Consider the following 71,805-nt stretch of genomic DNA (forward strand, 5'->3'; position numbering starts at 1 on the left):
TTCATTTTAGTTTGCTCTTTTATTTATTTGTTTTTTATTTTAAATTTGTTATTGATTTATTAAGGGTTGACCTTTTTTTAAATTTAGCCCAAAGTTGTTCAGCTTATTGGTCAAAATCGAAGGGGGAAAATGCCCTTTTTTTGTTTGCCATACATCCAGATTATCCAGGACATTTTCCTGATTTCCACCCGGACACTGCTGCCAACTGTGGTATTCCGTATATGTCCGCAAAAATTCGGATGTATGCCAACCCTGATTTGGTAACAAAAAAATGTGCAAACATAATAAAAAGAAAGAAAACAAAGAAACAAAAATCTAGTGAGATCTTGTTGGAAGCTGCTGCCACTTCTTACTCTCCGGCTGCATTGGCAGGGGTTGCCTACCAAATGCCCATGAAAATCCTAAATTTGGCACCTGAGCACAACAGTGCTCCCCCTCTTTAAAAAGATAACAATCTTTTCACGTCACCCTTGAGAACACTGAGCACAATCCCGCCAAAATTAAGTATTTTTAAATCTTAGCTGAATATGTGCTTAATTGCTTTCATGCACACTGCTAAGATATGACTGTGATTAAGCTGTATGCAAATTGTTAACTAAAATGTGAAAAATTCGACTGTAGACTTGCTCAGTTCTGGCTGATGCCTCGGGATGTTGCTTTGTTTTAAGAAATCTAGGAAGACAGATTCGAAAGGCACAAGATTTAATCACCGTAATCTTGGCAAGGCGGTGCAATTATTTAGCTCCCCAAGGGGCGCAGCATTTCGGGTCACCACAGAAAAGGCTCGTCTCCTTCCCACCGATCGGACTTCCTTAAATGAACCTCCATTGAGTGCCCCCTTTAACTCCTCAAAGCGACACTTTCTCGGGCCCTGAAACTCTCAAGAAGCTAGATTTCAAAGGTCTGCGCAACGTTAACTCTGAATTTGGTTAAATTGACCGGTTCAACGACAGCTGGTCTCCAGCAAAGCGTCAGGCACAGGCGAGCCTTAGGTGGCCCGTACCGTCTGCGATCACGTGCGATGTTCATCTGGGGTACTTTTTTTTTATAGCAGTAGCTGCGTTGGTGGGTGACTAAAACCTGGTGACTAACACCACTGCAGAGACGAAAACCAACAACCGGGCAGCTTCAGAGAAAATCCCGAGTCCACTCCCGCCTCCAGGGACAAAGACAGCCGGAGCCCGAGGCTTCCTGGCGCTTCTCCCCAGCCTCCCCACCCGTTAAGCTCCAAACGCCCCCTCGGGCTCGCCGGCGAGGGACCTCCTTCAAATGTTTCCCCCGAGCTTCAAAGGCTCGCTCGTGACGTAGCAGCAGGACGCCCTCCTCCTCGCGCGCCGATTGGCTGAAGCGCGCGGAGGCGGTTGCGGAACGTCGCTGTTTGTGTTTGAACGTTCCAGCGGGAGGGTGGGGCGAGGAGGGCTCCGTCGGGCAGGCGGCCGATTCGCTGCTTGAGCAGGGCGACCCTCCGCCCCCCCCCGGCTGGACGGCGCGGCGCGATGGTGCCGTCTCGGTGCGTGAAGAGCGAGTACATGAAGCGCTTCAAGGAGCCCAAGTGGGAGGCGTGCGGCCCCTGCTACCAGGAGCTGCTGCGCTACCGCCTGAGCCGGCGCCTTTTGGAGCAGGCGCACCGGCCCTGGTTTTGGGACGGCTGGGAGCAGGACAGCAGCCAGAGCGGCGGTGGTAGTGGCGGCTCCCCGTCGCCCCCGGGCACGACTAGCCCGCCGGGTGGCCAGCAAGGAGAAGAAGGAGCGGCGCCTGGCGAATCTGGCCTGGGCAGGGCGGAGGCAGCAGCGGGGGACGCCGACAGATCCTGCCCCGAGGAGCCCTTGCGCGGGTCGGGTATGTTCCTCCGCCGCCGAGGAGAGAGGAAGAAGACGGCCTGCCGGAATGACCTTGAGCCATTCTCTCGGTGTCTCCGGGAAGGCGAGCGGAGGGGGGCGCTGGGAGCCGCGGCTGCAGAGATGAGTCGCTGGGGAAGGAGGGAGGGAGCTGCAGTGGCCGGATGTCCCTGCTCTGCAATGGAGCTGCCGCTGGATGTAAATTCGGGGCGGGGGCGCGCGGAGGAGAAAGCGGCTTTCCTGGGTTTTAAATAAATCTTAATAGCTGGGGCTCCGCGTCCGGCTTGGCTCTTGAAGCCGCCCTCCCCTCCGCACGCATCGGGAAATGGAGGGTGCCAGGACCGTGCAGGCGCTTCGGCCTCTCGCCGCCGAGTGGCTTCGCGGCTCCTCCTTACGCGTCTGTTGGGGAACGAGCGGAGGCGGCGCTGCCTTGCCGCCATCGAGTGGTTGCTGCCAATACTCGGCCCCTCCGGCGCCAACCCAGGTCCTTCCGGAGGCGAGAGATCTCCGGCTGGATCGTCCCTGCCGAGAAGCGCTTTCGCCCTCGGGCGGCACTTTCCTCGCTTGCGAACGAATAGATTGTTACCGGGGCCTCCGCTGACGTAACAGCGGCATTTTGGAAACCCATCTTTGACCAAATGGAAAGGGACGATTATTTCTCTCCAGCTTTGCTGGCAGGAAAATAGGCCATGCCCACTTGCATTATGGCTTTCTTTTGAAATGTATTCGTGTAGGGCCTGGGGCTTTTTGGCCAATGGAGGACCAGAGCGAACAGGGATGATGTGAGTTGTAGGAGAGCGGCATCAGGATGGGGCCCACAGGTTCCCCATCTCGGACTTACTAAGGATGATTCGACTTCTGCTTTGTGACTTAATCCTTATGATAAATAATATCTATCTAGAGAGCAGATGGATGCCAACAGCAACAGTATCTAGAGAGCAGTGCAGAGCAGAAATTATGCTGCCCATAAGGCAGGTTGGGGGAACCTTTGGCCCTCCAGGTGTTCCTGAACTACAGCTCCTTCATCCCCTGGCATTGACTATGCTTGCATGGGTTGGTGGGAGTTGTAGTTCAGCAACACCTGGAGGTTCTCCACACTTGCCATAAGGATGATGTCATTCTTCCAGCCACTCTTTGGTGGTAATAGCATGATGCCCTGTTCTGCACAGAATTAGGATTGCTTTAAGACCATGGAAATCTTAGGTGAGCAGATAAAAATGAGCCTGTTTCCTCTGTGTTTACTTACAGACTCTAGAATCTGTTTTCCGAAAAAGTGAGACAAAACTTAATGATCTTATTACGAGTGAAGGGTTAGATTTGCATACCTGACAACACTTCTTGAGTGCTGCTGTTGGCATCAGTGGAGCCAGCTTTGGTGAATGCAGCTTTGATTTCACCCCCAAAGTGTCTTGATCTCTTATAAGCTTTTTGGAATGACCTCACCAAGAGCATTTCAAAGGCCCAAACTGAAATACCAGCACAGTACTGAAAACAGACCCAACTCAGTAGTATTCTGAATAGAATAACCCTAAAAAATACTCTGAAATTCCTTTGTTTTTTTCTGATTTAACAGAAAGTAAAAGTAGCTTCTTTATTTAGTTACAGTATTTATAGCCTACTCATCACTGAACCTTTTCAATCCCAGAATAAGGATCAAAGTAATAAAACCATTACAAACTAATATAAACAGGTCCAACAAACAACAAATTAACAATTCTTTCATAAGGGAAGCAACAACGCTATAATGACAAACATTAAACTTTCCAGTTTAACCAAATGCCTAGGTAAAAAAAAAAGAAGACATTCAAACAGATTAAACAACCAACAATTCCCACCCCATTTTTCATTTCTGGTGGAGATGCTGAGGTAATCCACTTGCTTCCCACTCTCTCATACAAAGAAGGCTCCACTCTGGGCCAACAGACTTTGTAGATTTTGAACAGCTTCCATCTCATCCAGGCTCTTGCCCTGAGCATGGGTGTAGCCAGGGGGGCAGCTGCCCCCCCCAATAAAGTAAATCAGTAAGAATAGTTAACTAATTGAGGTTCTGCCCCCGCCCAGCATAAATCCTGGCTACACCCATGGGCCTGAGTGGTATGAATTGTTGCCCACAAGGATCTACAGCAAGAAACTCCTCCTACTTGACCATGGAAGCAACAGTGGTTGAAAAAAAAGCACAAAAAGAGGGTGGCAATAAGGCCCTGCTAGTGTTTCTCTCCCAGTCCTGACAAAACTCCTGGGCCTCCAAGCTGGTAAGGCTACTAGGGAGGAATATGCAGGTGAATTTGCTGGCCTCTCCCAACTCTGTCCTCCTTACCAGCTGCCACAAACCGCATTCAGGGTCCTCCAGGGAAATTAATGTGCTTCTCTATATAGATTGTGCCCTAGTTCTCAGAATACACTTAATTAGGAGATGTTTTACACAGTACACAGCAGCAAACTCAGATTGGCCATTAAGTGCGTTCACAACAGGGGAGCAGCAACTCATACAGTCTGCTTGATGGTACCTGCACAATTTATGTATACACAAACAGAAGTTTGGTATGTCACACATAGTCTTTTCCCCCTTTCCAGTGAACCTTTGAAAACAAATTTGTGAAGTGTCCTATGACATTGGTTGAGTCTAGGAATGTTACCTTGCTGACAGCTGGGATCAAATTTTTAAAATGGATTTTCAAATGCTCAGGATATCAAATGTGGGCAGATACCACCTGTAAATTGAAACAAACGTGCATGACATATATGGAATATACTATCGGCAGATACAGCGATGGTTGGCAGGATAACTCCATGCAAGTACCCCTATACAAATTTGCAATACCACTTTAGGTTTGCTAAGATAATCAAACCTTAATCCGAATGACAGCATGGAGATTTCTCTGTGCTGTGCTTCATGGACAGTATTTATTTGGAACTTAAAAGCATTGTCACAAATGTGACACTAGCGTAGATAACCTAGTCTTCTGATGACGCACTGGTACCTTGGGGGCAAAGACATTTCCTCTATAGAAGGTTGGTTTTTATTTTTGACACTGATCTCTTTTCCTCCGTTACTTCCCATTGTATGACGAAAATCGGTATGCCTTGACAAGCAAGAGTAATGATGAGCAAGAACACTGTGTGCGTATGCACGCACGGTGTGTTCGGCATTTGCAGAGAGTTCTTTAGTTGTCAGTGATTCTCACATGGATTCATAGCTGCTTATGTAAGTTGTTGCCATGGCATCTTGCATCTTTAAAATTGCATAAGCTTTCGTTCTCCAGCCAAAAATAAGGCACTACCAAGAGCAGGGACTATTACATGCTAGGTGCAAGAACTGTAATGTAGCCACAAACGGCATCACTGTGCCAGCCAAGCTGGTGCGTGATGGGAGTTGTGCCTTTTAACAACACAGGCTCCATAGCCGCCTTTGATCTGGCCTCTTATATAGGAGAAGGCATTGCACCTTTCGGTAATACTATGCAGCTCTGATCACTGACACCTGTCCACTGCTGCTGTATCTACTGTCTGATTGGAAACCTTAGTAATGGAGGGCTCTTTTTCCTACTTTACATTGCTGACTCTTGTGTGCACCCAGCATTAGTTGATTTTTAAAATTTTTATTTATTTTTTAATTGAATTTATATACCACCCTATACCTGGGGGTCTCATAGCGGTTCACAGAATAAAATCAAGATATAAAACCACAAAATACATAATAAAAATAAAAACAACCCCATAGCCCCTCCGCAAAAGAACACATTTTAAAAGGGCATAGAATGTAAATCAGATCAACCAAAGGCCTGGTTAAAAAGGAATGTTTTTGCCTGGCGCCTAAAGGTGTATAATGAAGGTGCCAGGCGAACTTCCTTGTAGGGAAGTTTTACCTACAGCGTGGACAAATCAAAGGAGTTATGGTACACTACCAGTCTGCATTGGTTTGCATAAGATGAGCCCTGCTAGATTAGGCCAGTGGCTCATCTAGTCCAGCATCTTCCTCTCTCAGTGTCCAATCAGTGCAACAATGGTCTCCCAGCTTGTATTCCCCAGCAACTAGCATGCATAGGCGTTCCGCCTCCCAACAGTGGAGGGAGAACTTAGCTGTCATGACTGGTAGACACGGAGAGCCTTTGCCTCCATTAATTTGTGTTGTCCAGTGGCAGTGGGTTGGGCGCTCATGGCAGCTGCTTTAGCATGCCTCTCGGGTGGGCCGGCCCTGGGAGGTGGGCAGGCTAAACTTAACCCTCCTTCTTTTCTCCCAGAGGATGAAGACCAAGAGAAAGCCGAGGAGAAAACTGAAGTTGAGAGTGGAGGCAAAAAGTCTGCCCCCAAAGGAGCTGGCGGGTCAGCAAGTTGTGCCCAAGGGCAGCCTTCGAGTCGTGGTGCTTTGGGCAGCCGGGGTGACAGAAGACGGGTGAAGAGTCCTCAAAGGATACATGCGGCAAAGGGGTTGAAACACCCCTTTGCCTTGTATGGCTGGGGAGAAAAACAGACTGATACCGGGAGCCAGAAAACACACAATGTCTGTGCATCCGCTTCTGTGAATGAAGTAAGGCAACTTGAAATATATACTTATGGGTTGCTTGTCTAAGTCCTTGCCCTCCTGCCTGACTCCTTCGCACTTGTAAGGTCAGCCCAGGTTTGTGTGGTGCCCACAGTGAACTGGGATGTTGCTGTTTCCTCATTCTTTGTCATCCTATGCTGGGCAAAATAACTACCGACATTTAATATGCTATACATATGCTAGTTTAAATAGTTTAAGCACACTACAAGCAAGAGTATAGGGTGGGTCCTTCTATATATCAGGCATCAAAAGCCAGGATGAAGAGATGTGTCTTCAGCATATGACAAAAATTACACAATGAAGGTGTCAGGCACACCTCTGTGGGGAGGGAATTCCACAGCTTAGGGGCTGTCCCAGAGGAGGTACTCTCCTAGGCTACCACCACCTTAAACGTCCAGCGTGGTGATCCCCAGAGAGCCCCCTCTGCTGATCCTAACACCTGAGGGGGTCTGCAGTGAAGGAGGCAGTCTTTCAAAAATAGTCACCAAGGCTACCTGAGCCTCCAGTGACAATGTTGGGTCCAGGAGCATCCCTAAGCTATGGACCTACTCCTTTCAGGGGAGTGCAGCCCTGTCCAGAAGAAACCATCTCCCCAGACTCAAGAACTGAAAACAACCTATGTGTTTTCATGGCTTCAGCTTCAATTTACTAGTGTGGGTGTGTAAAATGGAAGGGAAAGGGGTAGTATCTGATGTCAACATGTTCAAAGCTTGGGATAAATGAGTGAAGGAAGAGCCTGTAGGAATCCATTTGCCACATACAGGCACCTTCATATTCCCCCATAGTAAATTGCCCTATTGTACTGAGACACCTACTGGACCTTGTGAATGGGATGTCGGCCATTGATCTTCTGCAGTTATATTCCTTGGTTGATGGTAATGGGCTTCGACATTGTCACTGACATCCTATGCTTCTTCCACCTTGTTTACAGATTATATTGGAACATTATTTGCTAACTTTAATTAATGCAAAGCTTTTGTTTGTTTGTTTCTGGCTGCCGTTTCAGTGCTGCTGTGGAGGGAATTCCCGATGCTAGAACGGTTGCCTACCCCCTGTCAGGATATGAGAGAGAATAATCTTTGTAAAACAGCAGGCAGTTAGCATCAAGTGTCCCAAGGCAGAGTGAGCTCAAGTTTAGGTATGGCATAAAAGGTTGAAAGTACTGACAGTAGGCTCCTGGTACTTGAATGACATTGGGAAGCTGTAAGTTCTTGCAAAAGTGCTGCTGATCTGTGAAATGTTAGATTCAGCATAAAGGATATTAATGTACTTCTGACAGCAGTATGGAAGAAATACAACAAACGGGGCTATCGCGCGTGTGTGTGTGTAAAATAATACAGCACATACTGGTTAAATCTGCATATCTTGATTTAGTCTCGCTTAGTCCATTGAAATCAATAAATCTAAGCTTGTTTTAAATGGACATTTGTCATTAAGAGTGAATTACTGAAGTCCCAACAGATACTGGCATTTGCTACTGAATAGGAAAAAATGGCGTTTATAGTAGAGCTGGCACATATTTATGATTGGATGGCTAACATATCTGTACACAGCCTAACATGCCTTTGAACAACCTCTGCAGGTTAGTGGATGGCTAAATCCTTCAGCCTCTCAGGTTAGCAGCTGAGCTTATTGCATTTGTGCTTCATACCCTAACCCAATGCCATGCATATTCACTCACCTTTGAAAAGTTGGTGATTCAATATTGGATGTGCACAGCTAATTAGCATGTTTTTTTATTTTACTTAGCGTGCACCTGACTTTTCAGTTTGATGAACTTTTCCCAAGTGGCTTACAAATGAAAGCAAGAATAGATACTATCCAATAGTTTAAAAATGGAAATGGTAAATAGCATACGGAAAGCCACAATAAACCTTAAAAGCAGCAGTAAATATCAGTCTCTGTTTAGTTAAAAGAGGCAAAATTTAAATGGTTTTTGCCTGGTGCCAAAACCTGACCGTGCCTTGGTTTTCAAACCGTTTTGGGAGTCAAACGGACTCCCATAACGGATTAAATCCGAGAACCAAGGTATGACTGTAGCAAGATTATAACTGGCATATCAAATACAAAGTTTTTGGGATTCTGGATGCTGGTTGCTTGAAACTACAGGAGGGGAGACTGCTCCTGAGCTTAAATCCTGCTTGCAAGTTTCTCCCAGGCATCTAGATGGCCACCAAGAATCATCTAACACTTAAATATCTCTTGTTAGATCCACGAGTCTGCACTGAGAGCAAAGAACAGAAGGCAAGTGGAAAAAAGGAAGCTGTCTCAGAGGCGGATTCAATCAGCGGAAGTAGAACAAGCCTGGAGAGCAAAATCTGCTGCACCAGACAACCCCTGGATGACGGAATACATGAGGTGTTACTCAGCACGAGCACGGTGATTCCACATTTGCCTGGACCTGTCTTTTTTAAAATTCAGAAATAGTGTACGAAAGCAACGGGTGAAGAATTCCAAACTACTTATGCAAGATTTTTAACAAAAGGATTTTTCCAGCAGTTTGATAAACTTGTTTATATTTTGGCTACTTATCCCTGCAGGAGAGGGAATAATTGATTCCATACTGGTGGGAACTATGCTTAGCAGTATAGCTTCTTTACAGATTTTTTTAAAAAAGAAGAATATTAAGAGATATTTCTGTTGACCTTGAGCAGAAAAGCTATGGAATGTTGTAGAATGAACTTTTTAAAATGAAAGACCTCAGAAGGGTTATTTTGACAAATATTAGTCCCTCCTTAATCATTAAAACATATGGACCGTAATCCATGGGAAATTTCTTGCCCTGATGTTGCATAGAACTCAAAACCTTTCCCTATAGGGGAGCCATAAGGCTTTACAAATCAGGTCTGTAAAAATTATTTGTAGGTGCCATTGTATTTTCATGTGATTCTAGTTAAGTTGCTATGATTTTCCTCAGACCTGTACAACTTGAGACCTAGCGAGCCAAATGCAGACTTTCTGCCCTCTGTGGATTCAATCCAGTGACTACAAAAACAGGGGACTGTTATCCATCTATCTTGCTGTGCAGGCCAGATGTGCAAGCTCTTGCAGCCAGATGTGTAGAAGATCGTATAATTGGAAATGCTCCATTTTTAGAATTCTGAAAGCTCTCCCCAACTTTTGGTAAATATATAGTGACTTGTTCAGGTTTACATTCCAGTTTTAGGTTTTGTGACCATCTGGAACTGGAGATTTTGGTGCAATAGATTAGTAATGTGATGTGTTTACGTTTTTAGCTTTTTAAATTTGCTATCATGAGCCTGTGGTACCAAATGGCAGGTGTAGACAATCATTAACTATTAGTTATCAGTACTTTGCAGTAAGTAACATGGACTTGGTGACAGTGAACTGGGATGTAGATTTTTTTAAATGCTTTATTTGGGTGGATTAAATATGCTTTGTAAAGAGTTTTGTTAGGTGAGCTTCTGCATAAGTGAAATGTTACGACTATTTCAACTCTTGAATAGAACCTACCAGACCAAGTTAGTGTACATTCCAGAGGCATGTTCAGGACTCAGGCAAATTTTGCTATACTTCTCAAGTGTATGACATGCCCCTTATCCCCCCCCCCCCGACCACCAAAAAAAGTTGATTTGTGTAATTCAGAGGATGAAGCCATTGGAAATTATGAGAATGTAACAAATCTGTTACAGTTTAAAGTTTGTATCGCATATTGTGAGACTACCTGCCATTTTTGTGTGTGTATCAAACACCGAACTGGTGGCTAATAAGCTGCTTAAAATAGTCTCCTTATAAAGTCAAACCTTGGTTCTCAAATGGCCATGTTTTTTAACGTTTTGGCTCCCAAACGCCGAAAACCTGGAAGTAAATGCTCCAGTTTTCGAATGTTTTTCAGAAGCCAAATGTCTGACGTGGCTTGCGCTTGAGTGCAAGTGTGGAAGTGAAATGGGCTTCCGGAATGGATTACATTTGACAACCGAGGTTTGATTGTATTTCAGATTATCTTGGCTCCATTCATGTAGGGGTGGTTTTATGCAGCTGGCATTAGTCTCAATCATTAAGACTTAAATAACTCAAATTTTGGGAAACAGTTATTGGTAGCCTTTCATTCCAATGGCTACATCAGGTACTCTCCCCAGAAACTCTGTGGTTACTAAGTGTTTGAGTTTTCTCTTCCATGGTTGCTGCAGGTGGCTTTTGGCTCCTTTGACTTCTGCTTTCTTTCCATCTGTAGGCCTGTGGTTGGAACTATGTTTCCTTCAGTCTTTTTTTAATTTAATCCCTTATCTTCACTTTACAAAATTAAAGGACTTCAATTGTACATGGCTTTAACATAATAATACATTTCTCTATCTTTGTTATACAATATTGACTCCCGTCCTGCTTCCAAGGAATACATGAAGGACTTTTTTTCTTGTGTCCTAAAGACCACTTTTCTTAAACAACTGGCAGCTTTTTGAAAATATTTTGGATTCTCTTTTCAAAGGGCTGTTCATGTTGCCATCTTTTAACTTCACAGAATGTGTTCAGCTAAACTTCTTGTAAGCTAACTGACACATGGATGGATGTTGAAAATTTTGAAGACACTGTTGAAACAAGGATACTAAAAGTCTGGGTTTTCAGTCTTCCACAAGGATGTGTTGGGTGGCTTAAGTCACTTATAATTCTGGTAATTTGCAAAGGGTGTGTGTGCATATCACTGTTGCACTTGGAGCATCTGCCTGCTTCTCTGTGTAGAGTGGTTTTTATCTTAACTTTAAGCGATCCCCTCCTCCCCTTCAACTGGGCATTAATGTGGTGTTAGACATGGAGTCTCATGGATTGCAATCCTAAACATGTCTACTCAGAAGTCTCATAGAGTTCAGTGACACTTCCAGGCAAATGAGCAAAGGATTGCAGGTGCATTTCCTGACAAAAGCCCTGTTCAGCTGTGATAAAAATCCATAAATATAGCATGTGAGTACCACCCTGTCTCTGTCTCCCTCTGTAAATTGAAGGGCAGGTGTGCAAAGCGAGGAGCCTGCTTCTACGGGTGAATATTTCCTGTGCATTTTAGAATCCAGGTTTAACAAGATTCTGCATCACTCAAGGAGCCTCCATGCAGGTCCCCCCCCCATTTCTTGCATTATATTTTCAGATAGTCCCACCTGAAGAGGGCTAAAGTTGGCAGGAAATGGCAAAACTACCATCCTCACTAGGAAATAAAGAAGCTTATTTACAGATGTGTTTACTAAAGCTGGAATTGTGGTGGTGGGATGACAAATTCTGAGCTGCTCCAGTCTTCTGGGTATAAATAATGCTTTTGCTTTTAATTTTAAAATAGGGACCTTGACATTAGAAACACCCTTCTTTCCTTGTTTGAACTTGAGAAAAGTCCTATTTATGGTCCATCTGTCTTCACAAAACTGGCTTAGTATCACTACCAAATGCATGAAACTGAAATGCACAAATGACACTCATTGTTCCAGCACAGTAAAAAAAATAAGTATCTACTGTTCCAATTAGACATTTACTTTTGTGAAACATGTTTATGGTGTGACATTGTGCAAAAAAAGTATGCTTTTGTGTATATTTGTACCACCACGTTTCTTGCATCACTATCCAGTAACTTCAACAAGCTATTGTTAGCAACTTCTCTATTTTTAAATATCATGGTTATGCTTTTTCTTTTCTTTTTTACTGTTTACCCTCAGGCATCTTGCTTGTACTGAGCCCTCCTTCACTATTACTGGCAGCTATGTATTCTGTAAGCATGGAGCAGAATGCTTATTCAGCCCTGGGATTAGACTTCTCCTAGAATTGACCAAATTTGGTGAGGGTCCCACACCCTCCCTGCCTTTTGAAGCTTCTGGGGTTGGCACAGTGGTAGCTGTAGTGCTAGACCTGTTGCTTGATGGGAAAATGGCTCTGGCTCAACTTCCCTCAGGGTCTTCTCCCACCTTTGAAATGTGTCTCCCCTGCTTGAGCTGCCAGGGCAGACGGGAATATAAGCAATTGAGAACACTTGCATTTTAGCCTACTGAAAACTGCCTAAACCAGATTGGCATTAAATATGGCTTCTAGATGAGAACGTTACCTTCTTGATGGGAGAGGCAGCATCACCTGAAGCATAAACTATCTACTAGTTTATGTTTGCATACTCCTGCCTCTTTGAAATATGTTGGTTTGTGACAGGCTAGGAGTACCAAAACGCTGGTGTAATACAAAGAGCAACATATAGCCTAAAGCCATAAAGTGCGAGTAACCAGACCAAGCATGGCAGTCTTTTGAGCACGACTGTTTAAGGCCCAGATACTTGAACAGGTGGGGGCTATAAACTCTTGACTCTGTTCCTGTATGTAGTTCCTATAATGTAAAGTTAAAGGTACAGGGAAGCTGCCACACTTAGCTTTTGTGAGCACTGAAATCACTTTAGATAAAAGCTTGGGGGAAAATAAGCTTGAAGCAATATGTGACTTAGAATGTGTTTTTAAATAGTGTGTGTTTTTTTCTAATGTTCTTGTGTTATTTATATTTAATTGTACTTGCCATGACTTTGTACATGTGAATAAAATCAATTTGGGGGGAAAAACATTTTGAAAAAGCAGTTGTTGTGCTTTCTAGATAATGGTGAAATAAGTCTTATGACTCTTATGTAAGTTTTAGGGGCCTTGTGCCTCTGAGTCCTCTCAGTGGGTTGCAACCTTAAGGCTAGAAACTGCAAAAGACCATAGCAGGAATAGGGAACCTCTGACCTAGAGCCCAAATACAGCCCCCAAGGACACTATTTGGCCTCTGACCAGACCTGCTTGCACCTTCCTTGTTTTTGGATGGTTGTAATGTGTCCTTCCACTTTGACATCCCTCTCAGTTGCCTGGAAGATAGAGAGGGATGCATAAGAATGTGTAGAAATTAACCGTCTCCCAATCTTTTTTCTCTGCACCATGCATAATTTTATTCGTCATGTCTCTTCTTTCCCTTTTCTCAAGCTAAAAACTCCCAATTGGCTTTTTGGAACACAAAAACGTTTCTTCATAGGGGAATTGCTGCACCCTTCCTTGATCATTTTGGTTGCCCTTTCCTGAACCTTTCACCATAGGTTTAGAAAACTATGGTATTTATTCCTACAAAATGCACCACCTTGGATGGCTTTAAAGGATTAGTCAAATTTGTGGTGAATAAGCCTGTTTTACCTCAGGCCTGTGGGTTGAATGTGGCCCTCCAGGCCTCTCTCTGGCATTCAGAATTCTTCTCAGGCCAGACCCCTCACTGGAACCACAAGTCATTTTGTGTGGCTGAAATGTGTTCTTAAATTCCACTAATTTCTCTTGTTTTGTCTGGATGGATGATACGGGTTTTGTGTGTGTTGAAACTAGCCTGCTGTACAAAGGCAAAGGTTACAATGACTCTGGCCACTTTTGCCTCTGGCTCCATCTGCCACTGCAGCATGGGCCCTAAAGGTTGTGCAAACTGGAATGTGGCCATTGGGTTGAAAAATATTCCCCACTGTGGACACTAATTTTAAGCTGCTTTCAGACACAACTGAGCGACATGAGAAATCTAGACACCTCCCTCATACACTTCATCTTTAGTGGTAGGCCCCTTTCCAGTCAGCAAAACAGTAAAAGATTGGATGGGCTAAGAAACTCCAAACATACTGGGCAATGCTTAAATTATTACTACATGTAAATAAGAGATTTTTAGCGTGTCTATGGGTTTTGAAAATCTTAGGGATAAATTGGACGAAGGGGAATGATCCAAGTACTGCTTCAAACAAGTGATCAAGTTAGTAGACTCTTACTTTCTATTTTGGCATAGAATACCAGCTGTCTGAATAAACATGCCCAATAGGGGCTGTTAAGCCCCCCCCACCTTGTGGTTGCCAAGGCTTTGTCCCCTAAGTGAGCAGAGAACTGTAGCCTTGATGTAACACTGTGGAGATCTGACCATATATTAATCACCAAGTCTAGAATCCTAACTTACTACTAAGTTGATACAATAGCTTTGAACACCATTTACACTAAGGGCTTATTCACCCTTCTGTTTGGTCCGTGACTTCTAGGCATTGGTCCGAGAGATTTTTCTTTTCTCCCACTGCTTTCCCAGGCAAAACCTGATGTTTACTGTTGAATCAGAACAAACGTCATTTGGATTTTCTGCAGCTTGGCGTTTGTTCCAATTGAGAAGTAAACAGCAGGTTTTTCCTGGGAAAGTGGCAGGACAAAAGGAAAACCTCTCTGATCCATGCCTGGATGTCATGGGCTAAACAGAAGAAATCACATGTCAAAGGGAAGTGTGTGGCTGAGTCCTAAACTTGAGATGGTATGGATTTTTGGTCTGCACTTTATGAGGGAGGCAACAGTTCTTTGAAAAAATAAAAAGACCTGGGTTACAGTACATAATTGTTACAATTTCCTCCCCACCTTAACTACTCATGTTTCCTAAAAAATAGATAAATATTTTATTTTTAAAGTTACTTCTCTCCCCAAGATGATAAACAGGTGTCTCATAATGTATTCATTACCTAAAAGCAGGGTAAGAGCACATTAAAATTTGGGAAACTGGTGATATTTTTTCAGTTCTCCATAGAATATAGTTGGTTCAGCTTTGTAATATTAACAGGAAACATGCACTGGACAGTTGGTTGTTGGATTATTCAGTAAGAAACATAGAAAATCCAATTATTACTGTCCAGAAATAACCTAAGTAAGACCAAAGCTTAAAATCAGGCATTGCACATGAAACCATTTAAAATCACATAAGCTACATAGCATACATCTATCCATCCATTAAAAATTGTGTGCTTGTTTCCATGGCAATCATGCCACTTTGTTTTAGCAAGTCATGATTAAGATTCTGAGCATTTAATGTATGGGGGTGTCAAATGCATATAGATAAATAAGATTATTGATATTGTTAAAATTCTGAACATCTCCCTTGGCAGGGTTGAGATTTCATAGAGATGCAACAGTGCACATTGGAGATGTTAACAATGCAGGAAATGGTGGATGTATGAAAAGGCTGATCAGCCAGGGAGCATAGCTTTCCACCCCTTCCACCCACACCCTCCCCAAGCCTGCCATGATTGAAAAGAAACCTACAGTAAATACATTTAAATAAAACCTTTTATTTAGTAACATTTCTCTGGTGACATTAAGCAGCATAGTAAATTCTTTATACAGTATAGAAGTCATGCATTTAAAGTTTAATGTATACTAACACTGTGTAAAAGCACTTTTATTTTTAGAAGCAATTAAATGCCAAGAGCATTTGTCTTGAGGCTCAACTGTTATAATACTCCTTAAGCTCTTGCAGTTCCAACTTGTGGAACCAAGCCAATACAGGTAGCAATCTAGCACATTTCAACTACAGTTCCTCCAACTCATGTTAGCAAGGGTGTACAAGAGTACAGCTACAATTTTCAGAGTCTCGAAGTGTGACACTACACACTGCAAGGGAAACACGGGGTTCCAAACTCCATGTATCCCTTAGAAACAGTAATATACTGAAGGCAAGCCTTTGTAGACAACAATCAATGACCTGGGTGTCTAATCATTTCCTGAACCAACTTTCCTCCTTGCAAAGCCTAGCTCTAATATTTAAATAAACCCAGTTTTGGGAAACAACCAGGAAGAAGGGTTGGGGGCAATCTGTGGGCACAGGAGGTATGAACTCTCATGAAATTTTCTGCAGAAACAAAAACTTATTCATGCTAATTTGCAGACACAAAATTTGGAAAGGAGCATACAAATATTAGTTTAGAACTGAAGCCACAGTACAGTTCTGCCTAAGGTAATTTTAGCCCCATAGAAATTTTAAGTTCCAATTGTCTTTCCCTTTATCAAAGATAAGCAAGTTTGTGAAGTGACATTTATTAGCTAAATCTGGAAACAAACAGCAAGACAGAGAGTTTATCGTGCCTGGCCTGCATTTGCATTGATGTTAAAAACAAAACAAAAAAACAGATCACTGGAGGGAAGTAGAGGAAACAGAACTCCCTCAGAACATACACAACCCAAAACACCTAAACACAAACAGTAAGGCACAAGGCCTTGAGTTCCCCAACCAACTATAAAGGAGGCTAGCGATAGGGAGAGACCGTTTTTTGTGCTGTAGTACTAACTACCAACCATTTACATCAGTCTACGCTAACCTGGCACCTTCCACATATTTTGGACTACAAGTCCCACTGGTTGAGGCTGATGGAAGGTCTAGTCCAAAACGTCAGTCAGGCACCAGGTTGGCTCAGGGCGATCCATGTAAATGAAAGATGTATGGAAGATGAAAAGGGATTGTGGGAAAGAACTAAATGCAACAGGAAGATGTACAAAAACCTATGGAGTAAATACCTGAGTTTTCACTACATCATTAATCGGTTCACAATTAATAGTAGCATGGCACCTCCTTTTTTCTGCTGTTCCCTCCAGTATGAGAGAGGGCAGCAGTACAGTAGTTACTGGGTAGGGCGTGGGAGGGAGGAGAAAGGGGAGCTTCAAGTATTATGTAGAAGACTAGGAACAAGTTAAAAGTTGGACTTTAGGACTTACTAAACTTCTTTGGAATTGTTTACATTAATATATGTAACAGTAGAAAAAAGTACACAATAAAAACACACCAAATAATATTCTTTGAAAGTACTTCTGAACCATTATAAGACATCCATGCAGTGCACCTCATATACCCATGCTGTGAACCAAATACGTTAATAGATACTGCATGCTAATCACTTTCTTTACTTTGAGTGGATGTTTACCTAGACTTCAAATTGACTTTTTTCCAGTACAATGCATGGAAGCATGTTATTTTGTTTACATCAGTCTACTTTATTTTTGGGAATTAACTTTTTGATGAATCAACCCCTTCAAGTTAAAGGTTCTCATTTACCTCAAAGGATTATAGTGTCCATTTTGTATGCTAATGAGTAACGTGCTTGCAATCTGTGTCATTTTACTTTCCCTGAATGGTGGGGGAGAGAGGGGAGGGGAGGATGAAAAATGTACTCAAATGCCAACATTAAAATGTGTTTTTCATCTTGGATTAAAATGCATGAGCTGTCTCCCAACCATTATTTATTTACTGAAATGCAGCAACAGGCCTGCAGAGCTGGAGGACCGCCAGTTCCTGGATGAACTTGCCCATCAGTTAAGAGTCGTAGTCATGGGCCCTGCTCTGGGCTCCCCTGCCACTGGAGCCTGACCTGTTTATCTCTGCTTATGGCATTCAGTTTACTTTGCTGACCTGTTCAGTTTTTGTCATTCAATGTGATGAGCTTTGGCTTGGCAAAGGACTGCTAAAGTCTTATTTACATTATTTTAACTATTTTACCTGCATTGTAATGAAGCTTTGTTACTTTTATTTGCCATTTTGTATTTATTGCAATTGTATTTATTGCAGCTATGTTCTAGAAAGGGTGCTTAAACCATGTCTTGTAGATCCTACCTCCAGTTGCTCTGTATAGTTTCTCCTCAAGGATATGAAACTAGCTAAGACAGGAGGAGCTAGAAGCAGTGATTTTTATCAGAAAAATGTCTCACAGCTCCAATCAAATTCAGTCTCTCCTGCTGCCTGCATTTTGAGTAAATAAACATTCAAGAAAGAGACTGCTCATGTGTCTTGCCAACTTAGGCTCAATCAAATACTTATTTGACAATAATGTCAATGTTTGCCGTCACTGTGTAACATCCTCAGATATGACCAACCAAAAAGTTTTAAGCAATGTACATCCTTAGTTAAAACTAACACAATCTAGCTCAAATAGCTATATTTACACCTCCCATATACAGCTTCAATGTTTCCATATTTCAGAATTATCTGTGTATCAAAATCATAAATGTTCATGTTCTGGAGTTTTTAAGTGTCAAGAACATTTAAGAGGCCAATTCATTTTACTTTTACATACGCACACCTGTCTCTCTTAGTCAAGGTTTCATATTTCCAAGTATCTCTATAGAACTCTCAGTTAGATACCATGAAGGCAGAGGGCAGTGTTTATCTTTGACTAGTTGCTGCCGTTTACTGTATTGTGTTTCTAAATTACAGAGGAAAAGAAGCTGACTGCAGTGCATTACTACAGATTTTGAACCAGTCTATACAACATATGCTACTTTTCATAACAAATTGCTTCTTTTTAAGGAGGATAACCTGAACAGAGTCTTAGGTATAGAAATTACTTTAATTAAAAAAAAAGAAGTCAGATAACGATGATTCACAACTTCAAACACTGTTCTAGAATGGCAAAACAAGTAGGCATTATCTTTTCCCCAAAACATAAAATTTCAGTTACAATTTCAGATGTAGAAAACAAGGATTTCCCAAGGCAAGATCAGACAGCAGTAAGCTCTTAAGATCACAAATGAATTGTATAGCCTACAGCTGTCAAAGTGATTGAAATACATTTAAGAATTGTCAGGAAACAGTTCAGTTATGCTTCAGTAAAAAACCCACAACATATTAGTAAACTTATGGCCTGTTTTTCAAAAAAATAAATCATATACCTTGTAGAATATGGCAAATAAAACACTGACAATCAATGCCAGTAGCTTTCAATATCAAATCATAAATAAAAGCTATTGTACAAAAAAACAAAATAAAAACAAACCACCAAACATGATAAAGCCTACCAGTTACATTTCAGTTCTTATTTATAAAACAAACAAATGTTAGTGCAACAATATGTCAGTATATCATGCTTTGGAAATTTAATGACCACATTTTATATACACAGGATACAGCAATGTCTTAAACTGGAAGTAATGAGAAAAAATATGCAACAGAATTTTTTTTACATACTGATATTTTACTCTTGTCCACTGAATTACCAAATTTTATTTTTTGCAATCTTGCTGTGCCAAGTGCACACTTCTGGAAGCCATTTCATAGTACTTTTAAAAAATACCAGATGTGGTATGCTTTACTGAATAAAAAGCAGTTCTAAAACTCAGTTCTCAGTCTTGAAGCCATGGCAGTTGTTTCATTAATCGTCATTTTCAAGGACAGCTGAAAAAATAAGCAGCATTTCATGTTAAACAATGTAGGCATCCTATGCACACTTTAGGAACAAACTCCATGCAATTTAGTGTGAAACCACAGAATTAATCTATTTTGTTTTTTGAGACAGACACACAATTAAGCAGTCATTCACAAGGTCATACACAGATTCTCCACCTTAGTGGATTTTTGTTATGCACTAAGGAAATGTTCTTGAGGAAAGGAGGGCTATAAATGAAATAAAGCAATGTTTCTCAAATTAAGAGGTTCGATATAGATTTGAATTTTCATTTCAGTGCAAATCCGTTACTTGCAACAGGACTGACTTCTGAGTAGGAATCATGGTTACAGTTATGCTGTTACAGATTTACACTGTTTTTACAAGGTGGATATTAAAAACATAAATCCTGACAGTAAAACAAACAAACAAACAAGCCCTTGGGACACACAGAAAATTTGAGGAAAACCACCCCACCTGTGGAGCTGGTGTATGGATTTTCCCTTCCTCAACTATCAATGTCTAAACAAAGATGCTGATCTCCAACTGCTAACACTTACCTCTTTCCTTGCTCAAATGAATGTTTCAGTTGTCTGTTCCTAACAGCCACATTCTTGAACACTCTGAGCTTGTGCTCTTCGTGGAGATCTCAGCTGTCTCAGGGCAGCATCTCCATACTGAATACCTGAGCCCATCCTTTCCGGATCCAGTTCACCTGATAAAACAAAACACAATTTGTTCTTACAGACGTTGTAATTACATTTAAATTCAAGGCTGTTCTCTTCACGAACATGTAATGTTAAAATGTAACTTTTGCTGAATGTAACACTAACAGTAGTCATGAGAAGTTGAGAGTGCTTTACACACAAACACATGTACATATGCACACAAATATAATTTGTACTTTTTTCTTTTACAGAGGGGTGCCTGTTGTATAAGTATTGTTAAGCAAACTTTTAATGATCCTATCCATTATACAAGCTGCTGTGTCCTCCCTTTCCTACTAGTTGGAAGATGTACAGCAGGTTGGGAGCTAGATGTCAGAGGCTGAGAGGCTTCACACACAAGAAGCCAGTTCAAAGTTACAATATTATTAATAATCTAAATGTCAGACATCTCTTTCAATAATCACACATTTAGAAAGATGTTACATTTTTGCAGCAACCTGTAAAAAAATGCTTTGACAGCATCCCCTATTATTGGGTGATTATCCAATGTTATACTCAAGGCCATCAATTTCAACGGGTCTACCCCACTGAAACTGCTGTTAAAAGGGTGCTAGTGGGGTGTTCAATGAAAACCAGTTACATTTCCTTTTGGATTGTGTTCTTCAGGGTCATTTGTACTTGCATTAAGGTATTTGACAAGTTAAGACACAGGTGAGAATTAGGTGACACTTTATGACAATAGAAGAGCACATCTAGTTGGAGCGCAGTTTATCACATGTCAGCATTTCACATACTCTAAAGTGTCTAATACTATAGAGCTGAAAATATTTTGAGATCACAAACATGAACTGTGATTACCTGACTCAATTTTATTAAGTATTTTTCTGGCACACTGTACAAAGGCCTCTTCAACATTCTCCCCTGTCAATGCACTTGTTTCCAAGAACATAAGTTCTGAAACAAATATGAACAAAAAAATATTGGCAATCATTATTATTATTTATTGAAATTATGTACCGCCCTATATCCACAAGTCTCAGGGTGGTTCACAGGATAAAATAAGAATATAAAACCACAAAATACAGAATCAAAATAAAAACAACCCAATAATAACCCCGCCAACACATTTTAAAAGGGCATAGGCTTGATCAATCCATCAATCAATCAATCAATCAGTTTGAAGCGATATCCTGATTCAGTCTTCCCTGATTAGCTGCCCTCCAGATGTTTCAGCAGAACACAACTCCCATCATTCCCAACCACTGGCTCTACTGGCTAAGTGGTGCTGTAGCCCAAAATATATGTAGGGCACTGGGTTGAGGAAGGCTACCCCAAAGAACAGTCAGGGAAAGCTGGTCCAAAGAATGATCAAAAAGCACCTGTTCCACTTCTGAAGCTAATAACCACATTCTACCCTGTTTTTGCCACCTGTCCCCTACTGCACTCCTCCCCTAAGCACCTATTCCAAGCAAGAGAAGGGTTCCCAAACCACAGGAGTGACTTTTCAGCTAACAACAAACCAAGATAAAAAACAATTAAACAAAATATTATCTATATCAAACAAAAATATGCAATGCATTCCTAGTTGTATCTGCCCAGAAGGAAGTGCTGTTAAGTTGAATGGTGCTTACTCCTAGATATAGGATTGCAGTCTAAATTAAGCAACAGTAAACAGATAAGATGTAGCAGAATAACTTCAACCAGAAGAATAACCAAAGCACTGAACAATTCTAAAACAATGCAGTCATAAACTGGTTTCAAGACACCAACAAAGAGGTGTGCGGAAGTTCTCAGATAATTGGTATATGCCCAATGGACATATTACCCAATTACAACCACACCAAAATTGGGGGATGTTTCATAAAGAGTTGTCTTCCAACTTCTTCGTCCCATTTTTGGAGACTGAGGGGGTTGCAGAATGGGGCAAAAATGTTCACCCACTCAGAATGACAGAAGCACTGACCTCACTCTGACTTGACTTTACCCTCCATACTAGTAGCTTCCAATACCTGGGCAGGGAGGTCATAATTCCAAATGATGGGGAGTTGTGGTCCAAAATATCTAGAGGGCACCAGGATGGGGAAGGCTGATACAGACTATCACCAAACTCAGATAGGTCATGAAAAATACTTACCATTTTCTTGAGCAAACCTGGATGCTTCCAAGAAAGTGACTTCCCGATCTCCATCAAGATCCTTTTTGTTCCCACACAGTATTATAACAATATTCTGACTTGCTAGCATCCTCGCATCTGTTAGCCAGTTAGTAAGCGCATTGTAGGTTTCTCGACTGCATCACAAAAGGACAAATTATTAGATGTTAATAATTATACTTCCCCCTTAAAACTATGTTTTAATTATCCTAGCTAACTAGATAATTTACACAACAATAGTTCATTTTCACTTTGATAGAAGATCAACAAAAAAAATGCTGTACTTTCTTTTGTCCATTGTAAAATACTACAGAGAAGTTATTGCCCAGCAATAATGGATACGGAGCACCTGACAGGTGGTAGGGTGCAGAGCAGGCAGGCAACACCAAAGAGCATGCAGTGTTAGTCCTACATTTGGACCTGTGCCAGTGCACTGTGGACACTGAAAGAAAGGGCAAGTGTAACCAGTGAAACTTGCCCCTTATACAGTTGTTCCAAAGCTGACCGGAACATTACAACAGACTTACTTTTTTTGTAGTGTGTAGTCTCCAAGAAAATCAGTTTTGAGTTAAAGGAACACCACTCTGTTTCTGAGTCATGCACTCTAAGACAACTGAAAGTAAGGGGGCCATTTCTATGAAGGAGTCACTGGTATCCAAGAAAGCTGACAGAAAACACTCTCAGGAGTAAACGAAGCATGGTCCCCAGTGTTTCTTCATCCAGAAAAAAATTGATTCCCAAGATGGCTAATGGTGATGGTCTCTCACAATCTCAAGAAGTCCTTGATGTGCAAGACTCTGCACAGGACTCAGAAGAGTCCAAGTTTGGCATCATGGCCTACTGTATGTATATACTGCAATCAGCTGCTAGTACCAGATATAAAAGCTTGAGCATAAATAAATTTTAAGGAAACATGGCTCGTGCATGTTGGGGATGGAGAGGAGAGAGATGAACTAGGAAAGAGGCTAGTCTGGCTCCTAAGCCACTGAAGTCAGATTTTGTACTAGATTGAATTTAAAATATTTTTATATGTAGGATGGTTTGAAAAGGGTTTTTTACTGTAAAATTATACCCCCGTTTAAGATACAGCAGCTCAAATGAAATAGGGCTGGGAGCACACTTGTGTGAATTTTGTGTGCGTAACCTCAAGAAGCTATGAAAGCTGAACTTGTCCCATGATAATTGCTCTTATGTGATTAATTTATCTTGGCTGTAAAGGATTACATGTCTACCTAAGGATAACCACAGGAAGAGCAGAATAGTTTATCTGTACTTATATTTATAGCAGTTTTTCCTTTTACCTGGTGATGTCATAAACAAGTAAGGCACCCGCTGCACCTCTGTAGTAGCTTCGGGTTACAGACCTGTGAAGGAAAACATATACCACTATAAGATGACAATAAGCTATGCTCTACACAGTGCTACAATTACAAACAACACAAAAGCTACTGTGTCCGCTTAACAAGGCAGTACAGTCGTGACTGAGCCAAAGTTGAGCAGCTTTAAGCCTCATCAGCTTTGAGGGGGCATATATTAAAACTCTCCAGAAGAAATCAATGATTTAACAATACTTACTTTTGCCTACAAGTTCTCCTATAGTCACAATACAACTGGATGTCACAGAACTAGTGAAACAGTAGCCAGTATCCAACAAACTTGCTAACAAAAAAGTCACATGCCACTTTCTTCAAATAACATGCCAACAAATTTCTGTGCTATGAAAATATACCTGAATCGTTCTTGTCCAGCTGTATCCCATATTTGTAGTTTTACATATTTGCCTCCAACATTTATTATCTTTGAACCAAACTCCACTCCTATAGTATGATTTGAGTCATCTTTGACTAGAATAGAAAAGGTGTCTATTAGTAGTCAAGTACAATTTAAAGTATACAAGGATATTATATTAACAGTGACATTTTTATTATTTATCCATAATTTGTTCTGTACAGGCAGCAGTGTATTTGTTAACTTAACCAAGGGGAATTTTTATGGTAAATTCACACACACACACAGAGAGAGACAGTACTTTTCAACACATATTCAGGGGTATTAGAATACGCTTCTGTGAACACTTTGTGAATATGCTAGACAAGATATGTCAAAATGAAATGCATTATATAGTTGTGAGAATTCATCCAACATTGGATGGTGGGCTATGTGCATATACATATATATACACATATGCATGCACAAATGTGACAATTCCCAAAATTTACTAGTGGCACCGGTCAAGGAAATTTCCTTATTCAAAGGTTGCTTTGTGACAAAAAAATGCCTCCTTCTCACCCACCCCTAAGTTTTGTTAACTAAGATTTATGAGAACATGCTATCAATGCCCATGCTTGAAGTTGTGGCTACCATGTTTTCATTTTGTGTAGGATCAAAATTTGTTATCACAGTGACACATAAATGGAATGTGTGAACTGACCAGAAGAGCCTGGAATCTGCCTTTGTACTGGCAAGGGGTATTACGTAGAATGGTAATCTATCAAGTCAGCTCTTAGGGCTATCCTGGGCAGTTCACACACTCCATTTATGTATCACTGTGATAGCAAATTTTGATCCTACACACAATGAAAACATTGTAGCCATGGTATTAAGGAAGATATTGATAGCATGTTCTCTCAAGCCTACATAGAAAGTGATTTGGGGTAGATAATACATACCGAGGAGTAAGCTACACTGAGTACAATGGGATTTACTTCCAAGGAAATACATGGATTACATTGCACCTGTCCCTACTTATTCATACTACTGTCTAAGAAATGCCAGATCACTTCTGTCCAAAAAATGCTGTTAGCCAGGACCAATGTGGACCAGAGTTCTGTTGAGCAACCCCCACAAAAATTCCAACTCTAAGAACCCCACAACATCTGCATTATACTTACATTTCTTCTCAATAAATTGATGAAGCAAACAGGATTTGCCAGTGCCTGCATTTCCAATTACCAAAAACTTAAACAGGAAATCTGAAAAAGATAAGACAACCAAATGAGCATCTTCAAATGCAAAAGAAACATGCTATTACTGCTTTTTCCCTCTGTCATAAAAAGAAATCACAAGGACACAGAACAGATAAACTGTCTGGTTACTATTCAGTGCCTGGCTTAGCAAGATATTGCAACAGAACAAAGGATTAAGTATGGCTATTTGTATTCTACACATGACATATGAATCTGTCTAAGACAAAATTCAGCATTTCAGATTTGAATTTTTCTCCTAGCCTTTGTAGTACTATTTTGGTAATAAAACAAGAGCTGATTTATTCCAACAATCTAGATTCTAAAAGTGTTGAATCAAACATTAAAAAAAACAACAGGACATGTTCTCTATGAGGCATAAGTAGCAAAGGACAAATAATATCAAGTTGGATTTTTCAGATACATACCCAAGTTTGGCATCTCTGAATGCCATGATAAAAAACTAACTGAAGTTATAATTCAATTCGGATGAATCAGCAGAAAAAAATATCCCTTTCAAGTTTGCAAGGCACAATATGAAAAAGAGTAGGGCAGGGAGAGGAAGGACACAAACTAGCCAAAGCGAAGCACTTTTAAGTGGGAGATTTATGCTTTTAAAACAGCAAACATTTAGTAACACCTATAGCTGTGGCAGGGAACGTTTCTGCAGCCTGAGAAGTGCATTCCCTCATATGCAGCCATTCAGGGGCCACATGCCAGTGGTGGATGGGGCCAGAGGAAAAATTGGGAGGCACAAGGGATGCAATTTTTACTATTATATAGTAGGTAATGCTCCTGTACCCCAAAACCAGAGGTTTCTACACACACACACACATGCCCACATCTTTTGGTTCTCTATCAAGGTACCGTAAATAAAATGAATGTGACCTGAGGAGGAGCATAGCATGGGAGAATTTTGATGGCTGGACAGAGGTTTGGAGGGCTGCATTTGGGCCTGCAGCTTGAGGTTCCCAACCCCTGATCTATGGGATCTTCAGATGTTTCACAGTCCGAAGCTATCTGACCACCAAACTTCTCTATTACGTCACATTCAAAACTGGCTTACTCTATACATACAAAGTAAAGTTTCTCTTGCAAATATGAAAAGACTATCAGCAATGCCTTAAGCAGCAATTTCTAAACTTTCCCAATATACTCAAATCCACACTGCAGATAATATATTCCTTTTACAACTGGGGGGGGGGGGTCACAGTGCTATAAAGTACCATAGGCTCATGTGAATCGGATGTTAACCTGAAACTAGCTATTGTTATTCTAAACAACTGTGGGGAAAATTGTTTGCATGTTTTACTTCTGGCACAGTGTAGTGAAAGCAATTCACATGCCAGTTATTTCTTCAGCTTTACTTGCAGCTTCTTTTTTCTAGGTGAAACAAAAAACTAAAAACAAAGCCATGAAAGGCACTTCATTATAGGGCTGATTTTCTCTTTCTTCCTCACTGACAAAGAAGCTTTGAGCTCCAAGATTTGTTGAGCTGTCTGGCCTCTCACCCTAGAGAAGTCTGTTGTTACTAGGATTGACCGAAGACAAAAATGCAGCCAAGAAGAGACCCACAGTCACTATTATCATCATAGCTAATTTTGAAACATTAAGGGCTATCTAGAGGCAAGAACCTCATAACACAAATGTGAATGCTATGACAGGGGCTGTACCCGGGAAACGGGGACTTCTGGTAACCATGACTATCAAAGCTTTAAGGATGCAATAAATGAGCATTAAAAATTATTGATTCAGGGTAGCTTTTATTCTTCAGTTGTTTTGAGAAATAAAAAATCCAACCATTACTTTTCCATGTTGTGTTTGGAGTGTACAAAGGCTCTATTATATTGTAAAGGTAAAGGGACCCCTGACCATTAGGTCCAGTCGTGACTGACTCTGGGGTTGCGGCGCTCATCTCACTTTATTGGCCGAGGGAGCCAGCGTACAGCTTCTGCGTCATGTGGCCAGCATGACAAAGCTGCTTCTGGCGAACCAGAGCAGTGCACGAAAACACCGTTTACCTCCCCGCCAGAGCGGTACCTATTTATCTACTTGCACTTTGATGTGCTTTCGAACTGCTAGGTTGGCAGGAGCAGGGACCATGCAATAGGAGCTCACCCCGTTGTGGGGATTTGAACCGCCAACCTTCTGATCAGCAAGTCCTAGGCTCTGTGGTTTAACCCACAGCGCCACCCGCGTCTATCTATTTAGTAATTCTCAAAAATATTCCACTCTGTGGGCAATATAACAATTCCCCTAATAATATAACAATTCCCCTAATAATGGTAGAATTAGACTAGATGTGATAGTAGATGTAAACTGAAAAATATATCTTTTGTGCATGTACTATGGATCAGCAAACAAGAATGGCATCTAAAAAGGAATGCAGTACAGTACTTCATCTCCTGCAGTATTCTTTCACAGATTTTCTTTATTTGGCATAGATGCATTACTGCTTTTATTCCTATGCACCTACAAAAATATTTTCTACCTGGGATATTTTAAAAGGAAAAACAGAGACAATTACCATGAAAAAAATACGAAAGAAACTAACAATTTAGTAATCTCATCAGGGAAATTAGGGCAGGAAGATCTCAACAAAAAGTCTCAAAGAAAGGCGAAGTAAAAATATATTTTTAATTGCAGGATAGTGAAGCCCAGAAAACAAGATATTATGCCTGAGATATTCCAAATCATGGAGGCTCAAAATGGAGCATACTCTTCTTGCATCTCTGCCTCTTCTTTTATGCTGCCCTAAGTTTCTTCCCAGAAGCTCTTCAAGTCATCGTTCAATACATAATGATGTTTATGGGATACTGCCAAAAGATAATGGTTTGGTATACTACAACCAGAATTTTTCAATTTTTTTAAAGAAAATGGGTTTGACTCAAGCGAAAAAAAGCACCAACTGTAGAAGTGCAAACAAACTGAGTCCCAGCAGCTACTAGAAAGAAACAAGTTCCTCAATTAAAACAAAGGTGCTGCTAATCAGGAAGTTTAACTACGATGTATAGCAGAAGAGTACAGTAAGCATTCTAGCTAAAACCATACATGCTCTTGATAACATGACCAGGTCCATCTGCTGCTATGTTGCTAGCATACACTACAGCTTGCGTTCAGTAAGGGGCATGCAACCAGTATGTGGTTGCTAAATCAAGAGAGCTTCCTGAACTTGGTGTCTTTATAGATGTAAATGGTATTACTTTGCCTATCCTTGTTTTTTTCACTTGCTCACTGGCTTAATCACACACCTGTAGTATGATTTCTTGTAGCATAGAGTTTCTCATAAACTACAGCTGTTAACTCTCCTAGTTTTGCATTATTTAATCCATTTTCCAGATTTGTAGAAATGTGTACATTACTTGCTCCTTTATAAACATGCAACAATTATTCACTTGGCCCTGGTATAATTCTCTTCATTTTTTTCAGGCTGAATAGTATGCGCTAGCTTCTACAATCTGGAGCTCTACACATAAATTCCCACCAGCTCCAGCTAGCACTGCTGGGGTTGTTGGGAGCTGTAGTCCAAAATACCTCTTGAGCATCTTTGTAAATGCAATTTTATGCATCAGGCATAGGCAAACTCAGCCCTCCAGATGTTTTGGGACTACAACTCCCATGATCCCTAGCTAACAGGACCAGTGGTCAGGGATGAATGGGAACTGTAGTCTCAAAACATCTAGAGGGCTGAATTTGCCTTTGCCTGGTATACATCATACAACAAATATGGAGCTCCACTATGTTTAAGCATGTAGTGAAGCATAAGCTGAGCACTGACAAAGATTGATAACTGTGATCATTTACCAACAGAGTACAGTGACTGCAGTCTTGAGATAGAGAGCATATGCGGCCTTGGGTCCAGCTTTTGTCCCTAAGTAAAAAACACTGCTTTTAGAGCATTTAATCTAGATTTGTCACATAGGATAGGCCTTCTTCCTCTTTTCAAAATCTGGGTGCAAGCAGATGTTATTAGTTCAGCAACACTGCTTAATGTTTCCCATGAAATTCCTAGTTTTTCTATTTATTCCAGTTGCTATCCACACAGAAGAAAATTCTCCCACTGTTACTTTCCCCATAGCAAAAACCATTACCTCTCAGAAGCAGCCCTACATACAGCACCATACATGGCTCACTACTGCCTCACAGTCTGGCCTAATACAAGTCATGACAAGCACCCCTTGAAAAAGGTATGGTAGAAATTTAAGAAATGGGTTCCAAAATGCATGCTTGGACTAATGTGGGTATCAGAAAATGGTTAGAAACTGCTGATCTATAGCACAGACATAAAAATGATAGCCTACCGAACAGGGCTGCTGTGAGTGTTATATAAAGAAGAGAGAAAACTATACGAAGGGCTTTAATGTGCCAATTACAATTGCCTAGGTTAAGATATACAGTATGTTTAAAAAGCACATGTAATTCAGCCCTTTCTTGAAAAAAGCCAGTGATCCATGCAGCCGAAAAGCCGAGGACCTGTATGCAACACCACTACTACCTGGTTTCTCCATTCCTCCTTGTCTACACATGGGTACCAAAAACAGGGGAAAGCAAGGAGGGAAGAGGAAGGGGCGAATGCGAAGACATCTGCAAGGGCCTCCCCTGTGCAAGGTGTGCGTAACCCACAGGCAATACTGGCTCTGTCCTTGCACTGATTTATTTTTAATGCTGCGCGGCCGTTCCCCGCCCTGGGCCCCCACGGGAAGGGCAGGCAACAAATGCTATGAATTCTGCATAAACGGGGTCGAGAGAAGTAATAACGCCGCGCGCGCTTGTGCCATGTCAGTCTCCACCGCATCACGCCGCAGGTCCGAAGCGGGCCCGCGGGCGCCGTGTGCGGAAAGAGAGCGCCCACCTCCCTGAAAACCACCCCTCCCTTCCCTATCTCTACAGGCACAGCCGCCGCCCGCAGCCCCGCTTCACCTCAGAGCCCGAGTACCACCCACCCAGCCCCGCCAGCCCAGCCCCTCCCTACCGTACGTCTCCGACATGGCTGTCTGCGACATTTTCCGAGCGACGCGGCCGCCCCTCTGCCCGCCACCGTCGTTGCCGTCGCCGCTCGGGGGCAACGCAGGACCTCGAGGCACCTCAGGGAGGCCGCAGCCTTGAGAACAGCAAAACACCTCCGGCGGCGGCGGCGCTGCTCCCCCTCCCCTCGGGCGGAGGGGAAAGGGGAGGGGTGAGGAGAGGGAGGGGGAAAACGCCTCTGCTAGCCACCCAGCGGCTCGAGAGCGCGTCTCACGAGGTCTGCGGCTGCGCAGGCGCCGGCTCCGCCCTCTCCGCCCGGCCCTTTGGCGGTGGAGCGGCTGTGCGCAGGCGCGCCGGCGCGCCAACGGCTCCCTCACCAAAACAAAGCGCACGTGCGCGGCGGGCTTTGAAAGCCGACGTCTCGGCGGACCTCGCGCCTCGCAGTTGGGCCTGGGCGCCTGATTTTCGTTGGGCTTTCGAGCGGAAGCCTCTGGCTCCATCTTGGTAGCTGGAAACGAGGGACGGTGAAAGGGATATAGGGCTCCCCAGGAGTGGGATATAGCAATGTGTCCTGCTTTGTAGAGGACAGGCCTCTTTATTTTTGAAGGGCTGTCAGGTGACCGTTTGATAAAGTGCCCTCTGTTTGATAAGGAACCACAGGGAGAGCAGGAGCTCTGTAGTCAACAGGAGCACCTGGTCAACAGACTGTAGGTTACCCAGTGTCTTCCCCACTGTGGTGAGGTGTATTGTAATTCTGTTTCAATTACAGTACATTATTGCATCTACATTAAAAAATGCAAATTGGTGTCACCCTTTTTTCAGTGATTTTCAACTGTCCACCCTACCCAGGTTCGGTTAACCCTTGGAAAACCAGGAACTCCTCAACTTTATTATTCTATATGTTACAATAACTTTATTAACCTACATTAGGTGCTGCAAGACTTGGTTGAGTTGAATGTGTTTTTTTACTACAAGTTTGCTGTTAGTTCTTTGTAGTCCTGAACTTGTGGGGGTTTCCCTTAATTACTGTTTTCTGTTTCCCTGTTGTTTGTTGTTTGTTTGTTTGTTTGTTTAGCAATCTGTTTCCTGCCTTTTCGCCACAAGAACCCCAAGCCTTCTTAAAAACGCAATAAAAACATGCAAAGTTTAAAATCAAGTAAAAGGATGCATTTCTTTGTTTAATGATCAAACTGTGGAGTTTGCCACCACATGATGTGATGACCATTGACTTGTATGTCTTGTAAAGGGAATTAAGCTAATGGAGAATGAGGCCATCAGTAGTGTGTACCGCTGAAGTCTATACAGTATGTCTCAGAATACAGTGGTGCCTCGCAAGACGAAATTAATTTGTTCCGCAAGTTTTTTCTTCTTGCGAGTTTTTCGTCTTGCGAAGCACGGTTTCCCATAGGAATGCATTGAAAATCAATTAATGCGTTCCTATGGAAACCGCTTGCCAGGCTGGCGGTGCAGAGAAGGGCTTTTCTCCCCACCGCAAGCCTTCAGGACAGGTACGGGAACAGAGGGGAAGGGGCGCGGCACTTCTCCTCTGTTCCCGGGGCTTGCGGTGGGAGGAGGGTTTTTCCTCCCCACCGCCAACATTCAGAACAGCATTCTGAACGTTGGCGGTGGGAAGGAAAACCCTCCTCCCACCGCAAGTCTTCAGGACAGCCATCCGAAGGCTGGCGCGGGGAGAAGGTCTTTCCACCCCACCGCCAGCCTTCGGAGGAGCCTTCCGAAGGCTGGCGCGGGGAGAAGGTCCCTCCGCCCCACCGCCAGCCTTCGGAGGAGCCTTCCGAAGGCTGGCGCGGGGAGAAGGTCCCTCCGCCCCAGCGCCAGCCTTCGGAGGAGCCTTCCGAAGGCTGGCGCGGGGAGAAGGTCCCTCCGCCCCACCGCCAGCCTTCGGAGGAGCCTTCCGAAGGCTGGCGCGGGGAGAAGGTCCCTCCGCCCCACCGCCAGCCTTCGGAGCAGCCTTCCGAAGGCTGGCGCGGGGAGAAGGTCCCTCCGCCCCAGCGCCAGCCTTCGGAGCAGCCTTCCGAAGGCTGGCGCGGGGAGAAGGTCCCTCCGCCCCAGCGCCAGCCTTCGGAGCAGCCTTCCGAAGGCTGGCGCGGGGAGAAGGTCCCTCCGCCCCAGCGCCAGCCTTCGGAGGAGCCTTCCGAAGGCTGGCGTGGGGGAGAAGGTCCCTCCGCCCCAGCGCCAGCCTTCGGAGCAGCCTTCCGAAGGCTGGCGCGGGGAGAAGGTCCCTCCGCCCCAGCGCCAGCCTTCGGAGGAGCCTTCCGAAGGCTGGCGTGGGGGAGAAGGTCCCTCCGCCCCAGCGCCAGCCTTCGGAGCAGCCTTCCGAAGGCTGGCGCGGGGAGAAGGTCCCTCCGCCCCAGCGCCAGCCTTCGGAGGAGGTCCGAGGACAGTGGGGAAGACGCGCTGTGCTTCCCCGCTGTCCCGGAGATTTCCCTATGGGCTTTCGTCTTGTGAAGGAAGCCCATAGGGAAATTCGTTTTGCGAAGCGCCTCCAAAACGGAAAACCCTTTCGTCTAGCGGGTTTTCCATCTTGCGAGGCGTTCGTCTTGCGGGGCACCACTGTACCAGTTTTTGGAGAATGTATACAGGAGAGTGATATTGCACTCACATATTGCAATAGGTTACTGGGGACAGAACGTTGGGCTGGATGGATATTTTCTGAGAAGTAAATTAGACAGATCAGTATTATTTAAAGGCGTCATGAAGAGCTTAAAAAGAGCCCTGCTGGATCAGACCAAAGCTCTGGCCTCCAAATCCAGTCTGAAACCACTCATTCTTGCTCTGTTCACCACTGCTTTGTTTCCTACTTTTGCCCCCACACCAGCTTCCTTGTTACTGAGGGCTCATTCACACTTCTGCTTGTGTCCCAGAGGTTTTCTGCTTGCTTGACCTATGCTTTTTAGCCATGGGTCTGATAAGTTTCCCGCTTGCCCCACTCCTTTACAAGGTAAAAACCTCTCTTTAGCAAATAGCAATACATCAGAGCAAATGCCAATCCAGGATAAACCTGAATTGCCATTTGTTCCTTCTGAGTGCTAAAGTATGGTTTTCCCCAGGGGAATCCAGTGGGAAGAGGAAGTGTGGATAAGCCCTGCCTCCAGCTAACACTGTAATGGTCATTGTAACTTCTTGCCAACACTGTTGCTACTTTTTATTCCTATGTACTGTACTTTCATGCCAGTTTTAGCTTTTATCACCCAAAACTCTTTGGGACCAGCTATGTGAAGGACCACCTATACGCAAATATGCCTATCAAAGCCTTAAGATCAGCATTTGTGGCCTGCTCTGCTGTAAGTTGTAAAGAGGTGGATGCAGCAAAGGTTAGGCCTGTCAGTGGTGCTGTCAGGGAAGAACTTTTGACCCAGATTTCCAGGGCCTGCATAATGAGCAGGAGGGACCCCTAATGCAGCAGGACTGACTTACCTGTTTTGAAGCAAGCATTACCACAGCTTACCATCTAAAAAGGACTTTCCCCAGTCCAGAGTCTAAAAAGATGTAACAGCACCACTGGAGCTTGGAACAAATGTATTATTGAATAGAACTGTGTTCACTGGGAGCAGGGAGATAGTTTGTGAATGTTTTTGCCAGTAATACAATTTAGTTCCATACCTCCAGCACACCCCATATTTACTAGTATTCCTCAGGAATAGACTATTTTTTTAAGAGAAAGCTTACTCCATATCTCTGACCATCCTGAGGGTGGCACCATACTGCTGCTTCTGAAAGGCACTCAGGAATTTTCATGAAACTTTCATGTATGTGTGTGAGTGCTAAACTAGATATTATGAGGGAAACAGAAGAAGATTACTTGTAATTCTACTGTGGGTGGGTGGGGTAAGTTGCTTACATCAGCTGATGCTCCAGCAAATGCTTCCACGCTGGGGGAAATGGCCTCAGTGGGGCAATTGCAGAGAAGAATCAGTGGACCTAGAACAGGGGTTGGCAAGGTTTATCTTGCTTGGGCGGATCAGTCCTGCGGAGATCAAAAAGTTTTTCTTGATTTTTAGTCAGAACCTCCTTTCTTGTAACTTGAAGCCATTGGTTTGGGTCCTAGCCTCCAGAGCTGGGAAAAAAACAAGCTTGCTCCATCTTTGATGTGACAGCCCTTGAGATATTTGAAGATGGCTATCATAGCTCCTCTCAGTCTCCCCTTTTCCAGGCTAAACATACTCAGCTCCTTCAACCACTCCTCATAAGGCTTGGTTTCCATGCAAAGCTCAGAATAAGACAAAATTAATCTATATCAGAAATATAGCTGATACAGTTTGTATTCACTTTGCCTATTTATTTTTAAAAGTGCAAAAGAAACGTGGGTGCTTCCAGATGGGTATTTGTTGTAGGAGTCATGCTGCTTGTGCTTGCATTTTTTCTCAGTGTCCACACAACATTGTGGTATCAAAATGCCAGCCTGTATTTCCACCACCCACCCCAAACTTGGACTTACTCTTTCCTCAAAAAAAATAGTAATTAAAAAAACCCTATTACCAGTGATTCATTTGCAATAATACCCCCTCCACACACGCACCCCTTGGCTTGAAATACCCTCTGTCTTATTAAGTAAATTATTTGGCTACACTCGCCCCTGCCATTCATGTCCCCTCCCCCCAATCCTAAACACATTACAGTGATTAGACCTAATGTCTGGCAAGATGTGAATTTTGGCTGGTAGCCATTTTCCACGTAGAATGCTTATGGACCCCCCCCCCCGCCGTGGAGCCTCGTGTAACGTGTCCTTTGATTCTTTATAAAGCAAAAGATTGGGCTGATAGGAATACACAGCTGTAGCATAAAAACCCAACAACACAAAGAAAGTTCTTATGAAGTAATGTCTTTGCCATGACACACTGTTGCGTAACTCAGGGTTAGGGAAAAAGTTCTGTTGACCTTTACACAGGACATCAGCTAATCCACATTAGGGTAACAGGGTGCAAGTTGCTGGCTAAATTTCAACCTTGACAGACTGCATGTTCTTATCAACATTGTAAACGTCATCTATTGCTTTCTTTTATGGGAAGGAAGGGAGAGTATCTTTTTTATTGTGGCTTTTGGGGATACCCTTCTGGAAGGTCTATTTTTTCTTTCCCTTACGTATGTATGTTCCCCATTCTGAGCCAAATTTTACCCTAGAGCATCTGTTTAGCTTTTAGCATGCTGTCAATCCTCCAGTATTTACTGGCTTCCATGCTTAGTCTAAACCTAAACAAACAGGCTGGGCAGAAGGAATTGTGTGAAGGCAATAAATGAAAATTCAAACCATTTCCACTGTAATCAGTTGTTCATAGTGATAATGGATACATTAGCATAACTCTTTGGGAGAATATGTCAGGGATGTCAGGGATGGCCAGTTGTTGGCCCAGGGGCCAAATCCAGCCCCCAAACAGTTCTGTTGGAATTTTGGTGCTGCACCAAATTTTAATCAACATATAGTGAATAGTTTTTACATCATTTCATATAGGGGGAAAGGAAAGTTTTTAGATGGTTAGCTTTATCCCACATTTATTATTGTATTTCTCTTTGGGATTTGTATATAATAATATGCCTGAGTTCCATGACTGTAAATGTATTAAAACTAGATGGTGTTACCTTTATTATGAAACTTGACCATTCAGTTTGTGCAGCAAAATACATTTAGAGTTTTTAGACCACTGATGGGAGAAAAGAGTGGGCCCAAGAATACAGCAGTTGGCTCCTTAGCTCCCATTGCCCCTTTCCTCACCCTACCCTGGTAGCATTTGAAATACCAGTTGCTCATTTTTTAGCTATACAAAACACATGGTAAGTTGGCCCCAGTGACTGCTAATATGATAGTTTTCATGTTAGCTGCCTTAAACTAAAAAATGACATTATTATTTTTTTATAGATTTGGCAAACCTCATTTATATTTAAATTTTAAGTCCACTGAAGAGGCTTTGAGTGGAGGGCTCTAGCTATTGAAGATCCAGCCTAATCTGAATGTTAGGATTGTGCTTACAACAAATAAGGTGTCATTAGGTTTCAAGGAGAGACAGTATTTGAATTAATCTGGACATCTGCAAATGTTGGATAGCTAATTAGTAACCATATCCAATATTACAGTTGGGCTTTTTAGCTGCTGTCAGTTATACCGTACTTCGTCTTCAGAATGAAAACTTACAGCAGGTCAGTTTCAGGCTTGTTTTGAATGCCTCTTTTCTATAAGCTTTGGTTTAGTGTTTAATTAATGCTTTTCTTAAGTGCTAAAAATACTTCATACATGTTATCTCAGTGGACCTATAATACAGTCCACAATTATCATTACCATTTCATAGGTGGGGTGGAGAAGACTTAAGAGAATGTGGTTTGTGTGGGAAATTGCAGTCAAATATAACTAGCAAGCTTAGGCCTAGTTAATGCATGAAAGACCATAGAACTCTATTGCTGGACTCAGTTAGCTCATGCCGCCTCACCTCTGGTGAAGAAGGAAGACAAGCTTCTTTGTCTACTCTCTTCCACCATGTGAAGCCAACCAGACCACATATTTGGGCTTGCCCACTTCAAGCCCAGACTGCATGCTCAGAAGTACTTTTCTGTATTTTGTAACCCAAGAATTTTCTGTATGTGTTCTTTTTGCTGCTGTATGGAATAACACATGAATATGATCTTTAGAGTTTGTAAGTAAAACCATTGAAACTTACTAATGGTGCGGTCTGTTCACTGAAAGCAGGGTAGAAACGGGAGCAGTGTAATCAAACTAAACTCTAACAGCCTTTTATTCCCACGCTTCTCTGTGCTGCATATTTTGTGTCTTTTAAACCTTGCTGGGGCTCTCTTACTGGAGAGTGTGTTTAGCCTGTGCTTTGGATGTAAGGATCCAGCCAAGTCCTTTATTAATTTTCCCACATGGGTGAGTGATTTATATTTCCCCCAACAGTTTGCCCAATACAGGGCTTCTTGTTTATAAAGCCTATGATGTAGCTTAAATTGTCAAGTCCAGGCCTGTTGAGTTACAAACCAGGAGCGGTTGGGCAAGCCAGTAGCCAGAGCTAAAGGGCAAAAAAGAGGCACGATTGGAGATTGCAACTCAGAAGCAAAGAATAATGGTGTAGAAACCCAGCAGAGCTCAGGAAGCCCTGGTTGCACTAGCAGTGGGTAGAGCAACACTGCTCACCTGGCCTATCACAGGTGCCACTGAGGGGCACCAGGAGGGGCAAGGTGGTGGTGAGGTTGGTGCAGGGCAAAAGCACCAGTGGAGCCAATGTGGCACTTCTTTCACTGCATTTACACCCTTCCTGGATGCCATAGAAGCAGTGGTGATGGGCGATTCAGTAAGCAGCATTGCCTTACCAACCACTACTATCTTGTTAGCCAAGCAAGCATCAGCTGGAAGAGAAAGCCCTTCATGTCCAGAATACTGTGATAGTTGTCAGCTGCAGTTCCTCGAGTCATCCTATGGGCCACATGCATACAAATACAGCTATTTCTGACACTATTACACTACACCAGGTTTCTGGTTGAGCACACAAAGCTTCCTTAACCATACAGTGCAATTCTTACTATGCCGACTCTTTTTTTGTTGTTAAAAAGTGTGGCACTTACTGTAACAACTTCATGGTGAGTACCAACACCAATTTTTCTAGAAAAAAAAGCACTGAGTGAGTCTATTGACTTGTGGGAGTTACTCCCAGGTAAGTGGGCTTACCATAAAGAAGGCTGATCGCCGAAGAACTGATGCTTTTGAATTATGGTGCTGGAGGAGACTCTTGAGAGTCCCACGGACTGCAAGAAGATCAAACCTATCCATTCTGAAGGAAATCAGCCCTGAGTGCTCACTGGAAGGACAGATCGTGAAGCTGAGGCTCCAATACTTTGGCCACCTCATGAGAAGAGAAGACTCTCTGGAAAAGACCCTGATGTTGGGAAAGATGGAGGGCACAAGGAGAAGGGGACAACAGAGGACGAAATGGTTGGACAGTGTTCTCGAAGCTACCAGCATGAGTTTGACCAAACTGCGGGAGGCAGTGGAAGACAGGAGTGCCTGGCGTGCTCTGGTCCATGGGGTCACAAAGAGTCAGACACAACTAAACAACAACAACAAAAGTGGGCTTAGGGTGTCAGGAAATATGTTTCTCAGCCCTGCTAACTGAAATTTCATTTCATTAGAGAGGCTGGATTTTAAACTAGGGACCTTGTGCATGTAAAGCATATGCTCTACTGCTGCCTCTCAAACTTAATGAAAGTATGCTTTCTTACGCAGTTACTAGGTCTCCTATGCCCCTGCTCCTGAAACTTTTGATTCCAACACACTTCCTATCGCATCGCCTATTTCTTTCCACCCGGCACTAAGTAACTTGAAAGAAGTCACAAAATGTAGCCTTGCTTCTATTTCAGTGATCCCAATGGTGTAATAATAGCACACCTGGAACATTCACTGCTTAGGTCTATTACCTAACTGCGTCAAACTCTGCTGTGTTCCATTCCAAATTCAGAAGTGTTTGATACATTTATTTCCTTGAATTATATTTTTGTTTTCCTAGGCAAATTCCTTTCCTCTTCATTTTGAATCTTATCCAAGGTGATAAGTGCCTTTTCTTGAGCTCTATGGCAGTTTGAGAGGGTCTTTAGAAAACATATTTTCAATTTTTCCATTTATCTCCCTAGATCTTCACTTGCTTTTCTGGATAAAAGAAACTGGTTAAGGATCCCATCCGTGGGATCTGCTTATTAAACATTCACCCTGATTTGCTTGCACAAAGTTTGTGCAGTGGTTAGAACAGTGCTTTTTATCTAAAAAAATGTTTAGGGGCACACTCACATTTTCCTACTTGTATTGAAATACTGCCCCTCAATGAGGCCAAACTTAGATTCACAAAATATTTAGGGATGTGCATACCCCCAGAAAAAAAGCACTGGTTAGACTATGTCTAGTCTTTATCAAGGATTTGGTCTGATTTGTTTACATGGCAATTATATAAAAGTGAGCAGTCATCCTGTTTTGCTTGTGGAGTGTTTGCGCATTTTCCCGTTATTCACTAATCCCAGTGCATTTCCTCGTTGTTTCCCAAACTTTAAAAGTTATTTTTTTAAGGGAGCTTTAATCCACTTAATCCACTTCCTCTCTCAGACAATGTTCTTGGAGTTTTTCTGAAGGCTCTATTTTTTCTTCTTCCCAATGTTAAGCTATTTAGTAACTAGTACATTTTTTTCTATAGGTATTTTGAAGCTTGAAGTTAACAATGCTAATTTTTGATCTTAACATTTTTATTTACCTGGTTTATAAGGCACAGGCTAGAAAACCTATTCTTGGAGAGCATCCAAATAGCATGATTATAAAGCTGAAGCCTTGGCAAATGCTGAGTAATAAAGAAATGAAAAAAATATTTTCCATATATCTGTAGTATCACAGTAGGTGATCAGGATATTGCTCAATAAATATACAGCTGTTTTTAATCAGTGACCCTTCCTTGTAAATGGAGCGTCAGTTGCAGGCACGCCACATTTCTCCAACAATATGTTGTTGCTAGAGAATGCCACTCTTCCTCAGCTTACCAGATGTGCTGCCTTTGTTGAATGTGTTTGTGTGAACATCATGGGTATATATTGGTTAGTGTAGGGGGCAATAGCAAGGGACAACCTGACTCTGCCATTAAACAAAAAAATGAGAGGTTAAGTGATTCTTAGGCACAAGTGCACTCATGTAACCTTTTCAAAATAAAGAGTAGGGAAACAGCTTTGGGAGGTGAATGTAGTCTTGCTGTCTGCTATTTTGTAAATGTGAACCTTTATTATTATTTTTAATTAAAAAAATTAAGCTTTAATCAGTGTAATTTAATGGGCAGGTTAGTCAATTAATAAGCTTTAGCTGACCATCAAAAGTAAGTTTTATTTTTTGGGGGGTTTTATGGTAATGCATTTTTCTTTTTTGAGGTGCTGTCCCTAACCAAGGTGCACAATGTGAACTCATAGAACTGAGTGCCCATAACAGAACTGAAATTGTCATGAGTTGTTGGGGAGGAGTATGTGTGCACAGGTAGTAAAGGTAGAGTCAACCGGCTATTAAAGGCTTTTGGTATCACCTTCACAAACGCCTTTCCATATATTGCCTCCCATCACTCATTCTCCACCTCCTACTGTTTATTATGCTATCAGTTGCATCCTGCATCTTTCAAGGAAGCCACACAAATAGCAACATTATTGAAAACCATTAGAGCTGTGCAGATGCACATTGTGAAGTAGTATTATCCCCCACTAAGTATATGGCTATCATTAATGTGACTGTTTGGTCTCTGGGAATAAAATAGAGGATAAAACTTCCTTCTCAAAGATCCACTGTAAGGCTAAAGATGAAGTAGGGGAGGAAAGTTAGGGAAAGAGTGCCAAATCAGTTGTGTGGGAATGAAACCATCCCCAGCAATGCTAGTTTTGACACCGTGCAGCTGATGCACATGAGATGAGTAGAAGCAAACTCAAAACACTCAACATAAAACTAATCTGAGAAATCCCGTAATAAATATTCAGAAGTAGCAGTATCAACACAAGAAGAGGTGAGCGCCATGTGCATTGTGAGGAGGGAATAAGTGACAATACCACTTGAAAAAAGCTTAGTGTGGATAGGCCAAATCTCCCATGTTCATATCTACTTCTGGCCTTGAGAGAAACCATGATGACAAAACAAATTGATAATGACAAAAGCATGTCCTGTCATTACAATAGGCTGATGAATAAATTGCCTGGATTGCTTGGGATGCTAGATGGAGAAAGAAACTGACTGATTTCACATTTGGGAATGAGATCCAAATGAAATTAATGATATCAGTTTAAAATGCCATACTGTGGGGAGGTTCAGCCTTCTCCCCTGGGCATAGTAAAGTCAACATCATGTCCTGATCTCATTTAGAATTGCCCATTCTTCTTTCTAGCAACATGTCACAGCTGTGCTACTGTGTGCATCTGGTGAAAGTCAAGGAGTTGTGCAGAATTGCAAACTGGGCAAGTTCTATGAAGTGTTCCTTTTTGGCATACAGTAGCCAAGACAGATGGCTTGTAGATTTTCAATAGCATGCTGGCCTTGCCTAATCTCATCTTGACAGTCTGCTTCAACATCATTTTGTGTCTTGAGAGAGAGAATGCAATTTTGAACAAACCCCTGGGCTTTGCACTTCTACATTTGAACTTGTGAGAATTCACTTCTCATGTTGGGGAGATGGCGTTATCTTCAGTGGGATCAGTGCTATTTTTCTAGAAAAAGGGGTTGCCGGAATTCACTATCAACACCTCCCTCAGTCTCTTAGAATGGCAATGGTGCCCATTTGAGAGGTGCCGGAACTGAGTCTCAGCGAGTTTCAGCTGGGGAAAAACCCTAAGTGGGGTTGCTAGCAGGAAGGTGTGCAACAACACTGGTGATAAATGAATACAAGGAGATTCAGCTTTCTGACATTTCCATGCTCATACACAGCTTATGTCATGTGGTCGGAGGTCTTGTTTCCCAGCATGCATTGCTCTACTCATGTGATGCACGCCACCAAGGTCAGCCCATCCCATTCCACCACCTGAGGTGAAACAGGAAGGTACCACCCCTGCCTTGCTTATCAGGGTCACACAGCAGTGGCAGGGATAGGGACGCCACCCCATGGGTTTCCACCACCCAAGGCAGCTGTTTCAGTCCACCTCATGGGTGTGCTGGCCCTGCACACCACTGCGGCAACCAATTAGTGAGTGGTAGTAAGGTTTGGAGTACAAAGGCCTGCCCTGTGCCCCCTAACCTAGCCTCTTGTCTTCTGGGGCAGAAGAGGATGGTGTCCCATTGTCATTTTTGAAGTAAGATTCAAGTGCCAGCCCATTTGGGTTCTGTACACGGAGTAGAAGAGGGCTGTCATCTTGTCCTTGACTTAGATCAGCCCTGACTGTGGGGTTGAGATAGTGATCTCTCAGCGTGACCTACGTTACTGAGTTGTTTTGAGAACTGAAAGGGATGGAGGGGAGTCACACATGCTGCCTTAAGCTAGAAGGGATAGGATAATAAAAATGTAATAAAACAGTGATAAAGTATCCTTTGACTAGAAAGTATACCAAAACAATTGTGTGTGTGCTATGCACAAGATGAAAAGCCAAAAGAAATTGGTTCTTAGAAACAGAAACATTTAATCTGATTTTGTATATTTCTTGGCCTAAGTTGCTGCTCATCTTTCCCAGCTCCTTAGCTTTCTTTCTGTATCAGTTGTAGTGTGTGTGTTTCCCCCCCTTTAGATCTTGCACGGTTGATTTCCCAGTTAAATTTATGTTCTATGTTACTATGTTCTATCAGTTATTATGCTATTCAGCCACATTTGCTGAACATTATTTTAACATTATTTGGTTACTGACATTCCTTCTGGATTGTTCTACTTTGAGCCAAATTGTTTTATTTAAGCTTCATTATTATCTATTTATTTAATTTATAATCTCACTCTTCCTCTTGATGCAAGAAAAAAAATCAAATGCTTGGGTAAACAGGAATGTTTTAAAATTTCTCATGGAAGTCTGTAGTGAGGGAGACACATAAACCAACCACACCAAAGTTTTCCACAAACAGGGAACAGCTGCTGATTAGGCCTTATCACAATTCAGTGCCAACCAGGCATCCACCAGTGGCAGCACCACTGAAAACAAATTTTGTATCTTATCCCTTCCAACTCTACTGTTCTATGACTCTAGAACACCACAATCTCCACTTTCCCTCCATCATTCCAAGGAAATTGAACTTTGGGTAGGCACCGCTAACCCCTGGAATCGCATACAACTCGGAGATCAGGGTGGCAGGCAACAACAAAGCTCTAGATGAGATGTGGGGGTTTGGCCTAGACATCACTATGCAGGTTACTGAAGCAGACAGAAGGGACAAGAGTGAGAAAAATATTTCAATGTATGGTGTGAATGTGGTCAGTGCCATCTCTTCACATTGGCTGGCAATGCTTCAGAAACTAAAGTGTGCTATCAGAATAAAAATCAGTAATAGAATATATGAAAGGACAGGGGTTAAACATGCTGCAAAAAAAAAGGTGGGGGGGAGAAAAGATAGATTCTTCAATGTGTGATACAGTGCAAGGGTATGTATAGAACTCGCTCGCAAGTTCTCCTCTTCAAGTAAAAACATGCTAAATCAGGCATATAACTCTTAACTGTCTTGGATTGCAAACTAGCCAGGCTTCCCTACAGGAACTAGCTTTCAACTTTGAAATAGAACTGGCCTGGCTGGAATGAAAGTTGGAAGAAATGATAAGAGAGGTTTTATTTGGGGCATGGCATGAAGCAAGGTGGAGTCTGCAGCTGGGAATTTTTTTTTTTTTTTGATGGTAATCAGAGTAAATTTTTTGATGATAATCAGAGGGACTTTGAATTCCAAAGTCCTTTTGGTTGTTTTTTTCTGCTGTCTCTCTGGAACACACCCAAACCTCCTGCAGTATAAAAATGTCCCTCCCTGATTTATACACATTTTTAAATAACAGTAGTGTCTCTTTTGCACGCTTTCTAGGGTTTGTAAAGAACTACATTTCAGATCAGCTAGCTTTGCAAAAGCAAAAGATTTAACAGGATAGAATCAATTGACAGACTCAAAAACATTGTATCAGAAACACTGTGGGTGCAACTCCAGCAAAAGTCAACCCTAGCTATGTACCACTGAAATCAATGGACTTACCATAAGTTAGACATAAGTATGCTGGGGCTTTTGTTCAGGGTTCACATTGGGGGAAAACAGGGTGCCTGCTCAAGGAGGATCAAGAATACACACTTAATTTATACACAATTAGGAGATAATCCCACTGAATTCGGTAGGAATTACCGTACTTCTGTGTAAATGTTCATAGGAGTCTACTGTTGGTTTCCTTTCAGAATCTAATTGGAGAAACTGCATCAAGTGGTGTCCATAGGCATTAAGAAGAGGAACTGCAAGAATGAAAACTGCAAAAAGTTGGAAAGAGGAGGTCTCATTAAACTCATTGAATGCTTCCAAACTTTTTAGAAAGCATTAGTAATGGAAAGGCTGACACACAAAGTTAATATCCATGGGGGAGTTTAAAAAAACACTTTAGAAGTCCAGTGGAACTTTCTGGCATATAAAGGAAAAACAATAACTGCTAATTCATCATAATGAATCTAGCATAAATTGTATACTGGAGGCAGTTTCCCATAGGTGATAAAAAGAATAGCTACAAAGCAGAGAGGTTCATAAAGTGAAACACAGATGGAAAGGAAAAAGAAGTACAGTATGTAACAGCTTCACTTTGAAACAGAAAGCAAATTACACCCAAGCAAGCATCAGGCAGGCAACAGTTTTAGCATAGTCAGTAAGAGAAATGCATGTTGACCATTTTGAAATCAGTAACTTAAAGGGTGTTGAAATGAAATTCCATGTGTTCTCTATATGTGTGCAGCTGTACATTCCCAGGGCCACTTTTTCATTAACGCTGAACAAATGGTTGTCAGGTGAAATCCTGGAGCGAAGCCTAATAGAGAAAAAAGAATGCTCCATATTTTTTACATGTAATTATTTTATGGTACGCTTGCTCATGATGCATCTATGGAAACAAAAAATGGATGACGTAACAGGTAAGTTGGAAAAGGCAATAAATCCCAGGTGAAGATGAAGAACAGCATCAATTTGTTTTGCTAATTCTATAAATTCCTTTCAAGTAATGTACTTTAGTTGGTCCAATAAATAGTATCATCTTACCTGGTTGTTTTTTTTAAAAAAAAATTCTGTTGATCAATATATCAACTATTGTATAAAATGTCCTAGCAAGGATTGTACAAAACTGAATGTGAGAATGCCACAGAGAACATTCAGAGATCATAACAGAAACCAGCAACCTATGTAGTTTTCATCTTCCATTTGCTAAATAGAATGGATACTGTAATTGTTTATACAAATTAATTAGTTCAAACATGTCTTGTGTCTGAACAAAGGATATATTTTTAAGAGTCTCATTCCTGCACAAACATGTAGATTCTGGCTATCTTCTAGTTTAACATGGATGTAAATGACTTGTGTGTTTTCCTTGAGTTGTCTTAGCACAAGAGAGAATCCGAGCATGCTGTCAATAGTGACCATTCAGTTGGTTTGCTGGCAAGATAAGACCACCACATCCACAGAATTGCAACATGGAGTAAGAGGTGGGAGCCCAACACTCAAGCTTTTATCAGCAGGCATTGTGGGGTGACAACAGAAACACTGGATCTGCTAGGTAACATTTACATTTTGCACCGTCTTATGAGAAGGTAAAAAAACCCTGCTGCTCAAGATTGTTTCAAATTGTTTTAAACTGCTTCTGTGTTTTGAAATGTAGGGTTTTTCTTTGTTTATAAATTTAAGGATGTAGGATGTGCCCATTTGCAGTGGTTCTGGGCAGGAGGAGGTGTAGTGGGGGTGGGGCAGGCTGGATAAGGGGCAGATGGCACAGGCATTTAATGTTGGTGCCGTGTTCCAGTCCCTTCTCCAATCTGGGGAATTCCAGTTGTCCTATCAGCCAGTCCCTGGGTCTGTGGCCAATGTTGCTGAATACCAGGTTGGCTCTGAGTAGGACCTCCATTACCCACAATCTAATTATGGATGAGGAGGCTGATCTGGCCTATATTACTGAGACCTAGGTGAGTGAGCAAGGTGGAGTTGCTCTCACCCTGCTGTGCCCACCCGGGTACAGCATCAGGGCAGACTTGTGGGTTGGGGAGGGGAAGAAAATTCTCTCTTTCCCTCCCTCCCAACTCTCTGTCCAGTTGGGGGGAATCTGTTGTTGTTGTTTAGTCGTTTAGTCGTGTCCGACTCTTCGTGACCCCATGGACCAGAGACGCCAGGCACTCCTGTCTTTCACTGCCTCCCGCAGTTTGGTCAAACTCATGCTGGTAGTTTCAAGAACACTGTCCAACCATTTCGTCCTCTGTCGTCCCCTTCTCCTTGTGCCCTCCATCTTTCCCAACATCACGGTCTTTTCCAGGGATTCTTCTCTTCTCATGAGGTGGCCAAAGTATTGGAGCCTCAGGTTCAGGATCTGTCCTTCCAGTGAGCACTCAGGGCTGATTTTCTCTGCAACAGCTGCAACCACTGTAGAGCTGCCAGAACAGCAGGGAATTCTCCCACAAAGTGCCAAAATAATTGCAGAGATGAGGTGGGCTTATGCAGATGAGGCAGGTTGATTCTCTAAAAAGGAAATAAGTTCCCTGTGCTTGCCGCTAGGTGGCAAAGTCCAACAGGGCTATCAATAAAAGAGTGGAGAAACCCCATCCTTCCCTATTCCATCCTTTTGATCAGTTTGTGGGATTGTTTGTACAGGTGGTTAAAATAATGTTCAGGACCATCTAATCTGAATTTTAGCTAAACAGCGGTGTATCTAATAATTGCAGTTACTTGTTTGCTAAGAGTGAAATCCTGTCCTCAGGATATGTCTGCTGGATAAAGATAGGATTATTCCTAAATGCATTTGTGCTGGTGGAACCTGAATATATGCCAGTATTGGGGACCCGACATTATGAACTAGTGTGGCTGCTGTGGTTCCTCTTTGACCACCAGATTGTGGATAGCATGTGTGTTGGGGTGAGATGATGCCACGGGGTTAATCTGCCATTGCCATTCATGATTGGTTCCTTCTGTGAATGCATGATATGGTAGTAAGGGTGTCCTTGGCAGGCACACTGTGAATATTTGTGCCAGTTGTGTTGCTATGGATGCTGTGGGAGTGCCTGTCAATGCTACTACATTATCCCTCATTTACTGTACAGTGATATTGTTTTGCTGTCAACACTGCTGTTCGGGGTGTGCAGAACTGTGATTACATTACTGTGACATGTAGCGATCTGGTATAATGGGACCATTGGATCCAGCTCCCCACTTTTCCCCCTCTCCCCTATCACTTCTGAGGGGCAACAGGAATTCAAAAAATGTTTTCAAGCTGTTCACGTTACATAGTTTACATATGGTTAGAGATTACAATTTTTTTTTCTTGCCAAAAAACAACAACAAAAACCTGTAAGTTATCTTTGCACAATGCATTTTCTAGGAGGCAGAGTCCTTGCTCCTCCGAATACTACTGTAGTTAAAGCTATTTCAGATTGCAAACAAGCTGGTGGCCTACGGGGTTTGCAAAGGCACTTTGCTACTCAAAGCAAGTGATTATATGTTGCTTTATCAGATCTTCTCCCAGGCCTTTGGTTAATTAAACTATCTGCAGCCTTTGGGGTTTGTTTGTTTGTTTGCTTGCTTGCTTGCTTTGTTATTATGTTATGTATTTTTGTGTTTTTATATTGAAAACCACCCTATGATTCTTGGATGAAGGGCGGTATAGAAATTTAATAAATAACAATGAGAAGATGCTTTTCAGTTGTTGCCTGACTTACAGAACAGTCTTCTTATAAGCTTCTCAACCAATGATGAAAATTTTGTTTATTACATTTATGTTTAATTCATGTATTTTAAGGATGGGATACCATAACTGTTGGAGCTAACAAGCTCCCAGCTCTTAGGAGTTCTTAAAAAGCTCTCAGGAGAATCATAAATGGAAATATCACCCTATGAGGGTGCATTCATGTTCTTGCAATGTAATTTTGTGTGTTTTTCGATGCATTTTATTGTTTCCTGGATTTTAATGTTATTGGGAATCATCAGTCTGTTAAAAGCAACTGTAACACACATATACAGGGAGAAGGAGAGACCTTTGCTGTATATAGTCATCAACAGTGTTGTGCTCTGAGAAATAGCTAAAACATGGGCAAGGTTTCCTAAGCATATTTCAACAGAAAAGGGCAGGAGAAGTGGTGGGGCTTTTATTCTGTCTATGGGCTCATCTGGCCTTTTCCCTCCCCATCCCCCCACCCATTTGCTGAATTTGGGCATTCTTTTTCAATAGGCTAGTTCTCTGAAACAGTGCAATGTGTTTGCTGGTATCAGGCAGTGGGAAGCTCTGCTTTGCAATGACTTCAGCATACAGCATTGTGGGGGGGGGGAGGGAAGGGGTGAAGATGGGAGGGAGCTAGGGCAGGCATTCTCTGAACATTAAGTAAAAGCAGCATTCACACCGATTCTGAAGATTTGATGAGTACACTAAAAAATCTCACTGGGTCCCTCTTGGCTTCCAGAAACTGCAGATGCTGCCCAAGGGGAAAGCATGTTTTCAAGTTAACTCATATAGGAAGGTGCATTGTACCAGATCAGACAATTTGTCCAGATTAAGTCCGGAATTGCCCATTCTGACTGGCAACAACTCTTCAGGGTCTCAGGCTGAGGGAGGTCACCTGGTGCCCAGTGGGAGAGATTGAGCAGGGACCTTCTTCATACAAATTGGGTGCTTCATACAAATCGGGTCTCTAATTCCAGCACACATGTTAATATACCGCCAGCCTTCAGTGTACCATTTTGGGCTTGATACAAGCAGCTTGGGGTTTGGGAACAGTCCTCATACAGCTTGCAGGTGTTAGGCTCGCTGACCTAGCAAGTCAAACACATGAAAACATTCCATCTAGGAATACATTTAGTTTCGTACTATTGTATTGACTTAATTCAGGACCCCTGAATTCAGGATCACGTTTTGGTGGCCTATGCTGACTCTTAGGTTCACAGCCATGGGCTAACAGGGTGATGTGACTGCCAACCAGCAAACTGATGGGGGTTTTGGACTTAAAACCAACTGCCCCAAAGTGGCGGTTATGGATTAATGCAAAACCTGCTGTGCACAGAATCTGTATCACAGCACAGGTAAGAATCAGCATGCTTTTTTAAATGAGAACTGACTGTTATGGGCTGAGGCAGTTATATGATTGGGCCTTAATCCCTTTACAAACTGATGGGGGGGGCAGAGAAGTGGTAGAACAACTGCTTTAACATGGAACATCCCAGGCTCAATCACTAGCATCTACAGGTAGGAATAAGACCCATGTTGGAAACTCTGCCAGTCAGTGTTGACAATACCAAGCTAGATGGAGAATGGTCTCACTCAGTATATGACAGCTTCCTATGTTCTTGTGTGATACAGACCATGCAGAAAAAAGCTTTCTTGCCTAACAGTATTAGAATTCTGTTATCTCTGTTGTTGCCAGTTCAGCCACCAACGTACAGTGGTACCTCAGGTTAAGAACTTAATTCATTCCGGAGGTCCGTTCTTAACCTGAAACTGTTCTTAACCTGAGGTACTACTTTAGCTAATGGGGCCTCCCGCTGTCGCTGCGCTGCCGGAGCACGATTTCTGTTCTCATCCTGAAGCAAAGTTCTTAACCCGAGGTACTATTTCTGGGTTAGCAGAGTCTGTAACCTGAAGCGTCTGTAACCTGAGGTACCACTGTAATTACTGTGAATGGACCTCTTCTTATAGTTTGTCTAAAATATTAGTTGGTGGGCTGTTGTGTTTTAACGTAATAATATTCCTTGATAGTTGGGGGGTGTCTTTCCAGTCTTTGGAATTTAATGCCCACCAGAGCTTAACGAGAAGGATATTCCTCCAGCTAACTAAGAAAAGTAGCCTGCTTTCCTCCTTCCTGACTCCAAACAGAGCGAGCTGCTGGTCGTGCATTGTTGGGGTGCAATTTCTCTCCTTAGAGATCTGAAGCAGGATTTTGCAGCAGCGCTGAGTCTTTCTCCATTGTGGTATCCTTGTATGCTTGTAAATAAAACAAGTATTACAAAAGCACTATATGTTTCTAGTTCCCTCTCACCAAAGGAAGTTAACTCTGGACCAGCGCTATCCCTGCAACACCTCGCCACTCAAGGAAGTGGGAAGCATTGTGAGCAGTATCACTGAACAGTGTGCTGTTTACTAGGGGACTAGATTCTACAGGGATGTGATCTGTGGGCATATAAGCAACACCAGCATCTTGTTGGGACTTGGGAAACCAGTGCTCACTCAGAGGTGTGGGGAAGAACAGCTGATCTTGAGTTGGCTGGGAGGGCTTGGGAGCTCTTTGGGGATTCAACGTGCCACATGGACAGATGGGCTTGGTGAAAAGAGGCATCTGGCTCCAGGAGTTGGCATGTGTGAGAGACAAAGAGCATTAATATTTCACTCGGAATACTCAACATGACTAAGGTTAGCATTAGGTTTCTCTTTTCCTGCTTGGGAATCACTGCAAGTAGCTGAAGAGGGCAGGGCTTTATGATGGCCACTGAAATTAATTTCAAATTAATCTTGGTCTCAGAATTAACCCTAACACTAACGGCATCACCCTAAATATGTTTTCTCAGGCATAAATCCTATCTACTCCAAAGAAAACTCTGTTGTTCAGAAGTGTGCTTGGCATATTCACTTAGGAGTATGTGCTGTTGGACTTCGTGGAACTCTCTTCTGAGTAAACAAGCACAGAATCAAGCTGCTTAAGTAAATAGGAATAGCAGTAATAGTAGACTCAAACCTGCTATTTCCAGATCCAGCCAATCAGGAAGCAAACAAACATTAAACGTAACAGCATCCTAAAGATGTCATGCTTGAGCCATAGTATCATAAATGTTGTGTGCATGTGTCTGTTCACTCGCTTTTTCATTTACTGTCCTGATTATTACTAGCCATTAGCTACAAAAGCTGGTGTTATTCATTTGATTTCCTCTTCCAAATCTGTCCTGGCAGCATTTAAAATATTTTATACCCTTTTTAATGTCCCAATTACCTGCTTTTCTGGTTAGTCCTTAAATAGAATGTTTTCTTGGAAGCCCAGTTAAAAATTTCCCAGAAATCTGATCTCCGAATTACCTAACTTACCTCTGGAATAAATTGTATTGTCTCTTTTTGTTGCCAATGCCTTTGAACTTCTCTATTTGTGTTCATGACACAAATTGGGGCATTTCTGTGCACCACTAATCCTTTCCTTCTCATTAGAGACACTTAAAAAATATTAGTGACTGTTTCTTAAAAGCGAAAGAATGCACAACAGAGAGAACAAGGTATTAGGATAATTATTTCAAATTTAACATGCTCTTAAATGACGTGACTCTGGTGCCAAGCATCAACTTACTTCAGTTCTCGCTGCTAAATCAGCCTGACTGATACTTGGGCAGCTGTTTGTTGTTTTCTGCAATGGTTTTCAAAAAACTATGGGGAAGCTAGTATAGGGCTGTCAGTTAAAATGAACCACCAATGACCACATTCTTATCATTAGTAGATTTACTCTTAAACCAGAAATGGACTTCTTCAGTATTCTAGTAGCTGTTCTTCAGATACAGTAGTTGTCTCGCTGCCAGAGGTGTGTTTTGCCACATCGCTGAAAGTCCTCATGGATAGTATAATAAATTTGTCCATTTCTGCCACGAAAGAATTCTGAGTCCATGTGGAGAATGAAAGAACACACATGCAAAACCTAAAGTAAGGTAACATGTAAAATATCTCTACCTCCTTTGGAAATAGTTTCTGTTTCCCTACAAATATAGATAAAGATAAAGATAAAGGGACCCCTGACCATTAGGTCCAGTCATGGCTGACTCTGGGGTTGCGGCGCACATCTCGCTTCATTGGCCGAGGGAGCCGGCATACAGCTTCCGGGTCATGTGGCCTACATGACTAAGCCGCTTCTGGCGAACCAGAGCAGCGCGCAGAAACGTTGTTTACCTTCCTGCCGGAGTGGTACCTATTTATCTACTTGCATTTTGACGTGCTTTCAAACTGCTAGGTTGGCAGGAGCAGGGACCAAGCAATGGGAGCTCACGCTTTCGCGGGGATTCAAACCATGACCTTCTGATCAGCAAGTCCTAGGTTCTGTGGTTTAACCCACAGTGCCACCCACGTCCCGAACCCCTACAAATATACTAGCCAGCAAAAGTTTAGCACACATCTTGTGTGTGTAGAACTGCTGGTGAAATCCAGAGCAGATGGCACTCTTGTTTCCTCACAGCAGTGTTGCTGCCGCTTACTGGGATAGTGTGGGAGAGAACAGCAGTGAGGGTGGGGTTGTGCAGGTATTGGTTCTGCCATATTGCCATATTGGTTTCTGCTGATGCATCTGCCAAGAATTTGCTGCCAAGGAGTGTGGTGGAGTCTCCTTCTTTGGAGGTCTTTAAGCAGAGGCTTGACAACCATATGTCAGGAGTGCTCTGATGGTGTTTCCTGCTTGGCAGGGGGGTTGGACTCGATGGCCCTTGTGGTCTCTTCCAACTCTATGATTCTATGATTCTATCTGCACAGCACTGACCTTGCCACCACTTGGTAACACACTGCTGTCAGGAGGACAGTGGTCTGACACTGTAGCAGCTGTTTGGGGGTAAAATTGCCTCCTTGGCCTGATCTGGCTTTCATGACCCACCAGTTAAAAATCCATGCTCTTTACCGAGGAAAAGGCAGATCTAAGGTTTGGTTTGGAGGTGCTATTCCCATGTTTCCTGCTTTAGGTTTTATTTTCCTTTTCTGGGTGCTGCTGAGGCTGACTTCCAGCTGCACCTTGCAGAGAGACTCACTTCCAACTGCATAATTAACAGTAGCCCACCTTGTTATCGGTCCCGGCATTCTTTGGACAGATGTCATAATAAACCAGTTATAATTTACAGTACAGGTACAGCTTTATAAAAAAAATAAAGTGGCTGAGCAGGCTGATACACTCTCAGATTGTGCTTTAAACCTGCAACGGAGAAGAGATTTCAAAAAGTGTAATGCTGATGGATAATAGGGGGATGAATATAGGCAGGATGCCCTGCTACATTTTCAGCAGTAGCATGCCAAGGGCTGAAGGAGAGGCATTCTAGGGAAGTGTCTTTCTATGGCCTTCCTCCATTAGAGATGGGTGAATCATTCTGGTTAGGGGTTGTGTCACTTTCACATGTATTTATCCATATATCTGTTCATTCTGTTCCTGCATTGAATACTTTTTTTAAAAAAAAAGTGCATTGCACTTTTAAAAAATCTACATGAACCTTCACATAGCAAAAAAATAATACTAGCGAGCAGTTCTTTAAAACCGAAGAAGAAACAACAGAGGGAATCAGGCATTAGGGTAATTAATTAAAACTGAAGTAATGTAAGTTTGTGGGGTCTCTGGACTCCCCTTCTAAATCTAGGGTGCCAGACATTGAATTCAACAAGTTAAAGTACAAGCTAGACATCAGCCTGCTAATGGCCTGCTAAATATGAGTTGTTAATTGGGACAAAGGGAGTGATTCTGTGCCAGAGAGCAAATAGGAGGGGGCCCCTCCCTCAAAGGTTAGTTAGAAAGACAAAAGGAGAGTTTAGGATGGAGTTTTGGCAGTGATGTAGTAGTCTCTCAAAGTCAGCAAGCTGGAGAGGGGGTGAGAGTCATGTTTTGGAGACTGTTTGATTTCTGTTTGAATCCTGGACTGTGCCTAGGGGAGAAGCAAGACTCCTTTGGGGTGACAATGCTCTGAACCCCTCCATGGCAGGCTCAGGTTGTATACATGTGTAAATAAACCATATATCATAAAGACACCACAGTCTCCAGTCTACCTCACTCCCAAAAGGCAGTGCTTTTTTCCTTAAAAAATGTTTAGGGGTACTCTCCTTTTGACTCAAGAAAATCACTATTTTATAGTTCAAATCGGGGGAAATAAATACAATAAATGGACTAAAGTACCAAGATTTGCAAAATGTTCAGGGGTATGCGTACCCCTGTGTCCTGTCCCCCCCAAAAAAGCGCCGCCAAAAGGAAACACGAACCCTGGGTGAATGCCTGGACTCTTGCACTGTTGTGGAGGCTGGTGTGGCATGTCAGAATGCTTTCAGATAACTCGGCCCTCACACATCAACATTTCAGCTCTTGCTGACATTTTATTTTCTCTCTTGCCGAAAATTTATTTTCTCCCAGAATTCACATTTTACAACCTATTTGAGCTGAGCAAAAAGAAAACTGCGCCAGAACATTTGGGGAGTGCAAAAGCCAGTGGATAACCGAGTTCCAGTCTAATTAGGCAGGAAGTACAGTTCAGGTCAGTTTGTATCAGAATCCACAAAGATCAAATTCCTGGAGCACCTCTAATCTCCATATGTGGGCTGCGGGGATTAGAAGCATTGTAGTCATGTATCTGATCCTTGCTGTTCTCTGTGAAACAAAGGAGTTATTGTCACACTGCAACAAGAAATAAAATGTTCCAGCTCATTGTTTATCAGTATTGCCAAAGTCTGTTTGCTCTCTAACTCGGTTGAAATCGTTTTAGGTTTTTACGAGAAAATTTGTGTTTAGATCTGGTGAAGGCTAAACCAGAGCCCATCCTTCTGCAACCTGGGACTCTTCGGGTGTTTTGAATGACAAATCCCAGCAGCCCCATCCAAGGCAACTATGATGTCTGGGGCAGGTGGGAATTTCAGTCAACATCTGGAGATCTTCAGACTGGAGAAGTCTGTCTTATAGACGCACAGGGTGCCTGGACACAGGAAGCCAAAAATGAGATGACAATATGTTTGCATTCTTGAGAAGCTGGGAAACATTCTGAGTTCAATTATGATTAAATCAATGCACAAGCATCTAATGCGACAATCACTTCTTGGTTATTTCCCATGAAATATGGTGAGACATGTCAGGCCCCCAATTCTCCCTGGGCCCAATTAGTTAGTGGCAATTTTCTTGGTGACTTTCATGCTGTTCACTTCCTTTGGGCATCAGTTTTACAAATAGGCTAGGATTTCTTTCTCTCCTTTCCCTTCTGGAAAAAAAGAGCTGTTATTGCACTGGTTACTCAGAGTTTCTGATTTACTAAAAAGCTATGAATCAGAGAGAAATCAACCAAAGATAGACCCCTATTCAACCATCAATATTGCCACAATAAGAAGTGGCCCTTTGAGTTCCATTATATGTGTATGAAAGTACAGTGGTACCTCGGGTTACAGATGCTTCAGGTTACAGACTCTGCTAACCCAGAAATAGTACCTCAGGTTAAGAACTTTGCTTCAGGATGAGAACAGAAATTGGGCTCTAGCGGCGGTGGCAGCAGGAGGCCCCATTAGCTAAAGTGGTGCTTCAGGTTAAGAACAGTTTCAGGTTAAGAACGGACCTCCGGAACAAATTAAGTTCTTAACCTGAGGTACCACTGTACTCACGTTTAGGCCCCATCTGTATCTGTCTTGTGCTGTGTGTGCAGGAGTTGGACAAGAAGCCATGGGATTCTCCATGTTGGACTTGACACCTGGGCTTTCAAGGTCAACAGTGTGTTGCATGAATATGACTGAAAATGCCACATTACGTGCATGATATAACACTATTTCGTATGCATATAGTATTTTCTGTAAGTGCTTGAAGGCTTCCCATAGGCATCTGGTTGGCCACTGTGAGACCAGGATACTGGGCTAGTTGGGCCACCAGTCTGGTCCAGTAACCTCTTGTGATGTTCTTCTGGTTCTTAATCCCTCCCCTGCCAGTGCTTTTCTCAACCCCACCTTCCCAGTTTCTTTCTCCCCAGATGCAATCCAAGAGCAGAAATAATTCCCACAGAGAGAAATGGACCTGGCAGCAGGTAGTTTCATGGGAGGAGGTTTGGGCAAAATTAAAAATTGGCATTCCTTTCGTGATCTGTCTGATTTTTGATCTTTTCAGTAAGACTCATATTGTAACATCCAAGGTGTGCTGCCATCTTGTCTATTTGGGGATGTGGGTGGCACACTGTGGTCTAAACCACTGAGCCTCTTGAGCTTGCTGATCGGAAGGTTGGCAGTTCGAATCCTCATGACGGGGTGAGCTCCCGTTGTTCAGTCCCTGCTCCTGCCAACCTAGCAGTTTGAAAGCAAACCAGTGCAAGTAGATAAGGTAAACGGTGTTTCCGTGCACTCTGGTTTCCGTCACGGTGTTCCGCTGCACCAGAAGAGGTTTAGTCATACTGGCCACATGACCCGGAAAGCTGTCTGTTGACAAACACCGGCTCCCTTGGCCTGAAAGTGAGATGAGTGCCGCAACCCCATAGTAGCCTTTGACTGGTCTTAACCATCCAGGGGTCCTTTACCTTTACCGTACCTATTTGGATCTTTGGGCTATCTAGTAGCTACTTGGCTGAACTGAACCTTTAGCTCACTGTTGGTTGGCACCCTTAGCTCTGATAGTGCACCAGCTCCCAGCACGACAGCACGTATTCACTGCATAGCGTGCAAGAGGGTGGCTTAGATCGTATCCCCTTGTTTATCCATGTGCTCAGGTTTGGTTTCAGCAGCTGCCATGTCAGTATGATTATTCCACTGCTCTGCCAGAGGCCTCAGTTATGACCTCAAGGTAAACACTTGCTGTGAGCACAGCTTTGAAAGGTGTTGTGAATTAAAGCTGACACTTTACCTGGAATACTTAACTACAAATTGCCTGTGAAAAATCAGGGCGCCCTCAGAAGAGCCATCATGGCCTTATCTGGCCATTCATTGTGGTTTGTGATGCTTCACTGCTTGATACATGTGTAGTGTGCCGTTCTTGAGAATGGAGTACATGGCCGATTTATGAATCCCCCATGAAAGGGTGAGATTATGAGACCTCGGGTGAACTTTCCACTTCTGGGCTGGATTACTCTCAGCAAAATAACCAGCTCAAGAGGATTCATCATCAGCACACTACCACAGCATTTAAAATGTCCAAGATTACAAAACTGGTACACTTCCACTTTTGCTAGTTAATTGGGGCCAGCTTTACTGTGAAGCAACATGAAGCTCTTTCTTGCTGACACAGAAATTGGGGCTTCAGATCACAGACCTATGGGGCTTGATAATATGATCATAAGTTAATGAGACCCAGTGATTTTCACTAGTGGTCCTGCTAAATACTCATGATCTGGATCCTTCCTTCTGATGCATCCATTTGGGGCCAAACTGGAAGCTTAAATTGCTTTCATTTGTGTGTGTATACAAGGGAATGTGGTCTGCTCATAAGGAACTGGATCAGCAAAGTAATTTGCCAGGAGCAAAACTGATCGCATACCAATCCCCATCCATAGTGGGAAGATCTCTAACGTGCAAAATTTCAGCTTCTGTTCATAGTAAGCAAGGCCTCAATCTTGAGATTATAGAGACCTTTGAGGTCAGATGACCCAAATAAAAAAAAGGACCCAACAGGAAAATATCTACCACATTTCTTTCTCCTGAATCCTGTGTCAACTTTAATATATTCTGTTACTGTAGTTTTATTTCCTGCAAAGCCATGCACCCGACGAGCTAAGTCTGAACTGTTGGGGCTTACAAATAAGACAAAGTGGACTGCCATATGAAGAATTCAGCTAAATGAAAGTCATGTTAAAAATTAAAATCCTTCTGTAAAATGTCCTTCTTGACATATGCAATAAAAGCACCAGTTTAACTGCTTTCTGTTTCTCATATCTGTTCTCTTTGTGTGTTCTTGGTTAAATCAGACAGATGAATAGTTTCCCTTTCTGCCCATGTAAAACGATCAGGCACATGAACAATTTCCCTTTGCTTGACGCTATACATAAGCATGAATGAACCCTCTTTGAACTCTGGGGGAGTTTTCCCTCCAACTCCAAGTCCGCATCACATTCTTAAACTCAGGGTATGGAGAACACAGCTTGGAATAACATCATGTAATTTACACGTTAGTGCAAACTTCAAATAAATCCATTGAGAGCTGCTTTTGCACAAGCCATCTTGAAATGAATGGAAGCTTGCACTATTCCATTCTCCTCCAAGAGTTTGCTAGAAAACTCACATTCATTTCAATACCCTTTGCTGAGCAAAAGAAGGGATTTTTGGTGGTTTTTGAACCAAGGTTTTAATATAGTTCTTACAGGAGTACAGTAGAAGCAGAATGGTGATTGTTCTTACTGCTTTGTTGTTGCTTTTATTTTTTTGTTACCCACTTTGGGAATCCGTTTTAAGTTGAAATGCAGACTAAAAGTATGCAAATTAAATACATAAAATAGTGGGAATGAAACAAATGTATGAGTAATATAAGGCGGATCCATTGGGAGGTGTGATTGGTTGCCATTGTGTAATGCGCCTAACTGGTTCAAGGTCTCCAGTAGACCAACATCAGGAAATGGCTTATCTCTCACTCTTGGTTCTCTCCCTAGTTCAGAGGTCTTTCCTCTGCCAAGCCAGCTACGTGGACCTTCTTACTTTTAGACCTACGGTAGATGTGAAATGCCTAATTAGAAAGTATGTAAAAGGTTGCATTTTTAAAACAGTAACAGATATTGGGTGGGAAGGTAAACTTTAAGCACTCCCTCCTTATCCGTGATTCCAATTAAAGTAGCTAGTATTAGCCTAGTGATGGTGGAGAGCTCCCATTAGCACAAGCGGGAGATTTCTAAGGCTAATAGTACAGTGGTACCTCGGGTTAAGTACTTAATTCATTCCGGAAGTCTGTTCTTAACTTGAAGTACCACTTTAGCTAATGGGGTCTCCTGCTGCTGCCGCGCTGCCGGAGCACTATTTCTCTTCTCATCCTGAAGCAAAGTTCTTAACCCGAGGTACTATTTCTGGGTTAGCGGAGTCTGTAACCTGAAGCATATGTAACCTGAAGCGTATGTAACCCGAGGGACCACGGTACTGAGGTAGGGAATTTTCATCATAATCATAGCTGGGGAGTTAAGCCTCCCCTCCTCACAAATGTTCCTGATGAAAATCACACCCATCCACCACATGTCTGCTATTATGTTTCCCCCCAAACAAACCTGGCATGGTTTTTAGTGATGTACTGTTTATTTTGGGCCTCAGAAGTTGCAAATAAAACACTACCCCTTGCAAATGTAATGAGGGGAAGATGGGAAGACCCGTCTTCTTCTTTTGAAGGGTTCTTACACTGTCAATAACTATGCAATAAAAATTCAACAGGTGCATCTCTAAGTTTTGAATTTCTGATCTGTAGCTATTGAATGTGTAGCTATTGAAGGCATGAGAACTTTGTGAAAGTCTGTTTACTTGCCTGTTCACATCTGGAAAGGAGGCCCAAGGTGTTAATTTCTATCCTGGTTTAGTCATCTATTTCAGGGGGCGGCAAGGTTTACCTCGTGTGGGCCGGTTCACTCCAGCAGAGATCCCTTTGTGGGCCAGATTACGTGTACATGCGCTATTTCTGGTATCTGCGTCTGCGCAGACACGATTTCCGGCACTGCGCAAGCAAGTCCCCATGCCGCACTTTGCCAGTTTAGCACAGCGCATGAGGACTCGCCAAGCGGGCAGCTCGGTTCAGGGGTGGCTCGGGGGCTGGTTAAACCAGTGTTTTTCAACCTTTTTTCGGCAAAGGCACACTTGTTTCATGAAAAAAAATCACGAGGCACACCACCATTAGAAAATGTTAAAAAATTTAACTCTGTGCCTATATTGACTATATATAAAGTAATTCTCTTGAATAGGAATCAAATAAACACAAAGAAAGTATTTTATAATTACTTTATTATGAAATACAGTGGTGCCTCGCAAGACGAAATTAATTCGTTCCGCAAGTTTTTTCTTCTTGCGAGTTTTTCGTCTTGCGATGCACGGTTTCCCATAGGAATGCATTGAAAATCAATTAATGCGTTCCTAGGGAAACCGACTTCAGACCAGGTCCGGGGACAGTCTGTCCCCCGACCTCTTCTGAAGGCTGGGGGGGGGACCAAGGGCTTTTCTTCCCACCCCCAGCATTTTAAAAAACCCCGGGACAGCGGAGGGCTTCTCCGCTGTCTGGGGCGATCTTAAAATGCTGGCGGGCGGCATTTTAAAATCGCCCCGACAGCGGAGGACTTCTCCGCTGTCGGGGTGATTTAAAAGCCCCTGGGAAGGCAGGCAGGGGGGACAAAGACTTTTGCCCCCCGCCAGCCTTCAGAAGAGGTCCTGGACCTCTTCTGAAGGCTGGCGGGGGCGAAAGTCTTTGCTCCCCCCGCCTGCCTTCAAAAGCTGTCCGGCCCAGGCTTCCCGGACCTTTCCGCCAGCAGCGGCAGCTGCCGCTGCTGGCGGAGACTTGCCGGCATGCCGAAGCCTGCGCGCAACACGCCCAGGCTTCGCGGATCTCTCCGCCAGCAGCGGCAGCGCTGCCGCTGCTGGCGGAGACCTGCCGGCATGCCGAAGCCTGTGCGCAGCGCGCCCAGGCTTCACGGATCTCTCCGCCAGCAGCGGCAGCGCTGCCGCTGCTGGCGGAGACTTGCCGGCATGCAGAAGCCTGCGCGCAGCGCGCCCAGGCTTCGCGGATCTCTCCGCCAGCAGTGGCAGCGCTGCCGCTGCTGGCGGAGACTTGCCGGCATGCAGAAGCCTGCACGCGCTGACATCAGCGCGCCCAGGCTTCGCGGATCTCTCCTGCCTTCAAAAGCCGTCCGGGATAGTAGGAAGCGCTTCCCTGCTATCCCGGACTGCTTTTAAAATGCTGGCGCTGGGGAGCAAAGCCTTTCGGGCCCCGCCAGCCTTCCTGGACCTCTTCTGAAGGCCGGAGGGGGGGGGAAGGCTTTGCTCCCCACCGCTAGCATTTAAAAGAGGTCCCCGGAGATTTCCCTATGGGCTTTCGTCTTGCGAAGCAAGCCCATAGGGAAATTCGTTTTGCGAAGCGCCTCCAAAACGGAAAACCCTTTCGTCTAGCGGGTTTTCCGTCTTGCGAGGCGTTCGTCTTGCGGGGTACCACTGTAGTAAGTAAACAGAAATGTGAAAAATTATAAAATACTTTATTTTTAAATCTTTCGAATTTTTCAATTTTCCCCACGGCACACCAGGCAACATCTCGCGGCACACTAGTGTGCCGCGGAACAGTGGTTGAAAAACACTGGGTTAAACGACCCCCTTGGGCCGCTTGTGGCCCATGAGCCTTAGGTTGCCTACCCCGATCTATATCCCCCAATCTGCAACATGGATTTAAAATGCATCTATAAATAAGGATATTTTTTTTAGACCTACTGAACAAATACTGTAAGAGATAAAAGAGGGGGGGGCTTCATGGCCTTGTACAGTGTGGTAGAAAACAATAGCTTCATTGATATAAAGCTGTCAGGTGACTGAAAGCCTATTCTGTAGCTGCCATCCCTTCACTTCCCCTGCTGTTACTATGGTTTCTTTGCATTCAAAGAGACAGTCAGGGAGGAAGGACCATTTCCTACAGTTGTCAGTTTTCCAGGCTTTTCAACAATGCTTCCATTGTGACATATGGCCTAATTCTGATGCTACTGCATTCCGGACCCAAATTACCTAATGGCTTTTATCCCAGGTAAGATTGAGCGATGGGGGGGGGGATATATATGTTATTAAATGTTGCTTTCCAATCCACCTTAGTTCTGAGGTAACTTTCTAATCAAATCAATTTATCAACCACACTATGTCACCCTGCTGTGCTACAGATTATATTTCTAAGACAGATAAACCCATTATTTCAAGCATATTAAATGCATGCACACACAAGTCTTCTCAGGGCAGAGAAATATACAAGCAATTCTTTTGGCTCCAAGAGACATCAATAAATGTATGTACAGTATTTATGCATCCGTCTATATCTTGATATGGAGCTTCCGGCTTAGAGTTGTCACTCTTTTCCTGAGTTCTGCTGTTAATAGTAGCTTCACAAACAGCCATTCAGGAGGAGAACAGTTCCTGGAAGTATTATTATTATTATTATTATTATTAATTTATTTATTTAGAGCCCACCCATCTGGCTGGGTTTCCCCAACCACTCTGGGCGGCTCCCGATCGAGTGTTAAAAACAATACAGCATTAAATATTAAAAACTTCCCTAAACAGGGCTGCCTTCAGATGTCTTTTAACAATAAGATAGCTGCTTATTTCCTTGATATCTGATGGGAGGGCGTTCCACAGGGCGGGCGCCACTACTGAGAAAGCCCTCTGCCTGGTTCCATGTAACCTCACTTCTTACAGAGAGGGAACCGCCAGAAGGCCCTTGGAGCTGGACCTCAGTGTCCAGGCAGAACGATGGGGATGGAGATGCTATTTTAGGTATACTGGGCCGAGGCCATTTAGGGCTTTAAAGGTCAGCACCAACACTTTGAATTGTGCCTGGAAACATACTGGGAGCCATAGCTGTCAACTTACAGATTTGAAAATAAGGGACCAGCAGCCTTGAAAATAAGGGACCAGCAGCCAAAATAAGGGACCTGCAGCCTCACCTGTTCCAGGCACTCCAGTCTTCCTGTCCTCCTGCAGTCTGGTCAAACTCATGCTGGTAGCCTCGAGAACACTGTCCAACCAACTTTGTAACCAGAGGTTTAACTGAATAGAATCTGAATCACATGCACCACAAGGTCTATGCAGCCTCAACTTAAGAAGGCTCCCCTGCCTGGCTTTGCACTGCAAAGTTTGCAGCAGCACGTGCAACAAAATGGCATCCAGCATTCAAAAAACCCCTCAGCTTGCATTAACTAGCCACACACAAGGCATGCAAGCTTCACCTCCCAGTCGTTCTTAGACTTCTTATTGGGTGAGCAACACAGCCAAGCAACACAGTTGGAGCCTCCCTCCTCCCTGGCCGGCAGGGAGGGAGGGAGAGGAGCTGCTTCCTTTGAAATTTAAGGGACATAATTTAAGGGACATTTAAGGGACATCCATCAATAAGGGACAGCAGCGGGACATGGCACTCGAATAAGGGACTGTCCCTTCAAATAAGGGACACTTGACAGCTATGCTGGGAGCCAATGTAAGTCTTTCAGGACTGGTGTTATGTGGTCCCAGTGGCCACTCCCAGTCACCAGTCTAGTTGCCGCATTCTGGAAGGGAGACATACTGTCTCTATTAATAATAATAATAATAATAATAATAATAATAATAATAATAATATGGCACCTATCTGACTGGGTTATATTGTTAAAACATCAAACACTAAAATATTTCCTGAACAGGACTGCCTTCAGATGTCCTGTTTCATCAGGACAAGAATTTCACCTTGCTAGATGGAAATATTTCCCTTTTCCTATCCCCTACCACTATTTCAGGCATTCTCCTGAGCCCCCTCAAAGCCATTTTTTTTGGAGGGGGCTGCACAAGTGGAGGGGGCAACCCCATTCCGCAAGTGGAAGTCTTTGTATGGTCTTCTACTGGTGTTACTCATTACTTTAATTCTGCCCCTAGTGATGAAGGTAATAGGCTCTGATGAATTTCTGCATGTTATACTGCTGTTTATTACACAGCACCTCCATCAGTGTCAAGATGTCTTGGCAAATAGTAATTGACCTCACAAATATTTTAAGCTGTTTTGGTGCTGGTATATTACAGTACAATCCTATTCAAAAGTCTGTTCCACTTAGTTTAATGAGAATTACTCCCAAGTGTGTATATAAAATTACAGCATTAGTCTAAAAAGCCATTTTGTTTTTTAAATTTAAATTACAGGTGATTCACCCCGCTAAATGGAACTTTGCCCTAATTTCAAATTTGCTACAAGAGAAACTATGGGAGAGTTTCTGTATTATGTCAGTTTACCTAAATGCCACCAACCAAGAGGAGGAGGAAGAAGAGTTTGGATTTGATATCCCACTTTATCACTACCCTAAGGAGTCTCAAAGCGGCTAACATTCTCCTTTCCCTTCCTCCCCCAGAACAAACACTTTGTGAGGTGAGTGGGGCTGAGAGACTTCAGAGAAGTGTGACTAGCCCAAGGTCACCCAGCAGCTGCATGTGGAGGAGCGGCGAAGTGAACCCAGTTCACCAGATTACAAGACTACCACTCTTAACCACTATACCACACTGGCTCCCACAACCAATTAAAAGCCAGATGACTACAGGGGTGGTCAACTCCCAAGAGACTGTGATCTATTTACAGAATTAAAAACTGGCAATGATCTACCCCCATTTTTGGGTGGTTCAGGTCAAAGTTGTTGAGATTTTTTTTATGGAGGAAGAAAGCCCCAATTTTAAGGGGTTTTTTTTTTGGGGGGGGGGAGGAACAGCCACTCACCAACAAATCGCTGGGGAAACAAACAGCCTCACTCAGTAAACTTCATCTTCCATTCTGCAGATCATGCAACAATGGAGGGCAGGGCGAGGGGGCGGGGCAGGAATAAATTTTAGCACCGCTAAGGAAGGGGACGCAGCGATCAACTAAAACCTCCCGGGGATCTACCAATAGATCGTGATTGACCTGTTGGACATCCCTGAGCTACAGAATATCAATTTGGGTGATAGCCTCAGATTTTGGCATGTCAGATCTTCCTATTCCAAACACATTCAGTCGTCATAGCTGAGCAAAGGAATGTGTTTTTAAAAATGCTGTGGACTTGTGCAACAGAACTCTAGTCCCTCCTCCTCCTGTGTGTGCCCTCTCCCCTCCCCAAATTTGCTCCAGAGGATCGGGGAAGTCCTAGAACAGATTTAGGGGCTGCCCAGGGACAGAAAAGAGGGACGTTCTGTCCCAGAAGCAGAAATCCTTACACTGTTACTTGGATACAACCCTATATTTTCTTTTATGGAGTTTTAACATGGCTTCCACCTTTAAAATATTAATAATTTCTGCTTTTCAAACTCCTATCATCATCAAACTGTAAGAACTTATAGTAAGACTTAATATAAGGATCAGCTGTCTGAACAGAGAACCACCTTATTTCTATGTTGATGCCCTTGTGGTTGTTGTCCACTTTGAGGCTACAAATAAGGGGCAAAAGTGTCCCCCACAGGTCTCACCATCTTCTGGACAGAACACTGGACAACCCACAAAAATCTTCTGGGCAGGCTTGGGGCTGGTTAAGAGACAGCATGGTCTCATACTTGTGACTTCCTAGTCTTCTCCAAGTATGGCTGCATCCTGACTCCAGTCCTCTCTGAAGAACAATCTTGGCTCAGACTTTGACCTGCCCTTGACTCTTTCTCCAGATTGACCCTTCTGCGGATGGGAAAGTGCCCCTTTCCTCCAATCACCTCGTCTCAACCCTGCCAAAACTTGCATTGTAGCTCCCTTCATGGATGACTGCCTATAATCTGGCACTGATGCTAAATATGTCAACCATTGCAAATTATTGCTTTCATTTTAATTTGCAGAACTAAATTCTCCTCCTTGCCACCCCCCCCCAAAGCTGTTCTGGCCTATATGGAATTCTTTGGGAATTATCAACTGAGAGCAGCGATTGGCCTTTTTGTTGTTTCCATAGCAATGGCTCTAGGAACCTGTTTTCAAATTAAATTTCCATGTGAAAACAATGACATAAACTTCAGGGGAAATGTCAAACCTGTAGCAGCCGAAGACTGGTTCAACCATTGTTCACCCTTATATTTATCTAGATTTAGAATGGCATCTTTCTGAGATAGTGAAGGAAGTGAAGGAACAAAATCAACCATCCAAAGGAAGGCCATCTTTATACCACCCTTTAAATAAACAAGTATCTCTTCAACATCAACACCACAAGTTAATCTGCCAAAGCAGGGGCAGGAAGCCTGTGGCCCTCCAGATGTTAACAGACTAACATGTATATAATCCCTGATCACTGGCAGTGCTGCCTTGGTCTGTTGGGAATGTCCAACAACATCTGGAAGCCCACAGGTTCCCCATCACTGTGCTAAAACATAGTTTATTTTTGTCATTTTTATTGTTTTTATTGTATTTTGTGTTTCACTGTGCACCACCATGATATTATATATGGGCTATTTCTCAATTTTAAATAATAAATAAATATTGAAGGGGGTTCATACGGGGTGAAATGCTTTCTGAGATCTGCCTCAAGAAATTCTCTGTGTACTCTTTTGGAAAATATTGTCAGAGGAAGAGGAAGAATGAAAGATGAAAAAAGAAATCTGAACAGGGACAGTTAATCCCTTCATCTAGCAATCAGTATTGGACTTAAAATGGCAAAAGAGCTTAGAAGTAATTCAAAATTCAATTTCTGTTCATTCCTTTGAAGTCATGACATAACTCTGCATTGCCGCATACGGGCTTCACTTACAATACCCTTCCAGTTTGTTTTACTCAGTTATTAAATATCTAAGTTGCCTGACAACAGTTTAGGTCTTTCCCTCCAGGAGAATTAAAAAACAAACAAAACAAAACAAAAAAACAAAAGGAGGCAAGCCATCAGAATAAAAGGAAAAAATGAATAAATACTTTTATTCATTTTATTTTACTTTTTACAACCCAAAATTGTAGTGTTTCTATTCAGTGGCGTAGCGTGGGTTGTCAGCACCCGGGGCAAGGCAAGTAATTTGCGCCCCCTAACCTGTGGGTTTGCGCCCCCTAACCCGTGGATTTGCGCCCCCTAACCCTAACCCCCAGATGTTGTGCCTGGTGAGGCCGGCCCCCCTGCACCCCCCACGCTACGCCACTGTTTCTATTGCACTAGAAACCATGCAAATATGCACAATGGCACTCAGCAGCTATTTAGTTGCTGCACAAAGAATTTCAGAGTAACTATACAGCTGGGGAACAATTCTACTCTGAAATGTATTGCTTACACATAGCCATTCAGAATGGTGCACAGGGAACATATTATAAATGCATGTTAATTGACTGATAGAGGACTACAGTACTAATAGGCTTCTCCTCCTTAAGGCAGCGGTCTTTGTATTTTCCATAAGGTAAAGCACCTTTTTGTAGGTACATGCCATTTTATTTTTGTTTGCTGAATGAAAGAGGAAGAAGCCCGAAATTATCAACCAGTTCATGCCTGTTTTATCAGCATTGTACAACAGGACTTGTGGAGAACCAGCTGACATCAGTGTGATTAAGAGAGAGACCCCTCCCTTTTTTAGTTATTCTAGATTCCAAATGACATAATGCCGGAAGGAACAATTTATAATTACCTAGCCTGACCTGCTGTGTGTCACAGGTCACGGAATTTGACCCACCAATTTTTGTGTCTGCTTCAACAATTTCAGGAGGAACAGCAACAAATATTTTGGAGAAACAAAGTTTTGTTTTGAGGATTCCTGGTGACCCAAACAAGTTATTTTAATGTATTTTTAATCTTTGTTGGAAGCCACCCAGAGTGGCTGGGGAAACCCAGCCAGTTGGGCGGGGTACAAATAATAAATTATTATTAATATTATTATTATTATTATTATTTCATCTTATACTGGAAACACTGTTATGTATATATTATTTTGCTAGTACAGTGGTACCTCGGTTTACGAACAGTTTTTGCCTGGCACCTAAAGGTGTATAATGAAGGTGCCAGGTGAACTTCCCTTGGGAGAGCATTCCACAGACGGGGAGCCACTGCAGAGAAGGCCCATTGGCATCCAGTTGGAACCAGTGGCCTAATCAGGAGGGACACAGGTTCTCCAACCCTGCTCTAGGTGTTGTTAACAGCTATGGTTTAGTACTGATCATTTAATGCACCAGGAAGTGCACACTTTGCTTGGAATGTATCACACATCCTCCTAGCTCAATGAGTTGCACTTTTTTAAAATCTTAGGTCTTACCTTTCAAACTTGAGCTTTTCCCACTCTAGTATGTGTGTGTATCCCTGTCTTCCTAATCCATACCAAGCATTCAATGATGAAGGTTATTGGCTATGAAACCTCACTCAACAATGAACTCATTTTTTAAACCTCATAGGATATGCTGCCACTTCTGAAATGGGTTAAAACTGCTGTTTTTCAGAATTTGTTCTGAACAGCAGTTCTCATTGTGTCGTTGGCCAATCTACATAGGAAGCCAAATCAGAAAAAAACCATTTAGATGAGTTCTGAAATAAAAGTTAAATGATGACCTATGTGAATTTACCAGTCAATTTTTGATGCTTATGGGCCAGTTGTTTAACCTTAATGTTACATTGACATGATATAAATTGTAGCCTTAATAACAGTATGCTGAAGGGTGCAATGGTACAATCCCATCAATGACTTTTAGTTTTTGCTAAAGAGCTTGACGTGATTGGGGATGACTTCAAATCTGTTGTTATAATTAGGAGTTGGCCTCAAGCTGCAGACCTTTCCCCTGAGAGGAGGGGAGTTTGATTGGAATCCAGGAAGCCTTGCATCTCAGCGTGATATTTCCCGAATCCTCTCCTATTCCTACTGTTAGGTTTACACCAAGCTATTCTAAGGGTTAAGACTGAAGCTGCACAGGAACTGCAAAATCAGAGCCAATCAGACAACAGAGGGGAAAAACAAACAAGAGCAAGACAACTGTCCCAGTGCAAATAATCTTATCTGTTGTTTGTTATTTTTCCAATGCCATAATCAGCATCACAGGAATCAATTAATGAATACCATAGTAAGAGTTCCCATAAATACAGTCTCAAACGCCAGGCGCTTGTCAGCATTCCAGTTTTGTGATTAAGAGACTGAAGAAGAGATGTCTCTCCCAGAAGTGTGAAATATTGGAAGACAGAGATATCATCTTTCTTTCATCCATTGACAGAAATGATTAACTGTCCAGGCAGAAAATCCAAGAGAGAAAGAATGGCAGTTAGTAGCACATCTTATCAACTGGAAGGGATACCAAAAGGGGTTTTTCAGCTGGTCAGGAATGATTTATATGTGGTGTGGGTAGGGGAAAGAAATATGTAATATAAAATTCAATTAGAGCACATTCAAAGTAATGAAATAGTTCAGAGAACGAAATAGACCAAGGCTAATCCTAAACCCACTTACCTGGGAGTAAGCCCTTTTGAACTTGATGAGACTTGTATCTAAGAAGGTCTGAGAAGGGTGGCACAGTGATAATTGTGCATGTGTATAAAATTTAACAATTTATATACTACTTAATTTACATTTTCTGTACTACTTAATTTACAGTCCTTTCTCAGTGGTGAAGACTCGGTATAATATAATAGAATTAATAGAATTAAAAAGAATTAAAATGATAAAATCAGAATTCAATTGAAAAGGCTGCTGGAATAAAAATGGTCTTCAGCAGACACATGAAATTCAACAGGGAGGGTGTGTGTCTGACCTCAGCTAGAAGGGAGTTGCACAAAATTGGACCCACAACATCTCAGTAATGGGGACCCCCAAAACCCTCAGCAATCAAGTGAGAACTCAAGGGATTAGGTACTCCCTTAATTATCCTGGACCCAAAACTCTCAAGTCACTGGTAGCTTGGTCCTCAAATTCTGTAGGTCTGCCGTCCTTGATGCTGTGACAGAAAGGCACAAGGAGAGGCTATGATAGATGAATCAGGACCGCGCTTGTAGTTAATATGAAAAATTGCCTACTTTGTTTTGGCACTAGCAATGTTAAAGCACTGGTTTGCGTAGCAGTAGGAGTTGTCAATCACCATATTGATTCCTTTCCTGGAAATATATCAAGCTACTGCAGTTCTTCCTAAGATCCAGGATTTGCCTGGCATAGACTTGACCGTAACATGACTGTCTACCTTGGTTCCCATTGTTTCCTTTAAAAGTCACTTATTTTAAGAGTGACAATATGTACTTAACAGGTCGTTTGGCCTCCCAGCATTCATAAATATTAGAATATAAATAACAAAGTGCTAAATGCTTTGCAAGCAGAGTGAAAATTGTTTAGTTAATTATGTCAGTAGCCAGATGAAACAGTGTAATATTTATCATTGATGGGTTGCCTTACTTACATTTATCAGCACATCTGAAAATGGACTAGTCTGGGTTTCTTTTTTAAGCTCAAGTAAATAAATACAGCAAATGCAAGTGTAAATTGCTGATTATAGTCACTTAGGGACCTTAAATAGCTTTGGGGGATCATTAAATGTTGACTGTTCTTTCATGGAAGGTACTAATTATAATTATTATACTGTACTGGCTTTATTAATTATACTTGAAGACACATTGCCCCTTGGTTTTCAAAAATGAGAGCACCAGTGCTTTCACACAGACCCTCTTGAGTCTTCAACCTGCCTCCTTAGGAGTAGGTGGAAACAACTCCAGTCTCTGTCAGGATTCAGGAACCACAAGGTCTTAGTGACTGCCATCTTAAAGAGGAACAAAATCATTGCACATTATTGTTGTTTCATCATGAGGTTGAGGTCTGCCCTCAAACTGGCAGTTCCATATGCTCTTTGAAAAGACTTGTCAATCCCTTTAACACAGCCTTCACCAAGCTAGTGCCCTTCAGATGTTTTGGATTGCAACTCCTGCCAGCTGCTGACTGGGTTGGCAATGGCTGCTTGCATGGCCATGCTGAAGTGTTATTTACAGAGCAGCAGCATCTTCTTGGCAGTGGGTAACCCAAGTCTAGTCCAAAACTGATGGAATTTAATTGCCTTTTAGCCAGCTCCAAATAGACTCATTTTCTTCTTCATACCCCATTAGAGTAACACCCAAGAACCAAAACAAATAAACAAGCATGCTTTTCTCTTGCCCAACCAATTTAAATGTGCCCTCAGTGTTTAAAATAGTCCCCCACTAATTATTCAAGTAGAATGTTAATTGGTTAAATTTACCAACTAAAGCTTGCAAGCCCAGTTTTTTGAAGAGCTATTATCCCTCCTATAGATACCATTCATGTTTTTGCGTATATGCGTATGTAGAATATGGTATTTGAATAATCTCTTTGGTTATTGGCAGGAAGGGATGAGTAGAGTTCATTTGTGAAACTTTGCAAAACGTACCATAAGATTACCCAATATCTCTTGTGAGCAGTGAATACCTTTCCAGTGACCTTTAAGTGATGTAGCTTTTGCAGACTGCTGGGTACTTAATACAAATAATTATTATTACCAAAAAGGAAAGGGAGAAAAGGAAAAACAATTTTCAGCTGCTGCTTTTTGTGCAGCTCTACAATGTGATTCTGACTTTAATAGCAATGGCCTTGCATTTGGAATATTATTTCACACTGACATCAGAGTGAATTTTTTTGTATCCTCCTACACACCCTCTGTAATCTTACTGATTGAATCCAGCAGTGGGATTTAAATTAAATCATGGCCAGTTGTGGTCCAACTATTTTCCTACTGAGGGCACAGTGAAAACTCATCAGTTTGTTTCTTTCGCTTTGTCCCACAGTAAGGTGCTTGATTAAATTAACAACTGTTCAATATAGTGAAATGCAAGAGACTACGGCTACACACTGAGTGCTGGAATTTCATTGTAGCAGGAGGTCATGTGGACAAACTGCAGCCAGCTTTCTTTTCTTCCCCTTGCCAAAGGGCAAAAATACGTACTGTGTATGATATGACAAGGGCAATCAAAGTTCGAAGCAGAATTTGAGCTCCCACAGAATTCAGGAAACCTTTTCCATATAGCACAGCAACCTCTTTGCCCAGATGTATTCTTCATTTTTAGCAGTGCTTCTCAATGTGTATATGGCATAGGGACACAGGAAGCTGTCATATGCTATCAGAACTTTGGTCCATATAGCTCAGTATTGTCTATAGAGGTAACCAGTGTACCCTCTCAGATGTTCCTCATCCATGTTAGCTGGGGCTGGTGGGGCAGACCCATCTGCACCCCATAGTCGCCTTTGACTGGATTTAACCGTCCAGTTGTCCTTTACCTTTGATACCAGTGGGGCAAAGGCATGATCAGGCAGGAGTTTTTCCCAGTTCTACCTGGTGATGCTGAGGATTGAACCAGCGACTTTTTATATGCAGAGCAGGTGCTGTGCTCAATGACCCTTCCTAAAAGGAAATGCCAATAAGACGAGGTTTTCACTTGGGCTAATCTGCCCAAACCCTTCACAGTGGTGCCTCGCAAGACGAAATTAATTCGTTCCGTGAGTTTTTTCGTCTAGCGAATTTTTCATCTTGCGAAGCACAGTGTCGGAAAAGTTTTGGAAAAGCTTCAAAAATCACCAAAAACCTCAAAAAAGGCTACCACACCGCGTTCTATGAGTTGCTCCTTGAAGTCAAGTCGCAACTGTATTAACGGTGTTAAGAAAAAGGAAACAAACTTGCAAAAAATGCAAGACGTTTTCGTCTTGCGAAGCAAGCCCATAGGGAAATTCGTCTTGTGAAGCAGCTCAAAAACTGCAAAACCCTTTCGTCTAGCGAGTTTTTCGTCTTGCAAGGCATTTGTCTTGCGGGGCACCACTGTACTCTTCCAGCGCTCATATGAGTCTCCTTGGAAGCCCCCAGTCATATTTTTAAACTGAGAGTAAAAAAAAATTCTGG

The 71,805-nt window shown here is 42.7% G+C and overlaps 2 protein-coding genes across 3 annotated transcripts; one reads left to right on the forward strand and one right to left on the reverse strand.

The window, feature by feature from the left end:
- The first annotated feature begins 503 nt into the window (after nt 1-503).
- On the forward strand, nt 504-12,925 carry CCSAP (centriole, cilia and spindle associated protein). 2 transcript variants are annotated; one of them, XR_014524500.1, is made up of 4 exons: nt 504-1,839; nt 6,080-6,366; nt 7,388-7,519; nt 8,591-8,719. XR_014524500.1 is itself a non-coding variant. In XM_083496975.1 (3 exons), exons 1-3 carry the CDS (start codon nt 1,497-1,499, stop codon nt 8,762-8,764), a joined length of 804 nt encoding a protein of 267 aa, XP_083353101.1. In that variant the 5' UTR covers nt 1,379-1,496; the 3' UTR covers nt 8,765-12,925. The 2 variants fall into 2 exon arrangements, 1 of the variants encoding a protein (XP_083353101.1); XM_083496975.1 differs by lacking the exon at nt 7,388-7,519 and having other exon boundaries at nt 1,379-1,839; nt 8,591-12,925.
- Nucleotides 12,926-15,428: 2,503 nt separating this feature from the next.
- RAB4A (RAB4A, member RAS oncogene family) lies at nt 15,429-30,387 on the reverse strand. Its single transcript, XM_083497002.1, has 8 exons — nt 30,062-30,387; nt 25,018-25,098; nt 23,856-23,970; nt 23,428-23,490; nt 22,109-22,263; nt 20,833-20,928; nt 19,867-20,021; nt 15,429-19,317 (listed from the first exon to the last, which is right to left on the reverse strand). Exons 1-7 carry the CDS (start codon nt 30,090-30,092, stop codon nt 19,906-19,908), a joined length of 657 nt encoding a protein of 218 aa, XP_083353128.1. The 5' UTR covers nt 30,093-30,387; the 3' UTR covers nt 15,429-19,317; nt 19,867-19,905.
- Between the last annotated feature and the right edge of the window lie 41,418 nt (nt 30,388-71,805).

Source organism: Podarcis liolepis, assembly GCF_965112155.1.
Source record: "Podarcis liolepis genome assembly, chromosome: 3".
NCBI classification, from domain to species: Eukaryota; Metazoa; Chordata; class Lepidosauria; order Squamata; family Lacertidae; genus Podarcis; species Podarcis liolepis.

What these genes read in the sequence shown, in the direction of transcription:
- CCSAP (XM_083496975.1), top strand. Translation starts at nt 1,497, where the DNA reads ATGGTGCCGTCTCGGTGCGTGAAGAGCGAGTACATGAAGCGCTTCAAG. An exon ending in GGAGCCCTTGCGCGGGTCGG is followed by an intron (nt 1,840 to 6,079) that starts GTATGTTCCTCC and finishes CTTTTCTCCCAG; the next exon opens with AGGATGAAGACCAAGAGAAA. An exon ending in CATCCGCTTCTGTGAATGAA is followed by an intron (nt 6,367 to 8,590) that starts GTAAGGCAACTT and finishes ATCTCTTGTTAG; the next exon opens with ATCCACGAGTCTGCACTGAG.
- RAB4A (XM_083497002.1), bottom strand. Translation starts at nt 30,092, where the DNA reads ATGTCGCAGACAGCCATGTCGGAGACGTACG. An exon ending in GCTGGACAAGAACGATTCAG is followed by an intron (nt 23,491 to 23,855) that starts GTATATTTTCAT and finishes TTTCCTTCACAG; the next exon opens with GTCTGTAACCCGAAGCTACT. An exon ending in ACTTAATAAAATTGAGTCAG is followed by an intron (nt 20,022 to 20,832) that starts GTAATCACAGTT and finishes TTGTTTTATCAG; the next exon opens with GTGAACTGGATCCGGAAAGG.